This window comes from Scleropages formosus, chromosome 25 (genome assembly GCF_900964775.1).
Source record: "Scleropages formosus chromosome 25, fSclFor1.1, whole genome shotgun sequence".
NCBI lineage: Eukaryota > Metazoa > Chordata > Actinopteri > Osteoglossiformes > Osteoglossidae > Scleropages > Scleropages formosus.
In genome coordinates, this window is record NC_041830.1 from 14950551 (window position 1) to 15009768 (window position 59218).

At 48.8% G+C, this 59218-nt stretch overlaps 7 protein-coding genes across 12 annotated transcripts; 3 read left to right on the top strand and 4 right to left on the bottom strand.

The window, feature by feature from the left end:
• Positions 1-1809: 1809 nt before the first annotated feature.
• Positions 1810-22279, top strand: LOC108921444 (TSC22 domain family protein 2-like). Of its 2 annotated transcripts, XM_029249484.1 has the most exons (3): positions 1825-3834; positions 20248-20299; positions 20919-22279. In XM_029249484.1, the coding sequence occupies exons 1-3, from the start codon at positions 2453-2455 to the stop codon at positions 21156-21158; spliced, it is 1674 nt and encodes a 557-aa protein (XP_029105317.1). In that variant the 5' UTR covers positions 1825-2452; the 3' UTR covers positions 21159-22279. The 2 variants fall into 2 exon arrangements, with proteins under 2 accessions (XP_029105318.1, XP_029105317.1); XM_029249485.1 differs by lacking the exons at positions 20248-20299; positions 20919-22279 and adding an exon at positions 6677-7584 and having other exon boundaries at positions 1810-3834.
• On the bottom strand, positions 22177-29804 carry LOC108921641 (UAP56-interacting factor-like). Of its 2 annotated transcripts, none has more exons than XM_018731189.2 (9): positions 29501-29804; positions 28807-28914; positions 27745-27899; positions 27377-27525; positions 27207-27279; positions 27051-27106; positions 26779-26853; positions 26499-26634; positions 22177-25752 (listed from the first exon to the last, which is right to left on the bottom strand). In XM_018731189.2, exons 1-9 carry the CDS (start codon positions 29601-29603, stop codon positions 25651-25653), a joined length of 957 nt encoding a protein of 318 aa, XP_018586705.1. In that variant the 5' UTR covers positions 29604-29804; the 3' UTR covers positions 22177-25650. The 2 variants fall into 2 exon arrangements, with proteins under 2 accessions (XP_018586705.1, XP_018586704.1); XM_018731188.2 differs by having other exon boundaries at positions 28795-28914; positions 29501-29799.
• Positions 29805-30811: 1007 nt separating this feature from the next.
• On the top strand, positions 30812-42119 carry LOC108921443 (rubicon autophagy regulator). Of its 4 annotated transcripts, XM_029249483.1 has the most exons (22): positions 30812-31047; positions 32753-32906; positions 33570-33653; positions 33739-33904; positions 34238-34344; positions 34429-34594; positions 34678-35103; positions 35306-35353; positions 35834-35920; positions 36407-36522; positions 36627-36822; positions 36937-37038; positions 38461-38535; positions 39013-39079; positions 39202-39334; positions 39653-39798; positions 39934-39998; positions 40476-40714; positions 40800-40861; positions 40953-41106; positions 41206-41299; positions 41584-42119. In XM_029249483.1, exons 1-22 carry the CDS (start codon positions 31010-31012, stop codon positions 41715-41717), a joined length of 2859 nt encoding a protein of 952 aa, XP_029105316.1. In that variant the 5' UTR covers positions 30812-31009; the 3' UTR covers positions 41718-42119. The 4 variants fall into 4 exon arrangements, with proteins under 4 accessions (XP_029105316.1, XP_029105313.1, XP_029105315.1 ...); XM_029249480.1 differs by having other exon boundaries at positions 34238-34594; XM_029249482.1 differs by lacking the exon at positions 38461-38535 and having other exon boundaries at positions 34238-34594.
• Positions 42120-43500: 1381 nt separating this feature from the next.
• Positions 43501-47632, bottom strand: LOC108921442 (5-hydroxytryptamine receptor 3A). Its single transcript, XM_029248985.1, has 9 exons — positions 47609-47632; positions 45991-46233; positions 45678-45722; positions 45492-45601; positions 45202-45371; positions 44960-45120; positions 44464-44674; positions 44066-44335; positions 43501-43963 (listed from the first exon to the last, which is right to left on the bottom strand). Exons 1-9 carry the CDS (start codon positions 47630-47632, stop codon positions 43737-43739), a joined length of 1461 nt encoding a protein of 486 aa, XP_029104818.1. The 3' UTR covers positions 43501-43736.
• cpdp (CPD photolyase) lies at positions 46503-52764 on the top strand. The gene is made up of 10 exons (XM_018731039.2): positions 46503-48131; positions 48348-48709; positions 49309-49454; positions 49588-49770; positions 49874-50032; positions 50787-50985; positions 51061-51210; positions 51316-51437; positions 51611-51770; positions 52217-52764. The coding sequence occupies exons 2-10, from the start codon at positions 48466-48468 to the stop codon at positions 52363-52365; spliced, it is 1512 nt and encodes a 503-aa protein (XP_018586555.2). The 5' UTR covers positions 46503-48131; positions 48348-48465; the 3' UTR covers positions 52366-52764.
• A 1761-nt stretch (positions 52765-54525) lies between these two features.
• On the bottom strand, positions 54526-56091 carry LOC108921592 (receptor-transporting protein 2-like). Its single transcript, XM_018731101.2, has 2 exons — positions 55837-56091; positions 54526-55081 (listed from the first exon to the last, which is right to left on the bottom strand). Exons 1-2 carry the CDS (start codon positions 55983-55985, stop codon positions 54748-54750), a joined length of 483 nt encoding a protein of 160 aa, XP_018586617.1. The 5' UTR covers positions 55986-56091; the 3' UTR covers positions 54526-54747.
• A 1925-nt stretch (positions 56092-58016) lies between these two features.
• Positions 58017-58498, bottom strand: LOC108921441 (receptor-transporting protein 3-like). The gene is given in 3 exon segments (XM_018730914.2): positions 58017-58102; positions 58105-58181; positions 58374-58498. Coding segments are annotated over 3 exon segments (288 nt in total).
• Between the last annotated feature and the right edge of the window lie 720 nt (positions 58499-59218).

The following is a 59218-nucleotide window of genomic DNA, read 5'->3' on the forward strand; positions in this document are numbered from 1 at the left end:
GAAGCGAGCTGCGAGACGAACCCGATCTTCATTCACGCCGGCGGCCTGCGGCACTTGTCGAAGCCTGAATGCGAATTCCCAGTCAAGCGGTTCTCACTCAACATCCATTGAGCTCAGGCAATTTGCCGACAGCCGGACAGGATACGCATAAAACCCTTTAAATGCGCTTTTAAAGCCAGTTGCTGCCAAAGGAAGCTTCTGCCGATGCCTTCGAAGAGCTCTGATTACAGCCCCTAAAGAAAACAAGCATCTCAGAAGTAACTGGGGGCAGCTGGTAGCTTAGGGGTTTGAGCTGCTGCTGCTTTTGGATCCAAACATCGCAGGTTTGAATCCCACCCTCCAGCCGCGGTACCCTTGAGCAAGGAAGCTACTCACCCTAAATTACGCCAGTCAAAATAACCCAGCTGTATAAACGGGTAAACAGTTGCAAGCGGCTTAGCGTTGTAAGTCGCTCTGGAGAAAAGCGTCCGCTACATGAACAAATGTGAGTGTAACAAGGAAAAAGCTGCCCCAGTCAGTGAACGGATGGAAAAAGCAGTTTGGGAAATAATCCTCATCGTAGATATGATGTTCTGGTCCTATCATTTTATTCACCTCATAGCCTCCAAACGAACTTTAATGAAATTTTTGCTACGCTGGATCTGGCCCGGATATCTCCGCCCCCCTCTCCGGCCTGGGGGTGTGTTGTTTACCCCTTTACCCAGGTCAATTTTGATCATTTCGATTGCTTAAGGGACTGTTGTTTGACTGTGGCGAGCGAGCTCGTCTGGACAGCTTAACAAGAGGGAATAGAAATGTTGAAGTGCAGTCTGAGATCAAGAACTAAGATGGAGGAGGGGCGCGGTGACAAGGTGGAGAACGAAAACCATCCGGAGTGCAGAATGTGTAATGTGTGCCAGAAAGGAAAGGAAAAACCAGTTAAAACTGCCATAATACATTATGAGGAGAGATACGGTATTTATAACAGATATGAACAGCTAAGTGCCCCGCTAGAAATTTCATGAGAGGGAAAAACATTAGTTTTAAGATAGCTGAAATGCCGAAGCTTTCAGGTCACCCGCAGGCCGAGCACCGGAGGTAGGCATTCGTACAGACCAGTCTGTAAGATCAGTGAGCTGATTAATGGATGTTTTCTCTGCATTTTTCCCTTGTAATGGCTATTTACAGCATGGTTACTGCCTAAGTATGAATGTAAACCTATTACTGTACCACATGGAGGACGTGAACAATGGAGTAAATGAAAGCGCTTGGGTATTCGCATACATTCCTGTAATTTCTGCAAGAGAACAAAGTAAAGGAGACAGTAAATTAACTTAATAATGGAGCTCAACTCGTTGGCAGCGACTGAGAGGACCACAAAATAAACATGTATTATTTAAGATGTGCAATTTTAGAAGGGTCACTCAAAGCCAATCAAAGTAAGTGTGGGAATTTTGCAGAATAGCAGAGCTAAGAAAATGTCTTGTTGGAGAAAAGACTATATTGTAAAAGGAAATTACATAACATTCTCACTCTTCCCCTTGAATGACTGTCTCAAACAGGAATGCCCAATGTTAATCTTGGATTTACTGGTTATGAGTAATGAATTTACCCAGACTTCTAATAAAGAACTGTGTCAGGCGTCTAACATCTCTGTTATGCAACTCAGCTATGTAGTTTTACAGACTCGGGGCGTGAAAAACTGTCTTTAGGCATGCTTTTTTCGTAACTTGGGCTGGTTTGTCATGTCCCAACCACCCCGTTGAAGCAGTACGCACACTACGTACCACGTACGCACGCACGCACGCACGTACGAGCGTCCTGCCGCAAATCTCCCAGAGTGCCATGCGCCGGGATAGAGACATCTTGACGCGTGCGTGAGTGAGTGAGTAAGAGAGAGAGGTGTCGTTAGTTTGTGAATTTCAGTTCCCGTGAGTGAGCGAGTCGATAGGACGCATTCTCTTGGAGCGCATTTTTTTTTGTTTTGTTTTAAGAAAAAATTAAATATTCGGCTAATCTCCCCGCGAAAACAAGGAATATTATCGGGTTTTGTGAAGAGAAAGCGGTGAGCACAGACGTGTTCTTACACAGGATGTCGGACACTCTTGTTCACAGGTAGAAGAAGTGTTGAGCTAGCGCTGCTAGCCCACTAGCAGCTTGAGAGAGCCGGGGGAGACGGGCCTGCTTGGGGGTTCAAGCCAGGCCCTATTAGTGACTCCGCACCCCGAAAGTAGCGTCTACAGCCCGGTGGGACGGACAGTTCTCAGCGTCTGAGTCCGAGAGCCCCCGGCGGCTTTTCAAAGCGATAAAATGCGACAGGGGGGGAGAGGAATACGGGTAACGCGCTAGCGCCTCTCGTCTCGGGCAGCCGGTCGGAGCTGTGAGCGCCTCGGGTCGGAGCCCTAAACTAAAGTTTGAGTGACCGGTTTGAGGAGCGCGGCCTCGGGCGGCCGAGGACACTTACTAATACAAGATGTCCAAGATGCCGGCCAAGAAGAAGAGCTGTTTCCAGATCACTAGCGTGACCCCTGCGCAGGTGGCCGCCAGCGCACCGGCCGATGACACGGAGAGCCTGGAGGACCCGGACGAGTCCCGCGCCGAGGACGACGTGTCGCGAGCCGACGGGGAGGCGAGGGCGGCCGGCAGGAGTTCCCCGGAAGAGGCGCCAGGCGCCCAGGGGGAGCTGCTGGCGGGGCCTCCCAACGGCGGGGTCGCTTTCAGAAGTGCGGCGCTGGGGGGGGTCGGACCCCAGACCGGGGGAGTAGGGGGAGCTGGCGGTCTTGTCCCGGGGGCTTCCGGGGTGGTTTCCTCTCAGCCACTTCCTCCGGCCGCTGTCCCAGCGACCTCGGCGTCCACAGGCACGAGTAGCTGCACTTCCCGGTTCAGGGTGATCAAGCTGGACCACGGCACCGGAGAGCCCTTCAGGAGGGGCAGGTGGACCTGCTTGGAGTTCTATGAGAAGGATGCGGAGAGCTCTGTTGGCTCCAGGACTGCGGACAGCCTCCGGCATATCAGTCTCTTGGATCATGCCTCGGACAGGGACAGCGGGATGGGAACCACGGTGAGCTTGGCGACCGTCTCCTCCCTGCTCTCAGGACCGGGGCCAGAAACCGGTTTGGAAGGCTCCTTCGCCTCGGGCCTCCAGGTCTCTCCGGCTGAGCCACCCCTGCAGCAGAGTAGCGGCTCTGTGCTACCTGGTGCCTTCCAGCCCCCTGGGCACATCACTGTCCCCGCGCAGCCTGCAGCCGCTCCACAGAACCTCCTCCCACCGGGACATGATGGCACACCCCCCATTGCACCCCTGCAGCAGGTGCAGCAGCCTCCTGGCCCTCCAACCTATGCGTACCCAGGTCAGCACTCACCTGCCCATGTCCTTTCTACGCAGCCCACCACTCCGGGGGACTATAGACAGCCACACGTTACGCTGCTTCAGCCCCAGGGGGTTGGTGGACCCCTGTCATCTCCTGCCCAGGGTCCATCTCCAGTCATCACGCCAGCTGCTGGTGGTGCCCTTCCGCTGGGCATCCCAGGCAAAACATTGGACTCTCCAACCCCGGGCCTTGTTCTACAGCAGAAGCCTGTCGGCCAGTACCAGCCCTCTGGTGGTTCTCTGACCACTTCCTCCAGTGTTGCACCGAGCCCTACCCCCACGGAGCAGCCCCATGTGGGTCGCGGGCCAGGCACGCAGGGCGCCGCCTTCAGCAGTCCAGTGGAGGACAGCCGGAGGCAGCCTGATGCTCTGCCTCATGGCCCTATCTCCTTTGTGATGGAGGCCTCCAAAGCAGAGAGCCTGCAGCCACCCCCATCCCCCGTGAGCAACCTGTTTGGAATCCCTATAGATGAGGATGATGATGGGTAAGACTTCCTACACATTTTCTGTGGGCCTTATGACACAAACGCAGTTTCGTTTCTGTCCAGAGTTCATATTGACCTCAGGGAGAGTACAGGTACGGTGTAGCTGAAATTTAAAAAAAAATTAATTCCTCCTTTAGCCTACCTGCTATACGTCTCTCAAACTGTCAACGTTTCCACAAATGCCAGATATCCCAGCCAGTGGTGAAAAGCTTTACCTTAAAAATTCATGCCCGGTTCTTTAGTGTGTGTTGAGAGAGCTGTGGACTGCCGTGCGCATGTGTGGCTGTACTGGGTAAAGCATTTTCGAATCATCCTAGCATTCATGCAGTGCGGTGTGGGAGATGAGAAATGAACGGACAGGTGTAAGTCTGCTTAACTGTTTCCCAGGGGACAGTTGGTCTCGAGTCTCCCTGCTCACGGCGAGTGTATCTGAAAGGAGAGCATGATTAGAGGTCAGATTCCTGGTCGCAACCAGTGCAGATTTGTGCTGCCACAGATCTACCCCCCAGAAGGAAGTGGCCATGCAGGTTATCTATTCTGGCCATGAAGCTGCAGGACCGGGGAGCACTGTAAAGTTGTCTGTGGCACACAGGATGGAAATCTGACCTTCAGTGTTTCTTGTTGCCCCCACTCACCCCTCCTTTTTTGGTCAAAGTTTTTCAGCCGGCACTGTGAGGAAAGCCCCTAGTTTATCTAGCTGACTGGCACCACTGGTGTGCTACCCCGTGTGTGTGAGCCCACGCTCAGCTGCCATCACAAACTTGACTGCTCCGAATTAATCGGCGCCACTGTAGCATGTTTGTGGTTAACGCAGGGCTGCAGTTGACCGTTCCACTGCCAGCCATATTCCTACACCATCATGGTCTGTATTGTCATCCAGGCTTTGAATGACCTGACTTTTAGGATGTTAGGGGGAAAAAAAAAATTGGTACCATGACGTGAGTGGTAACACAGGCAACGGGAATCACAGTAGTTTTGTAGAGGGCTGCTGGCCTGATGAGCAGCTTTTTGGGATTATCCTTTCATTCATATTTCAGAAGCGAAGTATGCGTTGTGGCACCTCCTCGTAATACATATTTATACACATGTGAGTGCTTTGCTTTCAGTTCCTCAGCACCAGACTGTTGGCTCACTTCTGCTGGTTGCCCTGTGGGAAAGGAAGTGTTTTCAACTCCTTCAGTCAGTCAGTACTACAGGTGGATGGTTTGTGTGTATGACTCTTTCATATACTTTTTTAAAGTTGTTGCTGGGAGTCTGTTTCAGAAGTTATGGAAACCAAGATAAAAAAAAAAAAAAATCTTAGTTTGCAGTCTCCAAAATATTCAGAATGAAAGTCAGCACTTTTTTTTTTCTCTCCCCTCCTTCCTTCTGCCTATCTATTTTTGGGGTATAGAAGCTGCTGGAATCTGGTTTACAAGTACAGTTGGTTTATATGGAGGGATGACAGTGTTTCATGTCCACTTAAGAAGGTTGTCACTGGTGAAAGGGATGCCTGCTGTTCAGAGGTTGCTCTTTTGCTCCCTATGAAGGGTGAGTCCCAGCCCTTCCCCTGTGCTTCATGATATGTTTATCTCCATCCTATCTCGCTGAGTTTGCTTCTTCAGTCGTCTTCAGTGTCTCTGCCGTCCCATGGCATGTGAACCTTTGGAAGGAAGGAATTTCAAGAAGAGGAGGGAGTTGAAAGGAAGCAGCACCTGGACTTGGTGTGTTCGCCTGTTTGAGGTGCTGAGCACATGAGCGATTCTTGCATGGAGTTCTGATGGATGCAGCGATGAATAAAATGCACAGAAAGCATTCATGTTCCTCAATGGCCAAGATATTTCCGGGGGCCTGGCCAGCAACGTTAACAGCCTTGCGCAGCACTGCTCATCCCAAGCATCTGAAATATCCACACATACGATGGCTGAGCACAGCCCATGCAGCCAGCACCTGCTCTGTTTGTGCTTTATACGTCAGCATGGCACTGGCAGCTTGTTGAGTTTTGCCCTGCTATCACACTGGTGTCATTGATCGCAGCGCTGTTTGGTGTGCAGTGACAAGCCTGGTGGTTTTCTGACTTTAAATGGGAACTCTTTGCTGTACAAAAACATTTACTTAAATTTATTAACTGTGGCTATTACTCCATCTTAATGAGTAGTTGTAATTTAGATATATTCTATAATTATTCTGATTGGTCTGCATAAAGGTTTAGTGGTTAAAGTTGAGAAATATTGTGTATATATTTTTCAGTGCTGCACAGTTGCACATTTTTGACGCTCATTTGTTCACTACAGGCAATTCAGAGTCACCACTTTATCTGAAATATCTCTTTGGACTCTGGGAGGAAACAGGAGCCTGTGGAAGAAACCCATATTATTAGTTCATTTTAATAATGTACAGCTTTGAGCCTGAATTTTTAACAGCACTTAAATTTATTTTGTACTTGTAGGTGAAATGTTAAGTCTTGTTTACATGATATTTTGGCAGTTCGTGCTTTGAGTAGATATTTCATAGCTGGAATGGCAAAAGAGATATCGACACACTGAGGTTGTTGTGTGGACAGTGAGCTCAGTGTTGAGACACAGAAACTGTGTGTTTACGGGACAGGGGGCGGGCAGCAGCTCTCCTGTGCTGGTCGCTAACCATGGAGGCGGTACATCCCCAGCATGGAGCCCTTGAGGTCTCTCCTCCCTCCCAGACGCAGTTCCTCAATGGACAACGTTGTCCCATAGCATCCTTTGCCGCATTTTGCTCTGACTACTTCGTTCAGGCAAACTTATATTATCAGGGTTCTTCATTCTGTGCTGTTTGAAGAGCTTTAATAATTTTGGGGGGTGTCTTTCTTTTAACGTTTCTCCAACAGGAGCTGGTCAGCGGGCGGTCTGCTCAAGGGCAGTCTGGTTATCGTCTCTTCTGACTGGATTAGCTTAACCTGCGGAGAGGTGTGGCTCTGGCTGTTGGATCAGTTGGTTTTCCTGTGCGAGGCGTCGGATACGGTGAATCTCATCTCTGGGGAGCAACTTTGAGGAAGCAGACACTTGCTGGCTTTGGCTGATCAAGTGGCTAGAATGCACTTCAAAAATAAAAATGAAGGTCAAAATGAAACTGGCAGTATTGCTAAATGTAGATGTGTTTCTCTAAGAGCCAGATTCTTGCAGGTTTGGGTCCTGTTATGTCTTGTGCACTAACCATGTTTTATCTTCTTAAAGGGCTGTTAGTGTCCTCTGATGTGGTCACTCACTATTCTGTAGTTTAACACAAAAGAACAAAATTTGGTTTTTTTAACATTGTTATTGTGACCTTCAGAATGTTCACATCAGGCCTTAAAAGTCTAAATCATAACTCTTTTCCTACATCATGGGGCCTTTGGAGCACAAAATGTTATGAAAAACTATTAATCACAATGTTAGAACGAGATGGAAAGTCATACTGTGGAGCCTTTCAGTCCCATTATAAGGTCCACTTCATAGGAAAGCTTGTAAAATGCTAATGAGTTTTTGAGAAACATTATTTGACTTTATGTGTGTGGAATTTGCTTTGTTAACCCCAAGCAACGTCTGAAGTTTGGAATAAAATGTGCATGATCTTGAATTTGCTGCTTGCTTTTGGAAAGTGCAACAGTTATTATGAGGACCAAATGTTGGCATATTCACTGTTTGCCTGCTTGTGTGTTGAGATGCACCCAGGTTTTGGAATTCCTCCCTCTGATGTTGACATTTTTGCCTTTTTTATGGGATTCTGCTCATTTTTGAGCCTTCTGATCCTACAGGTGAAAAACATCCCACTTTCAGTGTATTCAGTATTGAGGTCTGTAGTTTTAAAAGGCTTTGTATTTGAGTTTAGTTTCCATGGTTACACAGAAGTAAACAGTTGAAATGCATTTAGAAATCCATCTTGATTTTGTGAGTTTGTTTTAGAAGAGCACTCAAAATAAGGTAACAGTGCCAGAGAAGTGCAGTGTTTCTGTGCTCTGCTATTCTGCTCTGGTAAACATTCACTAATGGGTAAAAAGTCTCGTTTAACACCTTGTACGTTCGACCTTGAACACAGAGGTGTGGAAAATCATACCGCTTTTTTGGAAGGACTGAACAGATCTTCAATACGGTCCAAGTGTGTAACTGTCCATGGCGCCACTTTTTTTTGTGTGTGTGTGTGTGTGTGTGTGTGTCATTGGGCCTGTTTTGGGAAGGGTTAATCTTAAGAGCACCCTGTTTTCCATCATGAAGCATCCGCCAGCTGAAGAGTCTGACCAGCAGTGGTGGTCATCTTCGTATTCGGTTGTCATTTTCCATGTCACAGACTTGCTTGTGGCTTTCATTCATTCATATAGCAGACAGTTTGCTCCAAAGCAACGTACAACTCATAGTAAAATAACAGGTGAAGGGCTTTGAATGCAGATGCATGATGACGCATGGCTGCATATTGAAGTGCTTCATATGGAATTGAGTGTAATGGGAAATGCAAAGATGATCGTGACATGTGGCCTGTTTTACTTTTGGAACACCTCCCTTCTTCACCTCCTGGAGACACTTTTTTTAAAATGGAGATAATGATGATTTCATGTTTTTGATTTATGACCTGTAACTCTTTAGCGCGTGACCATGCTGGAGATGGTTCCTGAAGACCACCTTCCTGTCTGGGGCAGCTGACGTAGAGGTTGATTTGCTTTTCCCTCCTGTGTGTCAGAGGCAGGATGGCTGACCTCAAGAGGGGAAGGTTAACAGTTCAGTGGATAGCCGGAAGGACCCCCCCCCCCCCCCACAGCAGGATGAACTGACTCATTTTGAGCAATAAGAAAGTGTGAAAGAGGCAGTCCAAGTTGCATTGACTTCCTTCCTGTACCCTGGCTCTCTGCCCGTACCTCAGGGGGTCTCCATATTGGCTTTCATGATCTCAGTACGAGGCCACTTGCTCTGCTCACACCCTCATGGAGCTCATTTTGAACCCTTGGGTGTGCAGCAACTGTGATCTGTATCACACTGAGCTGTTGTAGCATTTCCCCTATGTTGTCAATTACAGGACCCCTCACACTCTGTGTTTGACAGGGTTTATGGTTATATGACAACATTGTTCAAGGTGAAAGCCACACACTTATTCACTCCCACATTCAGATACGAATGGTACTTCAAGCCAGCAGTCCACCTGAAATACACGTCTTTGCACTATTGGAGGAAAATGCAACATCCTGAGGAAACGTGTACAACCTAAACACAGACTGAACCAGATTTTGGCCCATTTCCGAGTGTGTAGCCCAGATGCTGTGAGCCACTGGTGCTACCTGTCATGTTGGTGTAGTTCTGCCCAATAATGGGCACCGTTGCAGAGAAGCTTTTTTTTTTTTTTTTCCCCCCCTTTTCCCAAGCTGTCACAAAACACGGGTCTTTCGGTTCTCTAACCACAAGGGTTCTTGCTCAGCAGACCCTCTACTCGATTGCTGATACAGAAAAGTTCATGAAACGTCTTACGGCGGATCCGTTTCCTGCCCTGCTAAGGTCATGAGTCACACGCCACTTCCTTTTCCTGCATTCGACCGGCAAAGTTGCTTGCTACTTAACGGCAGGCGGATCCTGACGTGCCTCTGCCCCACGTCTCTGGCTGCCATCTGCAGAAGATGGAGTTGTTTTTCGTGATTTGCTATCACTTTTGCAATATTTAAAACTGAGTTGCTGGGAATTGCGGTAACTGTCCGTCGGGAGGGGGGACTAAGCAACAGTGTGACCCGGCCAGGTTTCACAGCCGTCAGCAAATTGGGGACAGCGGGGCTGAGCTACTGGTGTCCGAAACTTATGAGTAACTTCCTGGAACCACTTGTCATTTTCTGAGTTGCAGGCGCTGTCGCATGTCCTTGGTAGCATCCCTCACCGGCAACACCAGATGGGGAAACTGCAGATCACTTTTCTTTTATGCACGTTTCAATAAAGCCACGTGCTTTTTCCTGCTCATTCCTTCCCTTCTGTGGTTCCTTTTCTTCTGTTGTCTTCTGTGTTGCTGTTGCTTGCGAGTGACCCTCTTTTAAACACCTATGTGGACTGTGTAATTGAGTCAGAGGTTCTTTCTCACAGCCCATTTCATGGTATGCGGCACGGTTAATGGTTTTGTGATTTCTAAAAAATTTTAGTGAATCTACTGTAACGGCATTATTTGTAGTGCATGTGTTTAAGAACCCCTTACTAGAAAAATGTGTACATGTTTAAAACTTGACTGACCTCCCTGAAGCTCATATGCAGACCCCCAAGAAGAACCCCTGGCCAATTGGACGAAGCTGGAGCATGTCTGTTTGGCTTAGAAATGTCATTAAATTGTCCCACTAGTTTAGTATACAGTATGTGTTGCTCTGCTCAGTGTTTTTAACTGTGTGTGTGTGGCAGTACATGTGTCTTAAGACAGTTGAGAGATGGGTAATGGAGAATTTCCTAATGTCGAGTTTCGTCAGGCTAGGACAGGTTGGACCGTCGGCGCCCCCTCCCCTCGACACCCCTCTTGGCGATGAGCAGCCCTCATTGTCAGAAGAGAAAGGGTTGCTGAGTGCACAACATAATAGTTGATTTACAGGGTTTAGATGATTGGCACAACATGAAAGTGTTGGGTGTGTGCTCTTCTGTAGCCAGCCTGCATGGTTCTGTTAGGTGTGTGTGTGTTTTATTAACAGTGCATTACCTGTTTCAGGTCGACCATTTATCTTGCTGACCGCAAAGGGGCTCTGCCCCCCTTCTTGATGCACTTGGAGACTCGGTGGGTATCCGTGGGGTGAAGGGCAGGGTGTGGGGACCATGCTGAAGCTTATCACGATTAAATTCCAATAGGAAACTCCTCTGGCTGGGACGTGGTGGCCGGTTGGATCAATTGCACGGATGCCCCTCCCCCCGGCCACCCGTGGAAAGTGCCTGCAGAGTTTTGCTGTGACACTTCTGCCGTGTCAAGTGGGGGTACATGTGTTGGTGCGGAGCCCGGAGTGGGCTAGGCTTTTGAACCCAGCGCGAGATGCTGCTTCCTGCAGCCAGCAGCAGGCCCTGCCCCCATGCGTCTTCTAGCAAACTCTCTATCCCAGGTGTGTGTGTGTGTGTGTGTGTGTGTGTGTGTGTGTGTGTGTGTGTGTGTGTGAGAAAGGTGTTGGTTGAAGCAGAAACGTTTTCCCGCCAGTGTTTACAGAGGCTTTGACTGGTTGCAAATTTGCTACGTTGAGTCCACTTCCTGTTATGTTGCGCAGGAAGTGGTCTCAGCTGCCAATTTTGGCTCCGGCACCCCTTGTCGGCGCCGGGTTTTGGGCTCACTTTTCGGAGGCCGCTGTTTTCAGCACGAGCTCAGACTGCAGTGTGCACACCGAACTTCCTGTATGTCTCCGTGTTTGCAGCCCCGCTTGATTCCTTACTCATCTGGTGCAAATGTTGTACTGATTGGATGTGAAAGGGCGTCCCGATTGGTGCCGTCAGCTTGTCTGCGTGGGAGAATGGGCCTCTGCAGTGTCGGGTCGCAAAGCCCCCCCACTAACAATTCTGCAGTTGTAATGCCAGGAGTCCATGTTTTGCACTGGGATGTTTTAGGTTTTAGACATGCCCATAAATCAGCTCCCCGTGTTCTCCTGCAGCGCACCCTCCCCCTGCACAGCACACGTGCCCCACTGCAGAACACTCTGTACCGGCAGTGAGGGGGGCCCTTTGTGGGGGGTGACGCGTGCAGGGATGCTTGCCATCTGAGGGCCCCACTAACACCGGAAATGAGCCCAGTAGGGGGCTCAACGGGTCACTCACTACTCTTCCTTGCCCCTGTTTTGGAATCGGCGCGAGTGTGTGTTCGAGCTCTCCGGCAGCTATCGGGGAAAACATGTTGAATGTCACGAGCAGCAAATGTTTTAATCTCGATGGAAATGACTGACACCTGGAATTCATTTTGGGACTGTTGGAAACGGTGCTGTTTCCACCCCCCTCACCTCTGCCCACGTGTTTAGTGGATGGTGGGACTTGCTGTACCTTCCTAGGCTGCCCCTTTCAGACCCTGTCAGCTGACTGTAGCAGGGGCCCATCTGTTTGCTAGCGCTTGTGTAAGAGTACATTACTTCATCTTCTCCAATCAGTTTTTTGAACTGCATTTCTGCTAAGACTTCTGATTATCAGTGTTCCCCCATAGCTTTCTACTGAGCCTTCCAGTCTAGCAGGTTACAGGAGTCAAAGGGACTCTGCGATAGGTAGGAGTCTGCTTGTGAGGTTTGCGGCACGCTCTGGTGATGACCTCCGATGTGTCTATGGTATTGTGGAAGGTGTGTGTCCACTGCACAGGTTGTATTACTCATGAATGTTAACCTCCCGATAAATTGCATCCGGCAGGTGGTGGTGTTTTGTGAACGGGACCTTGGCGCTTTGAGCACTTGGCATGACACATCGTTTTGCTTAACTGCACCACGTGTGGCTGGTTTACGAATTTTTTCTCCATGTGAACGTTTGTTCTGGGTCACCTTACAGATTCACACCTTTTACCCATAAACACAGCAGATCTTATCTACCTTCCTCAAGTGAACGGCGACAATCTCTCTGGTTGCTTTTAAATATATACTCTCTAGTTCAAAAGTCCAGAGCCTTAACTGCTACGGCACATGCTTCTCAAATGGCATATTTGCTGATAATTCAATCACAAAAATAACTCAAAAAAACAAAACAGTGCCTATTCAGATCATTTTAAAAAAAAAAGTGAGAGGGAAGTGAATGCTTCAATTTCTAAATGAAGAACAAAAAGAGTGAACAGGAAATGAAACCACTTGCAAATATGCATTAAGTGCAGAATGTCACTGCGGAGGCAATAAAAGTGATAGTATTCTGTATATGGTAAAGAAATGCAACCAATGGCTCATGAGTGCGCTTAATACACTAATGCACTGCTTAACTAATTTGGATGTTGTAGCCACTGTATCTGATAAATCACTAAACTTTAGTATAGGAAAGTATCTATTTATACAGCTGGGTAATTTTTACCGCATAATTTCAGGTTAGTACCTTGGTCAAGGGAACTGCACCAGGAGTTGGATTTGATCCCTGGTCCTTGAATTGAAGGTGATGACTGTAAGCATTTGCCACCCACAGTCTTTGAGAAATTACTTCTCTTCTTAGGTTGGGGTTTTTCCATTTGACACACGGGGTATATTTTGCACCAACGCTGCTAGTAAGACCTGTCCAACCCTCCACCATCCTGCACCAGTGGCTCTATGCTGCGAACCCGTTTACTCAACACCCTGTGCATCAGCGTCATGTCTTCAGGCCCGACTCTCTCGTGGTTTCCTGGAAGTCTCCGCTGTCACGTTGGCCCTTGACCCTCTGCTACTTAACATTCACGGTTTCCCTTGTTAAACTACCAAGAAGTGACAGAGCTGCTGTATGGAAACTGTCACTAAAATCAGAAGAGGAAATGCCACCTGTTTGTGTGGCACACTGCTTGCCTTTTCGGTTCAACAGGCATCAGAGGATCCTTGAATTGTAACTTTGCTCTTTCCCAAGTGGCTGAGGTGGCACATGAGGTCGCCTGGCGATCCAGGGTACCCTTCTTCTAGTACTTCGATGAACCCAACTTCTGGTACTTCAGCTGGTGGCTGCTCTCTGTGTAGGATCTGTGTGTGTGCGCGTTTGAGGGGTTGATGGCTTCATGAAGCCATGTTGACGTCCTGTACTAATCCAAGTTCCCCTGCTATAGCGCCTTGATCTTGAAGGATCTGGGTTCAAATCCCTGTTCCTTCTACAGATCCTCAGTCAAGGTACTTACCCTCAACTGGCAGAATAAAAATGATGCCACTATAGAAATGGGTCAGTCATTGCAACATTAGTGTACAAACCTAACATTGTAAGTCTTGGAGAAGAGCGTCAGATAAATGATGAACAATGATACTAATAAGTGTGCAGTGGTGAAAGACTGTGGATCACAGCCAGATTCTTGTTGGTTTGAATCTCATTAAAGTCTGTGGCTTCTTTTCCCATGAGAACCCAGCTTGTATGACTGTAGTAAACACACACGTATAAACGGGCCTTTAATCAAAAGCTGCTTTGAATTAGTCTGATAAGGACATGCTATAATGACAAGGTGACCACAGTACCCCGTGAAGCAGCACAGGAAGCGGTGTCTATTTCAGCGGTGACGCCCGCCCGGTAGCTGCATTCCTGTTTTGACCTGGCGGTGCGGCTTCCTCTGAGTCACGTTTACCTCACCTGCGCTCTCATCCTGACGCCAACCAGCAGGCGCAACAGGTGTCTTCAGTCCTGTGGAGGCCTGTTGTCTGTTTGACTGCTGGCTTCTCCTTTCGGTCCCTTTGCTTCTGGCCTCAGTGCGATGTGGCAATTTGTTTACTTGTTAATTATCTTTATTCATTTATCAAAGACTTTTCTCCATACAATGAGGTTTGTCTGCGAAGTCACTTAGTTATTGCACATTTCTAACACACGATAATTTTTACTGCATCACTTTAGGGTAAATATTTTGGTCAAGCATACAGTAGCAGGACCAGGATTTGGACTCGGGTCCTTCAGTGGGACGACATTGGCTCTAACCGCTATGCCATCTTGCTGCAAATGTATTTTAATAATTCTCCTTTAAGGCACAGCACTTTTATCGATCCTCAGGTAAGTGACAGTGTCTGGAGGACTTGTTGTCAGAGTTAACGTGTAAATGGGATCTGTCAGGGAACCGTCTGGGGGATTAATCCTCCGATCCCTGCCGTTGACTCTGATACAAGACTCCTGGCATAGTGTGTCACCGATTCTCTGCGTCTCCCCGTTTCCAGTATGTGACTGTCAGCCCCTGCACTGATGACCCCCAGGCCTTCGGGAGGATGTCGCTCAGCTGTGCAGCCCAGGCAGACTGTCACCGTGGGTTTTGTGGTGCGCTGCACAAACCGCTCCGCTTCTCCTGGTCCCGTTTGATCGTCGTCCAGCTCATATCCAGCTCGGATCCCTATGGGCTCTGCCTAACAGGAGCTTTTATTAGAGGCACTTAAGTGTACCGCATGGCTCTTGGGCCCCCACAGAAGCTGAGTTGCGTTTGAAGTCAGTGGCTTTGCAGGACCGAGCTTGTCCGGGGCCGGCGAGTTGCCGTTCCCATCTGTAAACAGCCCAGAGCGAAACTTGGAGAATGAGGAGCACAGGCGCACAGTTGTTACTGTACCTCGTGTAACTTTCCACTGAGGTTTCACTTGTTGGTTTTGCGAGGCTGTTTTAAAAATGTTTCTTCTTCTTGTGAAAAACCTGCTCTTGTGTGACGGAAATAGGGACGAAGAACCAGTTCACCACAAGTGACCGTCTTGGCCGCAGGAACCCTTTGCAAGGGGAGCAGTCGATTGGGGTTTTTTTTTTTTTTTTTTTTTTTTTTTTTCCGAAATGAGCAAGTGATCGATGGGGTTCACGAAGGGTCTCTTGCTGTTAGTGACGGCCGAATGTGCCCCCTGTGCAGCTCGCCAAGCTCTTTCCCTCTTCTTTTTCTGTGTGCCCAGCAGTTAACTTGGGCAAATTACCTCATCCTTGATGGTTTAACAACATTAGAGATGCTGTTTGTTCTTCTCTGTAATCGTTCTCGGAAAAACGTCCAATCCGTGGTGAATGGCGGCCATTGTTGGCGTGGCGTTTTGCAGGAGAGAAGCATGGAATTTATATATATATAAAAAAAAAAAAAAGTCAACAGGTCACAAAAAATGAGATGCTGCAGAACGCATTTAGCACAGCCCGTCTCTGTTGATGGCGAAGCGCCGAATTCAGTAATAACATGATTATTGTGGCCAGTGGAATTGGGGCTGCTGCCTTCTTTGAGTCCCTTTGTTCCCTTTGCTCCACACGACCTCTGATGTTGCATAACTTTCTGCTGCCCGTTTACCAGGACACGCTTTCTGTAACCCATTTTTACAGTCGTTATATTTTTTTTTTAGAGCATGGGAGGAATGTCATACCCCGTCTTCCTGAGAGACACACTTTTGACTAGTCTGTGATGGTGCCCAGTCTCACCTGAATATGTAAGTGTTGCCGGAGGTCAGAGGTCACAATCTTGCTCCAGAGATGGCGTTTGGCCTCAGGGTCTGGGTCAGGTGTTAACTTCCGCAACACAGCAAGAATGTTTTGCACAATAATATTGTACGATTTTTTTCCATTAATTTTTGTTGTGCAGTGTGTGCAATGCTCCGGTAGAGGGTGCTGCAGCTTTAATCACATGCTTTGACCGCTCTAGTTAGAACCTTTTTTGTCTAAGAAGGTGCTGTGTGCAGGGATGCTGCTGTCGACTGTCAGGGCTGGGGGGGGTGTGAGAAACCTGCAGAATGTCAACTGAAGTTTTGTACTGCATCCCCCACCCACGCATCATGGTACCAGAATCGGCGTTTCTCTGCTCAACCCTGGACCTGACTTGCTCTCCAACCCTGTCCCAGTCAGTGGGGCTGATGGTGTGTTGTTGCCTCCCCTCCCCTGCACATAGACCCCAAACCCTTCTGCACAGCCCTCAGGCGGGACGCTGGCCAGACACTCTCACTGAGCCGGTTCATCTCCGCTCACACCCGTTGTAACCGAGCGCTCAGCCATTGCGTAACTCCGCGCCACGCTAATTGTTTATGCTGGGCACAGTGCCGCCCTCCTTTCACTGTGTGTGTGGAGGGGGTGCGGTCAGGCCCGCTGTGGTGTGCGCGGCTGTGCTCCCTCCCTTCATCCCCACCACCCCCTCTGGCTGGGACACTCTCCGCTGCCACATACAAGCTAATAACAATGCGAGTGTTCAGCGTTCCCAGCTGTGATCAATTTCGAACAGCCCCCTCCTAATTGCACCCCAAGGTTTACACAGCATGAGTTCAGAACCCCTCCCCCTTCCCCACGTCACCTCCAATGCCTTTTTTTAAATATTGAATAATGGCACCACCAGATGTATTTAATAATCATTCTGATTCTCTCATATCCACTTGGCCAGTTTGCAAAGGGTAAGTTGTGGTTCCTGATCCCTGTGCCTGCAGAGGGTACCCCATAAGCCTCCCCCTTCATGTCCGAGGGGGTAGGGGGCCATACTCCAGCATCCGTGGGCTGGATGCCTCAAAACCAGGACAGAAGGGCTTTTTGTGTGCTGCCGTGGGCTTTGAGTACAACATGTTCTCTTCTCAGGCCTGGACTTGTGGTCCGGCTTCCATCCCCAGCCTTCTATTTTCTTCCCTGAGGTGTGCCCAGGTCTGCCCCTCAGGGGCAAAAACAGCCTTTTCTAATTAAAGTCCTTCAGAATGAACAAGTGCCCTGTGTGACCCGAAGAAGGGCTCTCTCATCCCTGCCCTGCATCTGGAGGCAAACGTGAACATTCACATGTTGCCCACAGCACCCAGGTGCTGCTCACCTATACGCCCGGTCCAGGCGAGATCCAGTTCCACGACTCTTTTAACGTTCGCGGTTTGGCATATTTAAAACTGACACACAACTGGTCATTCCCTGCCAAGACAGTGTGATATTTTTCACAAAAGCGTTGCAAAATTCATTCTGTTCCATAGTGACTTTCGAAATCTGTAGAATACTAGATGTACTAAAAGAATTACCCGGTAGTTGTTTGCTCCCCGAAATGGTTGAGTGGCCTTGAATCAGATTTGTGGTGTTCTGTCTTCCACACATTTCTAGAAGCTGGGCTTTGAAACACCTTAGATTTGACTTCTCCTGTCTTTGCTTCTAAAGGGTAATGGAAAATATATTAAAGTTTTCTTAACGGTGGGGTGCGGATGCGGTGGCGCAGCGAGCTTGGTTGGGTCCTGCCCTCTTGTAGGTCTGGGGTTCGAGTGCTGCTTGGGGTGCCTTGCGGTTATTGATAATGGATGATTGAGGAAGGTTCATGAATTTGTCTTGTATATGTGCTACAATCCACTGCTATTTTGTTGGTGAGAAGTTTAAATTTTTTTTTTTTTTTTTAATGTCCCCACCTGTTGTTGTTTGCCTTGATCACACACGAGTATTCCTGCAAATATACGTGAATCCACAAACCCATCTCATGTTTATAACAGGTAGTAATCTAATTTATTGGCCCCCTTTAATTAGCTGTTAGGCTACTTATAAAATGGATAAAGGCTTTTTTGAATGTGATGCATTGCATTTGGTGCGATCTGTACTATAAAAAGGTTTACTGTAATTGGATTACACCGTGAGGCTGGTGTTTGCTGTGGGCGTCCGAAAGAAAACACTAGTACAGGTACAAGTGTGCAAATGTTATGTACTGTGTGCCCATGATCCTGACAGGGGCACTGCTGGACACCCTCACCTTGGGAGGAGAGACTCACCCTGAGCTCTGTTGGTCATAATTGACAGCACATGGAGGTGATGCTGAGGGGGGTGCGCTCTCGCATGTGTGTGCGAGCGAGCGAGCAATCTAACCCGGTCACACGGAGGGACCCCTGTGTTTTGCATTCTAATTGGCCCCCCGAGGGCCGGTGCTGTGTCATTTGTTGGATGAAAAACAGCATGGAGCGGTTATGTAAAGCCCCCCTCCCCTTCCACGAGTTTGAGGCCGTACGCACGCCCCCTTGGCTTCCTCGTTCTTACAGTTGGCCATGGATTTAGATGCACCTTCTCTTTTGTTTTTGGTCTTCTGCAACATCTGGGGGGTGGAGGAAAGTGAAAACATGCCCCATGCTGGGGGGTGTCACGGCTTTGTTACTGAGACACATTCCAGATGAATTCCATCTCAGCCAAAGCCAGAGGAGTGCGACGGAGTGGCCGGCGCCGGACGTGTAGAGGATGTGGAAGGAACGGAATGTCTTGTTCGTACTGCGGTGCTGTGTTTGTTGGGGCCTCGATCGGAGGGAGTGTGAGAGCAGGACTCTCGCCACCTTTCACTGAAGTGTTTGTTTTGGGGCTGTTACTGAAGAATTTCTGAAAAGGGTTTTAGTGGAAACATTCCAGATTTGTTTGCTGGAGACTTTGGAAACAAGTCACTCTTTGACTTTCAAAGGCATGACTATTACGGGGAGGGGCTGTGATTTATTGACTTTTTCAAACAAATTCAATATATAAAACTTAATTTTCTTAATATGCTGCAAATACGTCACTTGATGGATCATCTTGTAACTGCAATGAGTAGCTCAAGTTTAACCGATTCTGCGTCCCGTCCACAGTTAGGGGCGGGGCTATTCGCGCCAAACCACGCCTATCGGCGTGACACGCCCCGGTGACTGACCTATGCTATGTAAGCAGACGGGTTCGCTCTGACTCCGCCTCCGTCGCTTTGGTCGCTGCCATTGGTTGACCTGCTCCCATTGGCGGACTTCTTCACGACGTGGGCGTGGTCCGCGCAGCGCTTCTTTTTACGGCCGCGTGCCCGGTGGCGCTCAGACCGTCCCGTCGGTGGAAAAACGGCGCTGGTCGCTTACCGGTTGTCCAGTGTTGTGACGCGCGCTACCGCCGAGCCATGCGCTGCAAGGTGTCCTACAGGCTGCCCTATTCGCCGGGCTCGTCGCCCACCTCTCCGGGGCCCCTCACGCCCTACCGGGTGCGCTGCAGGTATCTCTCTTTCCTTTCTTTGGTCAGGTACTGAACTACTTTCAGTCCCGCTTCGTGACTTCGCGACCCCGTTTTCCGAATCAGTCTCCCCGAGGACGGTTTGTATCGGAGCCCCGCTGTGTTTGCCCCCCTTTCCCCGCGAAAGTGCTGCGCGTGTCCCTGAGCCCAGGCGCGCTCCCGTCGGCACGGCTCGTTCTGCGGCGGCGGGGGATCGAAATTCCTGTAGTCGGGTATTGGGCAGACTGCAGATTAATAAATGAGCTGGAAATAACATAAAACTTTGAGACCTTACTGTGACGTTTTTGTGTGACTTATCAGCTTTGCACTGATATGTATAAAGTAGACATTTATATTTATATTTATTTATTTAGCAGACCCTTTCCTCCGAAGCGACTTTCAATGAACTCTATGTAATGTTATCAGTTGGGTTCTCTTCCTGGACCAATTCGGTGTAAGTACCTCGATCAGCAGGACATGAAGATGGTATTTCAGAGAGAAACTGGATGGAGCTGTATTTACAGAAATGGAGCGCAGAGATTAGGGGACAGATCTGTGTTTCTTGGATTGAAAATTGCTAGATGTGTGAGCAATAAGATGATAAAAGCTATTGGATCAATTAATGAGTTCAGTTTTTAACGGGACCAGATGAGTGTAAGGGATTTGACAAGTGGACAGAGGACTGACAGGAAATCCCTTATTTGACTGCACCCAGTTCAGACACCTCCCTTGACATTCGGTCCACGGGTGTGTGTTGTGTAATGAAGGTGAACAGAGGCACTTTTTCTCTCTCTCTCTCTCTCTCACACGCACGCAGGCTGCTGGTCGACTAGTGTACCACCTTTCATTGTGAGGACACTGAGCAGCTGCTCTTGAGATGCGGTGTCTTGTGGCGATGAGTTTGCGATGAGCCTTCTGTGCATCTGTGTGCGCTGTAAACGGCAGCTGGTGATGTTTCTTTCTTTTGCAGTGCATCAGGAGCCAGTGTGGTGGCCATCGACAATAAAATAGAGCAGGCCATGGTAAGTCGGACATGTTTTATTGCGCTTCCTCACGTTCCCATGTTAATCTGGTCTGACTTTGTGTCCTGTGTAAATGTTTACAGCCTCAGGCAGAAGGACAGTAAATTATTGTAAAGTGTCGCGTGTCACCTGCGATTTAGTGTACACCTTTGTCCGAAGCAGTATGTAGTTTTAAGGTTTGTAGAGCTAGGAGTGCGTAATGATTGAGTCATTTGTACAGCAAGATAATTTTTACTGTGTCAGTGTGGGGTAAGTGCCTTGATCACAAGTTCTACAGCGGGAGCGGCACTGAACGGGGGGGCTGCATGGTGACTGCTTGCACACGTCGTCCTCTCTGTCAATTCCCAATACAGTTTAGTGATGCTTAGGTGAAATGTGTGGCAGCAGTAATAATTGCAGTCAGAGGGTCTCGGGTTCAAATCCCCACCTCTTGCGGTAGTGGCCTTGATCAAGGTTCTTGATCTAACTGAACTACCTGAACTAATGCAGTAAAAATGACCCAGCTGTGTAGGGGGGTGAGTCAGTTTAAGTAGGTAAGGGTGCCAACCTGACACGAGTTGTTTTGGGGGAAATCGGCACGCGAACAGAGTCAATTATTGCGTTTCCCTGTGTCCTGCAGGACCTGGTGAAGAGCCACCTGATGTACGCCGTTCGCGAGGAGGTCGAGGTGCTCAAGGAGCAGATCAAGGAGCTGAACGAGAGGAACTCTGTGCTGGAGCGGGAGAACGCCTTGCTCAAGTCGTTGGCCAACAGTGACCAGCTCTCCCAGCTCTCCCAGGTGACGGCGCCCCCCCTTCAGGACAGCAGCCACACGGTGTCCCACCTGCTGCCCCAGCAGCCCAACGTGTCCTCAGCTTGAACGCAGGCCTTCCTCCCGCACCAGGGCAGAGTGCGGGGAACAAGAGAAGAGAGCAGAGAGCAGTAACTGTGAAAACCTTACAGCAAAGCGAGTCTCTATTCTTGTTTGCCAGCAGCTTTGAAAGGCGGTGAGCGGCGCTTCAGTGTATGTGCGTGTGTGTGTGTGCGCGCTGTTAGGCCTTCCCAGTGTTCGACAATCACCCTTGCCGAGAGCTCGCCTGGGGGGGCTCTGCTGCCACCGCCGTTAGGGGACCAGAGGCCGCTCCGTTTTGCTTGCTGGGCAGAGAAGACGTGGCCTTCCAAGAAGGAGGTGGAACTAATTCCCTCCTGGGTGGGGGGTGGGGGGGTCAGGGGAAGAAAAAGCCTTTTCACGTCGTAAGAAGTGTTGTCAGTAGGCAGCCGTACTTCAGCAGGAGTCCAATCCATGGGTCCAGTTTATTTATTGGAGGGCTGCTATTCTCATGGTGTAAACGAGCAACGTCTGTCGAGAAACCTCGTTTCAAAATAGTGAAGTATAACGTTCGTACGGATGGGAGGTGCACTGGAGTAAACCAGCGTAAATACACAGGCAATAACAAATGAAATTCTGACGTTGTAACACTAATGGCAGTTTTTACTGTGGGATTCTTTACTATAGTGAACATCAAGTGCAAGTGTACATTTGTGCATAGCGTGTGAAGAGCAGAGCAAGTTGTATAGGTGACACCAGATCTTGTGAACTAATGTCCAGTCACACTTTGGTCGGCTACTATGAAAATGTAATTGCCATACTCTCCCCCCCCTTTGAAAGAGGTCGTCTTCTGCAGACAAAACATATATATTGGGATTTTTTTTGGGGGTGGGGGTGGAAAAGCTGTGAAATTGTTTAACCTCCTTTGTAACCAAAGATGCAAAGCTGTGTAATTCCATTGTTGTTTTGCGATGCACACCTTCTGTATTTTGATTTTAGTCTTATTTTTCTCTTTCACAACAAAATATTTTGTTGCTGTTTAGCATGTTCTGCATGACATGTAATCTTCAAACCACTTCCTTACCTCATGTTTTTATTCTTATTGTATCATAGTGGTCTGTGAACGGTGACGACGGGGGTTAAACGGGGCAAAGAACTGACATTGACAGTTTAAAAAAAGGCGACAAAATGTGGACCTGTTAGGAAAAAATGAAGTGTGCTATAGTTTCTCGTGCAAATAGTATTTTGAATTCAATACACAGATGGTTTTGTTACACAGCGAATTTTAATGTATTTAAATTCAGGCAACGTTGAGATTCCAATTGCAATGTACAGAGTATTTAACGCCAGTTGGGATCTGTGGTCCAAACACTTTGGACCTGAGGGGCGGTGTGTGTCCTTCCTTCATTTGCTCTGTGTAACTCCCAGGCAGCCAGCAGATGCCCACCGTGCAACTGGCCGCCTTCTTGGGAAACTAGTTGCAATATTGGCATTAGGGTTTTTTTTTTTTTTTTTTTTTGGTCTGAAGGAATTGCAAAGTGTTCTCTATGAGCTTTATCACTGAGCCTTTGAAAATGTATTTTTACTTGAGCAAATCTTGTGCTGTGGTGGTTTTTTTAAATATATATCTGCACACACACACACACACCTTTTGCAGTCCAGGGCATCGGAAGCAGCTCTTCTGTTTACCAGCTGAACACTAAGGAGGTGGGTCCCTGTCCAGTGAGGATGAGCAGCTCTGTTGCCTTTCAATCTCACACACATGCAGAGCTGATACACTACTTGCTGCCAAACGTATTTGGTCAAGTGAATTGCAATACCGGATAAACACGTTCCACAAAAGGATTCTGGATGAGAATCAAACGGTATTTTAACAGAACACAACCATTATGATCAACCCAGCTCGAGTAATTTTTGAAGTCGAGAAAAGGTGAAGAATGCCTGTGCCGTACTGCCTACGTCCACATGTTTACGTGCTTTTGCAATAGCGATTGGAATGGCGCGAGAGGAGCCCTGCGTACGGGGGAGACACAGATAAGATAGGCAGTGATTTCGGAGCTTGAACCCGGTCTGCGTTAAGGCCATCTTGACACGAGTACGTCTGTTAGCAGGAATGTGTGTTTGAACGCAGAAAAACGGCACTTCCAAGGAAGGGACAGGTACCTTCCTGTGTGCTGATGGAAAGAATAGAAATGATAGTATCGCTTTTTCAGTGCAACTTGACAGGGTGAAGAATTCATTGAAAGTGAATGTGATCAAACATCACAGCCCCCCCCCCACTGATATATCTGATATTCTTCATTTATGTTTATAACAGCAGCTTATCTATTTACACAGCAGGGTCATTTTTCTCCATATCAGGTGAGGGCCAGTGCCTTCTTCAAGGGTACAGGAGCAGAAGATGGGATTCAAATCCAGGTCTGTTGAGGAACCACACCACCTGCTGTCTCGATGAATGTGAATTCAGAGCTGGTCTGCACTTTCATTAAAGCAATATTTTTATTTAAAGCATTTTCTTCAATAATTTGAGGCCAAAAAAAGAACATGGACCACAGCGTGTGTTAAAAATACAGTAAAAAGCATCCCTCTCCCTGTGGCGGGGTGATGGGGGATCTGCTTGTCACGGAGCACGCACACGCACGCAATTCACCTAAACCGTGTTTCTTTTGAACATGGGCGGCAACCTCCATGAAAGTAGAGAGATCAGGTAAACTGCACTCAGGTAGCGGCTTGAACCCATCACCCAAGGGCCACCGCGTCAGCAATGGCTACGAAAGCTGCGGCTGACGTGAGCAGGCTTGGGAAAGCAGGTGCTGCGTTGCATTGTCACTCTGAGCTCAATGGGTGACTCACCTGTGCAAGTCATTGAGAAAGGCTACTTGAGGGAGGCGTGGCCTGCCTACGCACTTTGACACCTGTCTGGCAAGGACAAATTGGCACGTAAACGGTGAGTTGTCCCGAGCTGCCAGTCACAGGGTCTCCTCTAGTTAATCTGTCCTGGAACTGATGTGCGTCTTTAGTCCAAACTGGCACAGCTTACCAAGGCAACGTGTAACTTGCTAGCTCTAAAGGGGGTGAGTGATCCCTGCATGGTGGTAAATGCCCCGCAACCACATTTAGATCGTCGGTTCTTGCAGACACGGAGACTCTGGTTACGGCCTACGAGGCTGTGAAAGGATCTTGACCCAAATACTCCCCTGCACTTTAGCAAGAGCACTGTGCTCTTCTATCTCTGTCTGCTTGGTGGTTCCTCTCACAGGGTCCATAATCTAACTCCCTCTGTCCCTTGGAGCTTCTGCATCCCCAACATGTTGAAGAAAAGTCTCAAACCCACTCTTAGACACTTCTCTCCTGACACCTCCATAAATGAGTCCAACACCATCTACTATGGTTATCTGTGATTTTGCTGTTTGAATGTCACTTCTGTAGGCAGGTGCTGGAGAGATGTAAACCAGCAACGTGATGGTATCAGACACACAATATGTGTGGCAATAATCCCATCTCTAAAACTCAGTTTTTTCATATTAAGAAAGTATCTGACAAATGTAAATGTAGCAAAATCACTAAATTATTCTTTGTTTATTCAAAGCACCACGTCAGGAGACGCAGCTTTTGTGCCTTTTAAAGAAGCGGAAGCTTATCGAGCAACCCGGGCGACGCCCCAACGCCGGCAGCGTGCGACAGCACACAGCTCCGCGACGCGTTCCAACAAGTCCGGCTCTTTGCGTTTGTCTTCGGATGTGACCTTCTCCACGGATGCAGCGGACCAATGCGTCTTCCTTGGAAGAACGACAACTGCGGCTGAGTGACCGGGGTGGCGAAGATGTTCAAACTTGCAGCCAAACACCAACAAGTAGATCAACAGTTTACCCTGTTTGGGAGGGTAGGAGCTTCTTCGAACCAGGAAGAGCTGCTCAAAGGAATCTTTGTTGAGAAAATTTCCATGAACAAAAAGTGGAAAAAAATGCAACAAGCCGAAGCAAGCTGGTTAGAACACCTTCATCCTATAAATATTTCAGCTCATGATAAAGACAAAAACAAAAAAAAAAAAAAATCCACATGGAGAGAACAGAATGCGCCGCATTTATTTCAAACATTTCTCATCCTTACAAAAACACAAAGTCACGTCTTAAAATGTTTTCTTCTGCAGGGCATCCTAAACGTCCCTCTGCTGCATCCCGGTCTAGGTGACCAACCACCACCCGTTTCAGAGGGGTGGGGGGAACAAACGTAAATGAAGCCCTGCCTCAATTTACAGGACTTTCCGGAACACAACACAAAATCGGCAGGATGTGACACTAACGATAGTCAGAGTCAATAGAAAACAAAGGAGTCGTCGTCACGTTTCCGGGAACCTCTCCCCCTGAAATGCCGATGCCGAGGGGTAACAGTCAATCGTCCCGTCGGCTTCGACGACACGGTGGCTTGCGGGTCTCTGGTGTGCCCTCTGGCTTGGGTGCGTGTGAGTAGGATGCGGGCCCGGGAGGCTCCGGCACCGTTCCGCTCTCTCCCTCCCCCGCTACGGATCCCGGGACGCCACGCTTCAGCCCACGGTGACAAAGCGGCTGCCCCTGCCAGGTTGCACTGAAGTTGCCGCCCGCCGGTCTTTCAGGATGCGGAAGCGCTCATTCAGGGTCATTGCCGTCTAAGCAGAGGCAACAGGGTGGGGGACCTCACTTTTAGGAGCAGTGCAGTGAGTAGTAAGGTGCCAGTGAAAGACATTGAGAAAATTTATTTTACTTATTTTAGTCTCACTCTTTTTTTTTTCCCCTGCTGCTGATGTGAATTATGGGGAAAAAATTGTTACATAACAGGTTGTTCAATGTCTGATCTCTACCATTGATATTTTTCTTTAACCTGTTCATTAACAAAAAAAACCTTCAGGCTATCTTAATGCTGACTTTTTTTTTTTTTTTTTAAAGCAGGAACGTTTCCTTACATAACTTTACAAATAAAGTACCTACCAGTCATGTGTGAGCACCATTAACAATGTTGAAATTTAGCCCTTTTATATTATTTGATATCAGATGGAATAACATGAAGGGGTGAGACGAAGACAAAAATTGTTTAAATTTTTCCACTGGCACCTTAGTCAACAATTTTGAAAACAGTTACAATAATTATGCAGTAATTTGGCTAATTATGCGTTTTACTCCTGAGCTGGACATACTGCCCCCTGGTGGCCTTTTAAGGACAAGCAGAACTTCTGCGGTGACATTAAAAAAATGTGATGCTGGGTCATAAAGAATAAAGAATTTTTTCTCCTTTCTTCATTCGGGTTTCCTCGCTCTCTCTCTCTCTCACACACACACACACACACACACACACACACACACACACACACACCCCGGAGGAGGGTGTCTGTGGGCTGCAGAGACGATGGACACTCACCTGTTTGCCCACACTGTTAATGTCAAACTGGAGCTGCACACCCTTGGGGGGCTTTCGGTCCTCCTCCATCTCATCGTCCTCCTTCAGGCTTGGGGGCGACGGAGCAGGAGGGTGCAGTGACCACGCTCTGGGGGGCCTGTGGGCGACCGAGTGAGAAGAGCAGGGTACTTTAAGAACAGCAATTAAGGTAAACGGCCACTTCCTTCCGGAAAGATCCACATTAAACGTAGCTCTTAAGGTTCATCTCCACACAACCGCCGTGTGATTGTGGAAAACTCACTCTGGCTGTGTTCTGGCGCACGGGTTCTCGATGGAGACGGTCAAAATTCCACTGCTGGCTGTTGACGTGCGCCACCTAGTGGAGCAGCGAACCAACCATATCATCCCTGCGCTCCTCATGCACAACCCATACACTCTTTCAGCGCAACGTCATTACAATCGTGTACGTGCCGATTTACTACGTTATACATTCTACAGTTATTTGTTTTGCTGTCGAAGCAATAAGAAAAGCACAATTTCTGAAAATATTTCATTTCTTTCACAAGATCTTACGGACGGGTCCTCGGCGCTGCTGGGACAGTAACCGGGTTCTGCACCTGGGTGTGTACCTGGAGTGATGACAGAGGATAGTGTGTACTTTTACTGGAAGGACAGAGCAGTGTGGTGCTTCTCACACACGCAGACAAGGGGGAGGGCTCTTTGGCATACCTTGAGGCCCCTGTGGAAGAGGAAAGTGGCTTGGCGAGCGGCTTTCTGGGCTTGCGGAACTGACACGGCGGTCCTGCCACAGGCAGATGGGGCACAGGTGTGTCGTTATCACGCGGTCAGGTGGGGGCAGCACTGAGCACGCGAGCGAGACGGGCCACGCATTTCCTCACCGCCTGCGTATCTGAGCGGGCCTCCGGGAAGCTGCTGCTGCCCCCGCCGCCACAAACCCTCGCTGCGCATCTTGGCGCCGGAAGGGCTGCCTCTGGAGCTCCGTCTGCCTGAAGGATGCTGCCCGGCGCTGGAGGAGGACTCTGGACTTCTGGAGGAGGAAACAGAGATGGAAAGTGCAGGAGGAAAGAGAGAGGACTACTGACGAGGGATGGAACGTTGATCTCCACATGTCCCCGTCCACAAAGACGCATGAACTTCAGATTGACACATCACAGCTGGACCCACAGTCTCCCCCTGCTGGTCACAGCCAGACTTCTTGAGCTGAACATCTGCAGCAGCATTTAATAACCCGTTCATGCCCGAGTACCTGAGTCAAGGTGTTCCGGTTCATGGGGCCGACTCCCTTACGTAGCGTGGCCGTCCTTCGAGCTGCCAGCCCCGTGATGACCCCCTGACCTCGGCGCCGACCGACCGCCAACGGCACCTTCCGCCCGCGGACCCCCAACCTGGCCGCTCCCCCACCTGCCAGCGAGAAAGACATCAGCAGTCGACACACCTCGGCATGCGACAAGGAGCACATCTCAAACTGACAGCCACTCACGCCGTACAGTCACGTGCAAACACACCACTCCAACCCTCATTGTTCACATTCATTCTTCACATTCTCAAGCAGGACACGACCTCAGTGCTGAGCTCACATTTCACATTTTATCTACAGGAAGCATCTTCACAGCTGCCTCTCTGGGTGGAGCAAAGTACTCTGCTGTGAAGTACTTAAGACACCATTCAAATCTGCATTATGGATGAACACATAGGTGCCACCTGTGTATTTACTCAGTTTAAAGAACCTTGCCCTACCCTGCCCTGTCATTCATGAGGCACTCAATGTGCGTGATGCCACTCGGGTGGTGTGACAGAACAATTAAGGAACCTCTGTCTCATTCTGTAGTTCTGCAAATGGCAAAGTGGTTCTACAGGTTATTAAACCAAAGACCTAAAACCGTTCTTTTATTGGTCTCCACTGTAGATTATCCTATTATTGTCGATTATTAATTAAGAGGGCGAGTCAAAAGTAATGTTTTACCTTTTGAATAAACATTACTGCTGATAATTATGAGGGTTAGTCAAAAATTATTGGACACCTTTCTCCAAGTAACTTCCAGTGTAAGGTGTGCCCTCTAAACTACTCAGTGATTTACTCATTTAGAAATGGGTAATTTTTACAGCTTCACTTCAGGGTAAATACCTCACTCTGGGGTACCAGAGCAGCAGAAAAATTCGAACCCAGGTCTTTTGAGTGCAAAGATACTGCTGTAACCACTGTGCTGCCTGCAGGCGCTCTGTCGGTGTCCAGCACACTGGTGACTCAGCATTCCTGGGGATCTGGGTTCGAGTGAAAACCAGTGCTGTCACTCACGTGTGTCCGCACCTTTCGCGGGGTCCCCCTGCGGCAACCGGCCGTTCGCCTGGAGCTTAAGGGTCCCGGCGCTCGGTTTCCTCGTCTTCTGCTCCTTCCTGTTCAGCCTGATTATATCATCTGCAAAAACAGAAGAGTCCCATGTTAAGCAAAGTAGACCAACACTAATCGACCAATATGTGGACAGTGTCATCCTCTTGGAGCCTCATTTTTGTGAAAGTATTCTCCTTTCATTCACAGATAAGTGATGACCTAATGCCTGACCTCTGACCCTGTGACGTAGCACCTGTCACCTACACAAATCTTAACGATTTCAAAAAGGACACGCCGTGCAGCAGTGTATTTTTTAACTCGACGCGGTGTAACACTTGAGGCAGATACTCGGGGGTAAAAATACACATTTAAAAACATTTCGTATGTCACATCCCCACGACAATATTGAATATGTGAAATTGCAGCCTGGCAACCTGGTCACTGGTGATGGTGAGGTAACTTCACTTCAGTTTCCAGAGTGGCCGGTTCCCAAGCAAGCCTGCTCTGCCTGCTGCTCCCATAAGCACAGTTTGTCAGGCTTTGTTTTTCTCAATCATGAGAAGTTTTCCCATCTTCCGAACCTCATGCTGTATTAATATAACTATCGATGCGCCGACTTCTGCCCCGTCGCCCAACTGCGCGCGCGCACACACACAGGCCGGACTCGCCTCACCCAAAGACATGTCGATTTTATCGAGTCCCTCCGTACTTCCGCCGACCATCGCCGTCGACCTTGAACCCACGCCGTTGCCAGAGCTGAACCCAAGTTCGCTCATGTCGACTGGTCTCAGCTTTTAACAAATAACTCCGCGTGAAAACACCGCCAGCGCAATCCTTGCCTTCGCTCCATTCACTGCTCAACCATTAATTGTCACGATGCGCATACGTGTTGAGTGAACCCCGCTCGCTTATGGGAAGTGTAGTTTCTAATACATTTCCAATTGCCATTTAAGGACTGAGGAGGTGTAGCGTTTAACTAACATCTCCATCAGTCACGTGCATTTTTTAAAATATTTTTTAAGCTTTCCAATACTTTATTCAGTACCATAAGAACATAAACAAAACTTTCAATATTCCATATCAAACATAAGATAAGAAGCATCCTCACATTTCGTTATAAAAAACATTTCCCAACACAAACATGACAGATCTTATTGTCTTGTTTCACTAATACCAAGAGTAATAAATATCAGAATGGAACAGCAAATATAGATATGCATGCACACACACTTTCAGAAGCGCTTGTCCCATACGGGGTCGCGGGGAACCGGAGCCTACCCGGTAACACAGGGCGTAAGGCCGGAGGGGGAGGGGACACACCCAGGACGGGATGCCAGTCCGTCGCAAGGCACCGCAAGCGGGACTCGAACCCCAGACCCACCGGAGAGCAGGACTGTGGTCCAACCCACTGCGCCAGCGCACCCGCTACAATATAGATATGCATTTATGACAAAAAGGATCCTGGGACTTTAAAACCCTTCACCAAAAGGTGGTTTAATACAAGGTTAACACGTGCACCACCCACTGACCCACAAGAAAAGCACCAGACCAGGTACTCAGAACTGCCACATTCTGATTTTTGCTCCGTCCCCAAAACCACAGTTTTTTATACTGTCCAGTAGTTCAACTGGATTTTACGCACTCAGCACTGCTACTATTTTTGTAGCTATGCCTATGGATTGCTAACTTTTACATCGACCAACAATATATAATGCGAACGGTTACAGTGAAAGACGTAATGTGTAACATAGAACGACAGCTTCCCCGGTCTGGAAGCGTCGGAATTATGGGTAATCGTGTGTTCTGTACTTCTATTGGGAAAAATAATAAGCATTATGGGTAAAAAAAGCCTCACATTTGCCTCTTATGGAAACAATGAAGAGCACTATGGGTAAAGTAGTTCTTCCGTCCGCCCAGTCCGTTAACAGTGAAGAGCATTATGGGTAAAGTAGTTCCTCCGTCTGCCCATTGTGTGAAAGGGGAAATAAAGAGAGGAGGAGTGGCTCCGCTCGGACGGTGGAGTTGTGTGTACACTCGCTGTTTTGACACACAGAGGGCGGGTCAGGACGGCGGCGAGGCCTGCGGAGGACGACTCCGAATCAAGAGTGTGTAAGGAAGAGAGGCGGCCGCTCGGCCGCCCGGTTTCCCTGTCGGAGCTGTGAGCGGCACAGCGCTTCCAGCGATGGAGACGCCGGCGGACGCGGAGGCCGGAGAGCGGAGGTAGGTGGGCGGCGCGCGCGGGAGATTCACGCCGGGCTTTTCCCTCGCGAACTGGAGCGGGGACTCACGCACAATGCGCGTCGCTGCCTCTGACACGACACGGGCCCACGGGGGGGGTCTCCCCGCCCAGGCAGCCCCGCTCGCACTCTGCGCTCGTGGCCCAACCGTCGGGTCTCGTCTCCCGCGCATGTTCTGGCGAGCTCCCCGCCTCCGCCGGTTCTGCCGGCGTCTTGAATCCTTCCACGCGCCACACGACTCGGACCCCCGGCCTGTTGCCTCCTCCTGCCTCTGCGAACGGGCGCAGCGCGGCGGGTTGCTGTCGCCGGCGCCTGGACATGATGATCCGTCCGTGTGTCCTGCACGAGAGCCACCGGCTGTCACTCAGTCAGTGTCACGTGCGTGTTCACGTTTCGGTTTGTTGTCGCGCGTTGGGTGGCACGTACGTTGATTCCAGACCTACCCAGAAGCTGCTGGCCACAGCACAGGTGACCTGCGGAGAGGGGTTATGAACAGCTGGGATGGGGATGTGGAGGAGGGGATCGAGTGGGCCCAAGGGGGCAAGTTGGACCACCTTGGCTTGGATTCCTCTGTGTCACGAGGTCCAGGTTCCCCCCACCCTGGCAGGAGATGCTGGAGTTAAGGTCCTACCTGGTCTACAGTCACATGATCTTATTCTGATGATCTGCACGGTGCACATTATCAAGGGTTCGAATAGGACCAAGGTGACAACATTAAGTGCTGTTGGCCCCCCCCACCATTGATTATAACCTGGACTGAAGTCATGTGACCTGCTACTGCTGCTGGGTGTCATCAAGTCAATGTCGACTCATGGCAACTCCATATAGGGCACCTTATCGAAGGTTTGAACAGGTCGTAGGTCGCATGACCTTTTCATAGATCCTACCAAGTCAAAGGTCGCATGATGTGACACCCCAGGCCTCGTTGTGCCACATCAGACTCTCCAAAACCACCATCGCCACCCCCCCCAAGACCCTGAAGTTCTCGACCCTTCTGACAGCCACATTCCTCCACCCCTCCTCAGCTCTCTGGAAAACAGTCCCCCGTAAAGCCCTCTGTTCCAGTTTAAATTTGAGCAGATCTGAATATTCTCCGGATTGGTCACGGCCCCCACGGTCGAGGCGCCACACGAGTTATGAATGCAACATTGTTTCTGTTCTGCTCAAGGACTTTGTGTTTTGTAAGAAACAGAAGTGTCCAGAACTCGAGTTTGGTCTTGTGATTTGTGCGGTTGCGTTCCTTTCTTACGGTCGTTAGCAGAACGGGGTCTGAGAAGGCGCTCATGTTCGCAGTCAATGAAAGGGTCCTCAGAAGAGTGAAATGTGCTGTTTGTTGACCATTATTAGTGGACATATTAACACTTTTTTTTTTTTTTTTTTTTCCGCAAAGCAGCTTGTAGCACTAAGCTACTTGCACTGATCTACCCGTTTCTACAACTGGGTAATTTTTACTGTATCCGATTAGGGTAAGCACCTGGATCACACGAACAAGAGCAGGAGTTAGGATTTGAACCCGGGACCTTGAGCGGCTGCTGCAGACATTTCACCGGCTTCTCACCACCTTGCTTGTCATGCAGCATCTGTTTTGTTTCTTGATTTTTAGTATACAACGCATTTCAATTGGTTTGAGACCCCCCATGTAGCGGCAATGCCCTTTGACCTCTGACCCCTGCGTTCCTCCCGTGCAGGAGGGAGCACTGGAAGCTGCTGTCCAGCCTGAAAACCACAGTGGAGGGACTGCTGTCCACCAACAACCCCAACGTGTGGTCCCGCTACGGGGGACTCCAGCGGCTGCACAAGGACGTCAACAACATCCTGAGCCACGGGCTGAAACACGAGCAGGTGGGCGGGGCCTAAGCGAGAACAGGGCGCGATCGACGCCACGAGCGGGCGGTGGTGCTGTGTTCTGGTGTGTCAGACTGTCTGCCGGCGATGCCAGGATAAGGTCCCTTGCAACACCGGCGTGCTCGTGCAACAGTACCGCGTTACTGAATTGTAGCTTTCACTTCTGGTCCCCGTGACCCCCTCCCCCCATGTAAACTGTTCCAGCTCTTGTTTGAATTTTCTGACACTTAGCTGGTGATGGAATAAATGTTCTCACTAAAGATTGTTGACCATATTAGTTAGGGACTGATACACTTGCATCGTGATCTTGTCACCTGTCATAAACTGAATAAGTTGGATCTGAACCTAATTTGCATTAATCAAAAACTCTTATTGTTATTATTGAAAGGCTGTAAAAATAAAGTGGTTATATAAGGGAGGAGATCAAAGCTTGGGGATTTTTTTTAATGTTTAAATCCTCCTGCCCCACACATATGGATTGGTGTACACTGCCTCGTGCCCTGTGTTTCTGGGGATAGGCTCCGGATCACCGTGACCCATTCACTGGATGAGCACTTATTGTTGATGGATGGATGGAAAAAACATTTCCAGCCTGACAGTTTGTCCATGAGAAACACTTGTTTAATTCAGCTTAAGTGATCAGGTATCATATTCCCACAGGTGTACAGCAAGCAGAAGGACTACTGGCGCTTTGTGTGGTGCGTGCGGCTCTTCAGCCCCCACCTGGCTGCACACGTCGAGCAGGTGAGGTGTACCCCACGCAGTGCCATAGGTTACTTCCTGTGGGTGTTGGAGCACTCTTAATGCTGCTGTTTCTCTGTGCCCGCAGTTCAGCCAGCTTGAGCCTGCTGTGGGTGGTGGGGGCGTGGCTGCAGTTGAGGGGGAGGGTCACAAGGCAGAGCACTGGCTTCTGCACAGCCTACAGGCCCACTGCCTGTCCGCCCAGCTCCGCCCCCTGCTTAAGCACCAGGCCAACACACGCAAGTTCTATAGTGGTGAGGATGCACAGCAGCATCTGGGCTCACGCTGGGGTTGTACTTTCAGAGTAAAGTGGGATTTTTTTTTTTTTTTTTTAATATTTTAAAAAAAAAAGAAAAAAAAACCTCAGGAGGCTAAAACTTGTTCCAGGCTTGGTACAGGTGGTCTTCAGCTTACGATGGGATTTCATTCCCAGGTCCTCATCATAAGTTGATTTCGTCATAAGTCACGAATCCCCTTATACTCCCTGCAGTATTTTCTGCTACAGTCTTAACCAACAGGAAGCTCCTTTGCTGGTTCTCGCAGTTCATTGGTTGACTGACGAAGCCCCTCCTCTCTGTCCCCCTTAGATGAGGCCTTTGTGCTGAGTGAGCCCCATGTTTCAGCCATGTTCCAGTGCCTCGAGGCCGTGGAGCAGAATGACCCTCGGCTGCTGGCGCTTGTAGACACGGGAAGAGTAAGGCCATGCCATCTCCTGAGCTTTGATCCTGACGGTTCTTTCGTCTGCTCATTCCCGGCCCTGTCGTCTGCATGTCCACAGCTGTCGTCTCTGAAAGAGCTCCCGTCAGGACTGCTCAAGAGCCAGAGCCTGTGTATGCTGTCGGGGGCAGGGTTTGGTATCGGGATTTCCGGTTTCCATGGCAACCAGCCCCACTGCCGCACCCCCTCCCAGTCCTCCCTGCGGGAGACTCAAGGTGCCCACACAGGTGAGGTGTCACCCCTTGCCCTCTGCTCCGTGCCACAGAGGGGGCGGTTCAGTTTCTGAGTGCCTCACCTCTTTGCCCCGCAGGATCCCCTCTATCGGACAGTCTGCTTGGTGCCCCCTGGGGGTGTGTCTCCAGGGATCAGGGGCCCATTGACCCTGCCAGCTCCCCGATGCCCCCCCAGATCACTTTGACGGAGACCACCTCGCCTTCCCCTCTCCCGAGCGACGGGGCCGACTCTGCGCCGGACGCGGACCTCGACGATGGCCCAGAATACCTGGCTATCGGGAATCTGGGCCGGCAACGATGGCGGCGAGACTCGACGAGCTCCGCCCCCGCTGCTCAGAGGGAGGCTTCGGCTATTCCCCAGGCCACGCTCTGCTCGACCTCCCCCGCTTCCCTGCTCCCCCGTCGCTCCTCGTTCACGGAAGGCCAGAGTTCATCCAGCCATGTTTGCAAGGGACACAGCAGGTCCCTGTCGGACACGGGCGTCTCCCGAAGGCACGGTCAAGGTGAGCGGGTGCATCGGCGCAGTTCTGCAGCCTCCAGGGGCGCATATCTGAATGAGGTTGTGGAGAACTGGAACCTCTCAGTCCTGAGGGCGTTCTGCTGCTTGAGACTTGCATCTTTTTCGCCTCTTCTGGTAACAGTAACTAGGTACTGACTCTCCTCTTAACCGCTCCTCTCTTTCTGCTTCTCTCTGGCTGTGTGGAGGAGGCAGACACAGGAACATCACGGTTATAGTAGAGGAGCCTACAGCAGGTTGGCAGTGTCCTGCTGCTGCACGTTTTCCCTCCATCTGTGTCCCTCAACCTCCTGCATGACTGACGCTCATTTCATTTTTTTTTTTTTTTTTGTTTCCCTTTATGGTCCTTGTTCACTTGTGTTCTGGGCAGGGGTTTGGGGTTTATACAGGCAGTAAGAGCCTTAGAGAAGATTGGAGACACTCCATCTCTCAGCTCACTCCAGGCCAGGTGGATTGTAAAGAGTGCAATTTTTTTATTTTATTTATTTTTTTCCCAGTCAGTTAAGGTGGAAAGTCATATATGTCGTGTTGGTGTGTCTGCTGGCGTGAACTCTTGGCAGTTCCTGAAACTGCTTGTTTTGAACATAGACAAGTTATTTTCCAACCTTGTCTGCATGTCCAGTGTGGATCAGTTCCTTCTTAAAATATAACTCTAAAGATGCCATGCTAATACTGTGTTTGATGGCTATGTGTGGTGTTACTTGTGTGTGCAACAGAGTCTGTGACTGACGGATGTGGAGCAAAGGATTCTGGGACCTCGAGTGGCGAGAGCAGCACGCTGGGCTCTTTATACATGGAGTCCGGTGAGTATGGGCTCAACGCTACCGTGCTGCTTTTCTATGCTCGAGTCTGTAGGACTTGGGGAAAATACAAAAACACATGTCATGTCTGGCCAGTGAAGTGTTCACATGTTCTCTGAGTTCATAGGGATTTCCTCAAAGTGCTCTGGTTTCTGCCCACAGTCCAAAGGCCCGTTTCAAGTGGACTTTGTGACTCTAAATTGCCCTTAGTGTGTTAGTGAATGAGTGTGTGTGTGTGTGTGTGTGTGATTGCTCTGTGATGAAGTGGTTCCCTGTCCGGGGTGTACCCTACCTCATGCCCTATGCGTCCAGAACAGGCTCTGGTCCACCGTGACCCTGCAATCGACAAGCTGGTATTGATAATGTATGGATGAGTGTGCGATTGGGATGTTTATAGAGGGACCTGAGATGGTGAGGTGGAGGTGTGTTGGCTGTGAGATCTTTGCCGTGGAGGTGAGTTGCTGAGCACTTAATGTACGTGTGTGACAGATGGCTCACAGCAGAACGGCGCATCAGAGAGCATGTTTCGCAGGCCGTCCAAGGGTCAAAGTCTTATCAGCTACCTGGCGGAGCAGGACTTCGGCAGCTGCGCGGACCTCGAGAAGGTACATCGCGTGGAGAAGGCGCTGTAGGTGGGAGGGTGAGCTGATGGGCGGCGGTGGCGGCGAGAGTGACCGAGCGCGGTTGTGTCCCAATCGCATCTCCACAGGAGAACGCCCACTTCAGCATATCGGAGTCCCTGATTGCCGCCATTGAGCTCATGAAGTGCAACCTGAGCCGGCGGCACGAGGCTTTTGATGACGAGGGTGAGGAAGACAGCGACTGCGAGATCCAGCAGCTCAAGCAGAGGATCCGCCTGCGCAGGCAGCAGATCCGCAGCAACCGCAGTGCACAGTCGCAGTGCGGTAAGTCGGCCGCTTCCGCTGCCCGTCTCTGACGGGCTTCCTCTGGTGACCGCGTGACAAAAGTTGCATGTAATAATAACCTAATGAGTGGCTTTTTTTCCCTCGTTCTCACAGCTTTCACCTCCACGGACAGCGGGTCTGGCCGGAGCTCCCATAATTCCCTGCACCCCTCTGACTCCAGTTCTGCCGAGGAGGTGGAGGAACACGAGCTGAAAGGTAGGGACCATGCAAGGGTGGATGAGGCACGCATCTCACACACACATGCACACACTATTATACCATCTTTGCTTTGTCTGTTCATTACCCACTGACTCTCATTTGATGCCCAAATCATTTGTTTACCCATCTTGTCTTGCAAAAGAAAGACCTTTGAGTTTGGGGGGGTCTAAAAGGACCACAGTGTGAGGTAGTTTACCTCTCAGCTGATAGTGTAATGGTTAGAGCTGCTGATTTCAGACCTAAAGTTCGTAGGTTCAAATCCCACATCCAGCTGTAGTACCCTGGAGCAAGGTATTTACCCTAAATTGCTCCAGGAAAATTACTCAGCTGTATAAATGGGTAAATAATTGTAGGTTGGTCGGTTGATATCGGAAATTGCTTTGGAGAAAAATGTCAGATAAATGTAAGTGGATAGCGTTGTTGTACAATCATTTAGGTTCTGTAAAAATCCCAAATAGAACCATAATAAATATTTTTAATAATTAAAGAAAATTAAAGTTTGAGGGGGTGCGGTGGCGCAGTGGGTTGGACCGCAGTCCTGCTGTCCGGTGGGTCTGGGGTTCGAGTCCCGCTTGGGGTGCCTTGTGGCGGACTGGCGTCCCGTCCTGGGTGTGTCCCCTTCCCCCTCTGGCCTTACGCCCTGTGTTGCCGGGTAGGCTCCGGTTCCCCGTGACCCCGTAAGGGACAAGCGGTTCTGAAAATGTGTGTGTGTGTGTGTGTGTGTGTAAAGTTTGAGCCACAGTGAAATTAAATTAAAACTAAAGTAACGAACTATATTGTGAAAGTATGGCGACTGTTCACCAAATCATCCTGTAACGCTTTCCTCATCTCGTCACTAACTGCTGACGCTCGGGAGCGCCACGCGTGGGCTGTAAACGCCGTGGGAACGAGTTGAATGGAGGCAGAGCCGCACTCCTTTTCGCAGATGCAGGTCACTTTCACTCTGCGACAAGCAGAAATTTTAGAAAATGAATGAGAATCCAGTGGAGTTGAATACGAATAAATGCAGAGGTTGTTACAAAATTCAGAACTCAACACGAGGAGCTAGCGGACGTTTGATGGGAAGTATTAGATGGGTGGGGAGGTGTGGCACTGTTTAGGCGTTTGGGTGCAGACTTTGGAATAAGATTGTTGGCAAAGTAATGTTTTACTGTGTGAGATGATGTATAGCTGAGAAGTGAAGGTTTGTCTTTCTTAATTCACGTTTGGATGTGTTTGGTTTAAAGATCCTAGCTTCTTCACTCCCCCCCCCCCCCCCCCCCCCCCCCCTTGTTCCTTGAACCCATGTTGATGATGATGATGATTTATCGAAAGGGTTGGGTGGCTCCCAACATTGTGCCCAGCAAAGAGGCGTGTCCTCACAAATGGGGGTGTGTCCCCTAAGATGCGGAAAAATCCTGAGCCAAGTCTCTCCCTCAGATGGCAGCGAAGGCGGCTCCTTGATGGTGGTGTCTCGGAACGGGCTTTCCCTGTCCCTCGCCTCTCTTTTCTCAGGTACCCAGGGAGGGAGCGTCTGAGGAGGGAATGGGTGGAGCAAGGGCAGGGCAGTGGGCGGGGCTCGTACGCAGGTGCTACCGGACTGGGGAGCTGCTTGCTCCAGCAGTAGCTTGTGTGCTTGCTAGCCTAGCAATGGTACGAGAGAGCTGCGAGGTGGGTGTGTCCGAGCCTGGCGGTCCTCAGAGAGAGTGTGTGATGGCGGTCCTGCGTGGCTTTCTGTGTCACTTTTTCAGGCAGCTGCTAGTACCCTGGGAGTGGTGTCACTTAGACACGTGCATCCATTTACTCTGTTTTCCCACACTGCTGACCGTCTGACCCCTGTCACCCTGTCTAGCCGTTATGCTAACGCTCACTACCGCTTCTGCCTGCGGGCCTTTCACGGCGATGTCCGGCCGGCTCAGCATCCCTCCTTTCCATTTTTCGAAGACCCCCTGTGTCTCCGTCCTTATTCCTCTCATCTTCGTCTCTCTCCAGATGCCGAGATCAAGCGCAGCACAACGTACACCAGCAGCACAAGGTCCTTCCTGAGCTCCGATTCCATGTGAGTGTTGCCGACTCGGTGCTCTTAGGCCCGTCCTGCAGGCCACATATTGCCAGATGTTACCTGGGTTGCTTCCGCCCGGTTCTGTCCCCTTCCCCAATGCTGATTTCCCCCCCCTGCAGCTCGCCGTCCCTCCTGCAGTCCAACTCGGCCGAGTCCGTCGCCATGGGGCTGCTGCGTCAGTTCGAGGGCATGCAGCTGCCAGCTGCCTCAGAGCTCGAGTGGCTTGTACCAGAGCATGAGGCACCCCAAAAGGTAGGGGGCGCTGCTAACTAACAGCTTCTCTGTAATCTAACAAAAAAATGCTGCGGTTACCCACTATGACTGGAACTTGTAAACACTGATTAAAGTTGAGTTGATCTGCTGATCATTTTTCTCCTTTTATTTATTATTTTTGTCAGTATAACTGCACTTTGTGTATGATGTTGGGATGCTATGTGTGTTTCCCTGCAGCGTGATCCTGTCTTATCAGGTTTGGTCTTCTGAAAGCCTGTCTTTTTATTTGTTTTGGTCTAGAGGACAGTAAGCGGATGTGGTTTGTCTCTTACCGTGTCTGATGTTCTGTGCTCCCAGCTTCTTCCCATCCCCAAGTCCCTGCCCATCTCCCCTGATGACGGCGAGCACGCAGACATCTACAAGCTACGTATCCGGGTGCGAGGAAACCTGGAGTGGGCTCCTCCGAGGCCCCAGGTCATCTTCAACATCCACCCGGCGCCCAAGTGAGTCCGAGTGGGTGGGTGGGAGGGGCGGAAATGAGCGGCCACTCGATCGTTCGTAGGCTTTCAGTGGAAGGGCATCGTCCTCCCACTCATCTGTCGTCGTCTTCTCCTGCACGTCTCCTTGATCCCCCGCAGGAGGAAGGTGGTCGTAGCCAAGCAGAACTACCGGTGTGCCGGCTGCGGGATTCGCATCGATCCAGGTGAGAATCGGAGCCTTGGACCCTCACACAGCTGCAGGTCCGCAGCCCGATGCATTTGCTCATGATTTTTTGAAAGATTCATATCTAGAGCAACTGAATAACTATATTCTGCATTCATATGTTTAGAAATTGTGAACATGGACTGAGGATTGGATCCTCAGCTCACAATCAATCAAAAAGTTAATGCTAGTCATTAATGACTGTTTGTAATAATCAAATTCTATAACGGTTACACAATGTAAGAAATTCTTACCTTTGCTCTGCCTTAAGCTGAACTTTTTCGGTAAGTGAAGAAAATGTAAGTAAAACGATTAAGTAAACTGGAATATGTTTATGATCTCAAATTCTTCACAGCTTGCAACATAAGAAGCCAGTGTAGTAAGCAATCTTGCAAAAGGAATTTGCTAAATGATTGAAATAGTGTGTGTGTTTGGGTGTGAAGCTCAGCTCGACCTCTCTGACATCTCACTCTGACAGATTATATAAAGCGGTTGCGCTACTGCGAGTACCTGGGCCGCTACTTCTGCCAGTGCTGCCACGAGAATGCCCAGGCGGTGGTGCCCGGTCGGGTGCTGTGCAAGTGGGACTTCAGCAAATACCCCGTGAGCAACTTCGCCAGGGACCTGCTAGGGAAGATCGCTGGGGACCCTCTCTTTAACCTCAGCGACATTAACAGCGCCCTGTACAGGAAGGTCAAGGCTCTGGAGAACGTGCGGGTAAGGCGACGCGGTAGGACGTGTATGGGTGGTACAAAGTGTGTGTTTGTAGTTCATGGAGGGGTTATTGTCGTCTTTGTCTCAGCTCCTCAGGATGCAGCTGTTCCACGTGAAGATCCTGCTAAAGACCTGTCGCTTTGCTGAAGAGTAAGCTCTTTTTCGTTGGCCCCACCCATTCCTTGGCTCCACCCATTTTCACACCCCCCCCCCCCTGAGCCTCCGTTCATTTTCTCCTCAGGCTGCTGGAGAAGTTTGACAGTGTCCCGGGCCACCTGACCGAGGACCTGCACCTCTTCTCCCTCAGTGATCTGGGGGCTGTGCGCAAGGGAGAACTGGCCCCCCGGTTGCAGGAACTCCTTCGACTGGGATCTGTGCATGTGGCAGGCTGCATGGTGAGGACATTCTCTCTCACACACACACACACACCTGATCCAGCTGCTGGCTCAATAGGCTTGCTACACTGATGTTCTCCTCCTGTCTGCTTCCTACAGCTGTGCCAGGCGAAGGGTTTTGTGTGCGAGTTCTGCAGCAATGAAAAAGACATAATTTTCCCCTTTGAGCTGAACAAGTGCCGACGATGTGAAGGTGAGCTCTCCCTGCTGGCCGGAGGCCAGTGTAACACCTTTTCTTTGCAAGACCCCAAATGTTTGTGTTTTATATTTCACTTTAATCATAAAATTTTGAGCTAATAGAATACGATACAACTTTATGAATTCCTGCGGGAAAATTCACACAAATAGGAGCAATTACTTGCAGGCTGCTTCGCAGTCTTACTTCCTCTGCCTTTTCTGGAACAGGCAGCTTACATTCCAATCACGTCAGTTTACTGCCGCTGAAGGTCCATGTCTCCATCCCTCTGCCTCTTTCAGAGTGCCATGCCTGCTACCACCGCAGCTGTTTCAAAGCGGGCCAGGATTGCCCGCGCTGCTGGCGGCTAGCGGAGCGCAGGGAGCGGCTTGCCCGCCGCAACATGGAGGAACAGGAGGACGAGGGCGGAGGCTAGACGCTGCGGAGAGACCGAGGTAGAGGCGGAGAGGACAAAAACGACAGCGATTGTACGATACAACAAGGATCATGAAGAACCGATCACCCTTCAGCACTATCTACTGGACACTTGAAAGTGTGCCCCCAGCTGCAAAGTATCATATTTACTTTTTTTTTTTTTTTTGCTAGCTTCAAGGGCTCCACTCTGCCTGTGGTGGAAATATAACTTTATGAGATTAAACATGATGCTTAATGTTTTAGTGTGCCTGATTTTAAAATATAATATGTGTCACGGTTCTATTTATTTAGGTTTATATCTGTGTGGAAATGCTTCCCTGACCTGCTGAGGTGTGAGCTGTTTTCGGGACTTGTATCTGATACCATTCCCTAACATTTATTCCAATAAGTTTTTTTTTTTTTTTTTTTTTTTTTTTTTTTTTTTTTTTTTTTTTTTTTTTTTGAGGGGCTTTCCAGAATTGGGAAGACTGGTCATGGGCTGTGTGGTATTGCACTGGGATCCCTGAAGACACTAATGTGCACGAAGGTGCTAGTGCAAGCATCTGGGGGAGGAGGCAGGTGGGAGCTTGGGTGGGACTAGACCGGCAGGGTCGGGAAGAGGATCTCACTCCTCGAGAGTTCACTAGCCGTGTTTGGTCGTGTGTTATTTGATTCCGCTGCACTGGTTCAGAACGGCCACCCCAGTTGGGAGGGGGGGTTAATTTTTGACTCGCGGGGCTCGAGTCGTGTCCTGTTGGCTGCAGATGAGTTGTTGAGGGTGCTGCTGCAAGGTGATTTCAGGGTTTAAGTGTTGGTTAAACTTCAAGACAATTTTCCACCTAATGTTAGTCCTTTTGTCACTCTTACCAGTATTGCATTCTTCTCACTTGCTTGTGTGGGTGAAAGTTATTTTAAACTTTGGAATTGTTTACAAGGGGAGGCTGATTGCAGTATAAACAGGCTGTACTTTCACACCTGCAAAGTTTCCAAGGTAGAACAAAAAGAGTTTGGCGAACAAGTTAAAATACACGCGTACGTTCGGGTGCGTCTGATGAGCCCAAGCTGTATACGTCTTCATTTGAGTTGATATTTTTCCCGTCTGTTTTGTTTATGAAACAGAAATGTGCTGCTGCACACAGACTGGCTTTGTGTGTGTCATATAAAAACTGCAAGAGAGGAAATGAAAGAGGCCTTTATGACACAGAGGACCGCAAATGGTCGAGGTGAACGTCCCGTGACTCCTCTGAGGAACGTCGGCCTGCTGGATCAGAACTGCGTGTATTTTAACTGCACACGTACAGATGCCCATTGCCAAGTGGAAGGAGGCTATTTCAGCCCTTTAAGAGCTGATGGCTGTTTGAGCAATGGAGGGGGGGGTTCGGTATTGCTGCTTCTGAACCACTGGGTTGGATGTACCTCGCTTCCTTGTGTCCAAGCTTTGTTTTTTTTTTTTTTTTTGTTTTCCCCCTCCCCCCTGTGGAAATTAAGTGCACTATTGACAAACCATCCAGAATGTTTGTGTGATTTAAAAGTACAAGAAGTTGCTAATTAATGATTATTAATAAAAAGATTGATCTGTTTGTGACTTTTTTTTTTTTCTTTTTACGGGTGAGGTAGGAGCTGTGAAGTGTTCTCTCCCCAGAGGATGCAGTTTCAGGTAATGATCTTAATTTGTACTATGCAAACCCATGTTACTGTTGTGTGTGTGTGTGTGTGTGTGTGTGTGTGTGTGTTTTTTTTTTTTTTTTTTTTTTTATTAACCCCCCCCCCCCCCCCCGCTCGACTAACTTGTTTTCCTCCTTCAAAGAAGGAGGTTAATTGGAAATCCAGGTGGCAGCCCAAAGGTGTTGAAAAGGATCTCATTACATGGTGTACTGTACTTTTCCTTCAAACTCATGGAGAAGAAATCACTCTGGCACTTTTGCAAAGACAGGATTTATCAATGCTTTATATTGCTAAAATAACAGTAAAATACTCAGCGAAGGGTGTGACTACTGGACTCATTCCACTGGCAGGCCTAGGTCCAGTTTCCCCAGCATGCCTACTGGCGGTACCAGATGCACCACATGCAGATGATGACGAAGGCATACATCGAGATAATGAGTATATATGTACGGAAGAGCATGAAGTCCAGGATGTAACCCACGTGACACCACTGCTCGTGCAGAACGCTCTCCTTCTGTACGCTGGCCAGGTGTGTGCGCATCAGCCGCAGGTCTGCGGAGATCTGTGCCAGCTCCGGTATGCGAGGGATGGGAGTAGGAGCATCTAGGGGGGTGAAGTTCATCAATAGCCATCAAAAAGTGTGTATATAAAGGCATTAACTATAGTAATGATCTAATGCCAAACAGCTACCAGAGGAGTACCCACCGACATCCATGCTGTAGCTATTCAGATGTTCGCTGCGGCCATTGACAATCTGGGCTGGGGCTTCCAAGGGGGGCGGCATGGCCGAATCCCCCTCTGGTCTGTCCGGAGGGTCCTGAGTGTAGCAGATGAGGCGGGCGATGTAGCCCAACACCAGCACCTGGACCCAGCGGGGGACATCGTGACACTTCATAGAGTGGAGGATGTTGGTGATGAGGACTGTCTCCAGAAGGCTGATCACCATGAGGGCCAGGCAGACAGAGAAGTAGATACCTAAAGGTACGCAGAGGGACATTTGACACTGACTTAATGCCGCCAGTGAAAATTCTCTGCAGTGCATTTTGCCGCCTCTCTGTGGGGGGTTTTATTGTTCTTTGTGTGAGTGTGTATGTGTGCCTCACCGATGATGGGCGTCCCATTGGCAGTGCTGGGGAGCAGGTCATTCATGATAAGCAGGAAGACAGTGTAGCCTAGGATGAGTGTCATTTTGAAGGAAGCGCGGTCCACACTGTGGGGCGGCAGGTAGAAGGACAGTATGTCGATGACCATAAGGAAGGTGCTTGGAATGAGCAGATTCACCACGTAGAGCACGGGTTGTCTCTTGATCACCACCTGGGAGGGCAACGTGAAAGTGGTAGGGTTGGCGCTGTAAGAACTGATTTAACATTAGGTTTAAAACACCAAGAGGATTCTACTCAATAGAATCCTAAGTTATCGCATTAATTTTCTTGTAATTTTCAGACAGCTTGCGTATATTTTTTTTGTATGGATACCCTACTTAATTTGTGCTGTCAGCTTCTAAAGACAAAGAATAGGGTTTGTTATGTTATTATTTAGGACAAACTCTAGTGTGGAGATGGTAAAAGAGTAGCCACAACCCATGTGCTCCACCCTCACCCAGAAGGTGATGATATCCCACTCGTCAATGCCAAACTTCAGGATGCCTGGCTCGCCTTGGATGATCACCAACTCCCATTCCCCACTGGCCTCTAGGTACTTCTTGGAATTCTCAGACATCTCACTGAAGGACAGTGCAGGGCTCACGCGGACATCTCGGACTGGGAGACAGGAGGGAGCCTAATTATTGACCCATAGTGAGATGAGGAGCTGATGGAGAGGAGCCATGGTGTATCCCTTACTTGTATGCATGTAGGAACCAAAGGTGAATGAGCAGTTCTGGATGTCGAAGGGGAAGTTGAAGATCTCCAGGTTGCAGGAGCTGACGAGCCGCAGCATCCTGTCGTAGCGGATGTGGCCAGTGTGGTTGACGTAAACATAGGGGCACTGCTGGGAGACGTCATCATCAACACTAGTACAGGAAAGGGATGGAAGGGAGCAAAAGCATCGGACTGGTCCATAAGTAAGAAGGACACTAAATCGAAGACACACAAGGTTGTTATAATATGCTGCGCTTAATGGGGAAACTCACAACTCGTAGACGATGATGTCGGGTGACCACAGGTCTTTGACTGGGAGGGAGATCTTTGTCACCCCCTCACATTCTTCTGGATCCCACACCAAAAACTCGTGAACCCAGTACTGCAAAGATACATAGGCACATGTGAGCAATGGAGCTAATACAGTGCAAGGCAGGAGACCCCGAGGAAGAACTTACCAGTCGAAGCCACAGAAATGTGGTGAGAATCTGGGCCTTCTCGTCCTGAAAGAGAACCAGTCACATGGTAATTACAAGGTCACCCTGGAGACCGGATACGACTCTCACAGTCATGTCTCTACATTTTAGGCCAAGATTATTACTGCTGTATCCTTAAACAAAATACTGCAGTTACTCCCATACACGCCAACCTGTATAAATGGGTGCACCACAACATTCACAAATGTTTGAAGTTTATTAGTATTGAGTATATAGTTTGAGTATGTTAGTACTTGATTTGATTTGCTATGTATCCTGATTATGAAGGACTCACCACACCCAGGACAGCATAGAGTGTGAAGGAGATGTTGCTGATGGTGGGGTTGCTGAGGTTCACTGCGGGTCTAAAATACTTCCTGTCTATCACAGTCTGGAGTGATTCATAGGTTGGTCCACTGTGGCCTTCCTTACATTTCAGAAGACAGAGGGAGGGGGACACTAAGTGGTAGGACAAGAGCAAAGGAGGTGAGGGAAGAAACAATAAGTTTATGGACTGCAGGCAGGTAAATGGAATTTTCTAGTTCCCATTTTGCACTTTGTTACCTGAGCAAGCGGCACAATAGGAGGATGGTGTGAAAGTGTGATGCGTTCATTTGGGTCGAGAAGAAGCAGAAGACAAGAAAAATAATCTTGACAATCCATAGCCATCAAGGTTTGAAGGTTCAAATGTGTGAGAAAGGGTACAACCGGCTGTGAGACTTTGGGTAGGGCTGAAGTGCTACAAACGTGATTGCCTGGTCAGGTGGGAGAAGATATGGTCTCGGGTAGGTGATTTGGGTTGGTAAAATTAAGTGTGGACTCATCCGAGTCTTTGAAAATACTATCATTTCATCTGGTTGCTGCATAGAAAGGTGTGATTTCCTTCCAAAGGAATGAAAATTTGGCTGTCTAGCCATGTGAGGCTGACGCCTGATGTGTGACACCAGAGAGCTAGGGCGATCCATCTCGAATCATGATACGTATAAAACATTTCATAAGAATTGGTTCCATTTTTGCAAATACACTAGTCTACAAGACAGAAAACTAGTAAATGCACGTAATTAGGCAAGACAAGCTGCTTTTCCAGACTTTACTAATGAAGCTATGGAGATATTAATATTTAAATAAGCTATGATATGGCATAGTGTAGGATGCATATAATGGAATAATTTGCAATGCAGTGCAACCTGAAATACGTTTGACTTTAACTACAAGTTTGATTATCCACTACGTACAACTTGTGCAGTAACATTTGTCAGCTCGTATATGGCAGCCACCCGTGCTGAAATTGCATGTTGTCGTTTGTTGGTTGTTTTATTTGAGAGTTATACAGCTAATTTGGAAAGAGAAATGTGACTCAACAGTTCATACAGAAGCACCAGTCTAAACAGAATTACCTTGGTGTGCCTTGGGGCTCATCAAAGTCCAAAGAAACCATAACCAGAGCTAGATGTTCCAAAAGCAGTATTGAGTATAACAGATGAAAAAAAGTCGGAACCCCCAAAGAAAAGGTTACCTGTAAGTAGAAGGCATATCGTTGGCAGTAGGATGAGCTGAGTTGCCATTGAGATGTCCCTGTTTCCTGTGGTCGTTTTACTCAAATGGCAGAGCGGTTACAGTGTTATCCACTATCACAATGGCTCAACACGTCACGGGACTCCTTTACCCCTACGGATCTCGCAGGGAATAGAGCTCCTTAACACCTGCAGTAACCACTCAGCCATCTTATTGTGTGTTTGGTCGCCCTTTGCCCCTGGGAAAAGTGGTCTTGCTGTTTACTGCCGTTAATGTGCCTGGCATTAATGCACAGGGCTGTTTTCCATTTCCAAATGGTCTCCAGTGAAATTCACAGTGACAGGACAGTCCCCACCCACGTAGGCCATCAATGAAGAGTGAAAATCAAGCCAAATCACAGGTATGGGGGCCATGGGAGCCATGGGGACGTGGTCTACAGGTGAGTGTTTCATTTCAAACATGTCCTTACAAATGGTCAGTTGGGAAGTGGTGATGCTGCTTCTATTTGTTTTTTTGAATACATAATGCTTTGCGTCTGAATTTAATATGATTTGCATCAGGTTGTTTGGGGGTTATGTCAATGAAATGTTATTTTAAGTATACAGGAAGTGCCTTCATTGCATTCCCGCTGGTTACTGGTAGGGTTTATGATGGTCTGTGAAGATCAAGCTCAGTCTTAATCAAGGCAAATGACAAAAGCTGACGGGGAAAAAAAGATAGGGACAGCGCCAACCTCAAGCAGCAAGCTCGCTGCGCGGCTGTCCCCGCGCGAACGTCACCGTGTTATGAAACCACGCGGAAGTGGCACGTGGGCCGAGCGGGGGCGAACTTCAGTAGTTTTGTGCCAAAAGCGCCACAATTTGAACATTTTTAGCAGCAGCGCTTTTACAGCAGGGGGAGTAAATTGGATGCAACACGCACGTAAGGAAAAAATAGCACATTTCTGAGGCGTTTTAAGCCGTTAAACGGTTGTGTAAGAGCAGCACTCGGCGCACAATTAAAATGCCATGATGCCATGGGTGTGTTTCAAGTGATGAGTGTGTGTGTCATGTAACGCGGCCCGGGGTCGGGGCGTAAGGACATTGTTTGCGTTCAAACCGGCTTGCGCTTTCTCTGCGCGTCTCTGCTCTACCACAGACGGCTGCTGCTGCGCCTCTTCGCACGCGCCTGCACGTTGACGCGCACGTCTCGCACGTCTCGCGCGCCTCGCACCCGCACCGACCCGCACCGGCACCGCTGCAGCGCGCCACCCGGGATGCCCGGCAGGAGGAAGCAGCCGGCGGGGAAGCGCGGCGCGGAGCCCGCAGAGCGCCCCCCGGAGGGCGGCAAGCGGCGCAGGGAGGAGGGCTGGATGGCGCGGCAGGTGGCGGAGCTCCGCGCGGCCGAGCGCGCGCAGCCGTTCAACGAGAAACGACTCCGATTCCTGTCGGAAAGCAGGAAGGTGAAGCAGGGATCGCAGGGGGTGCTGTACTGGATGTGCCGGGACCAGAGAGTGCAAGGTGGGGGTGACTGACGATCAGCGAGCACCAGCAATGCATCATCTATAATATAGTCTATTGGCTCTGTTACGATCAGTCAGTCAGTGTGGCACGTGCTGATCGATAACCTCAGGCTCAGGCGAGCGCCTCACATTTTACTTGCACAGCTGGGCAATTTTACGGCAGCGGTTTTTAGGTGGGATTCAAACCTGCAACGTGTGGGTCCAGAGGAAGCAGCTCAAAGCACTAGGCCAGCTGTCTCATACACTGTACAGTCATTATTTTATTCTTTTTATTACGGTCATTTTCTGTAAAAATGACTTTGAGCTGCACTGTTTGTACAAAAGTTGCTCTATTAATCTGTTTTCATCCAAGGTCCTCTGTGATCGGTAACATTGTTGTCGTTACATTTTTGTCCAGCTCACTTTTTTTTTTTTCTTTTGCCAGCACTACTTACACCGATTTACCCGTTTATAGAGCAGGGTCATTTTTACTGTATCAATTCAGGATAAAGGAAGCTTGAAGTACTGTGCCTCCTTTTGTCCCTTACACCAGTGATCAACAACATCTGATGTTCAGTAACATCCTCTCTTTCTCTTTCTCTCTTCCCCTCCCTCCAGACAACTGGGCACTCATTTACGCCCAGCGCCTCGCCCGGACCGAGAAGCTGCCCCTGCACGTGTGCTTCTGCCTGTCGCCGCGCTTTCTGGAGGCCACCGTTCGCCAGATGGGCTTCATGCTGAACGGCCTGAAAGAGGTCGAGAAGGTCGGTTGCGCACATGCGCCATTTAGTGCCCCCTCCGGTGATAGGTTTCTGCACCTCTGCCTGAGCAGGAAATTCCATTGCGGAGGTGCGGTACTGCAGTTGGACCTCTCATCCAGGTGGGGTTCCCCCTCAGGAGTGCAGCACGCTGGAGATCCAGTTCCACCTGCTCCTGGGCGCCGCCGGGGAGGTGCTGCCGGGTTTTGTGAAGGACCGCCGGATGGGCGCTGTCGTGACCGACTTCTTCCCCCTCCGGCTGCCTCTTCAGTGGGCGGAGGATGTCAAGAAGGGGCTTCCGTCTGACGTCCCCTTCATACAGGTCCGCCTGTGTGGTCGCCGTGATTTCTGGGCTGGGTTTTCGTCAGCGAGTTTGATTAACAAACAAAGAAAAAAATCCTTAACCGCGTGTCGCCCCCCTGCAGGTTGACGCCCACAACGTCGTGCCTTGCTGGGTGGCCTCGGACAAGCAGGAGTACTCGGCCAGAACCATTCGTGGGAAGATCACCAAGCTGCTGCCTGAGTTTCTCACAGAGTTTCCCCTAGTGGAGAAACACCCACGCTGCGCCCCAGTGCTAGCCAAGGTGGGATCTGACCCCACAACCATGGGCTCTGAACTCATTACAGTATTACATTACTTTTTTATTCATTTGGCTGGTGCTTTTCTCCAAAGTGACTTACAGTGTTAAAGTACTTGCAGTTATTTACCCATTCATACAGCTGGGTAGTTTTACTGGAGCACTTTAGGGTAAGTACCATGCTCAAGGATACAGCTGGAGGTGGGATTTGAACCAGCAGCTGTAACCACTATGCTACCTGTCAAGAGCTGTGGGACTGTTGGTTCTCATTTTCCCCACTCTCCTGGTTGATATTTTTTTTTTTTTTTTTTTTTTTTTTATATAATAAATTTTATTTATTTATTCATTCATTCATTCATTCATTCATTCGACACTAGTCTCCAAGGTGACTTACAATCTCAGGTTTGCACACATTTATTTACACTAATAAATTTGTTAGTGTAAGTAAATGATTACTTCATTTACATTAGCTCACACTGATTTACAGTTCCAATTGTAATTGCAATTACACTTACAATTACAGCTATTACAATACAGTTACAATTTCATAGTTTGCCCACTTATGCAACAGGGTAATTTTTAAGTATAAGTTTTATTGTATTACAGGGTAATTCTTACTGTATCAAGTCAGGTTAGGAACCTTGGTCTGGGGTACTGCAGCAGGAAGTGGGATTTGAACCCGTGCCCTTGGATTACACTGCTGCGCTATTGACATGAGGGTTCCTGAGATACTCGTTCACCAGTTCTGTTGCACTTTCAGCCGGTGGACTGGGACAAGGCCTGGTCCAGTTTGGAGGTGGACCGGTCGGTGGGGGAGGTGGAGTGGGCGCGCCCGGGTTCGACCGCTGCCATGGCCACCCTGGAGTCCTTCGTTGACCAGCGCCTGCAGGACTTCGCTGCGCACCGGAACAACCCGAACCGTGAGGCCCTCAGCCAGCTGTCCCCTTGGCTCCACTCCGGTCAGTGTGCGGGATGCTGGATGGGGGGCGGCGGGGGGTGCCAGATTCTGAACTGGAACTCCTGTCCTCCCACAGGCCAGGTGTCAGCGCAGCGGGTGGTGCTGCAGGTGAAGCGCAACGGGCCGCGGGGTCCCTCAGTGGATGCCTTCGTGGAGGAGGCTGTGGTGCGTCGGGAACTGGCCGACAACTTCTGCTACTACAACAAGGACTACGACTGTGTGGACGGTCAGTGGCGGTCCAGAGTTCGGGTGGGAAATGAATGCTGTGCTGAAGTCTGAGTGTGTGTGTGTGTGTGTGTGTGTGTGTGTGTGTGTGTGTGTGTACCCGCAGGTGCGTACGAGTGGGCACAGAAGACACTGCGGGACCATGCCAAAGACCCCCGGCCCCACCTGTACTCCCGCAAGCAGCTGGAGGAGGCAAAGACAGGCGACCGCCTCTGGAACGCAGCCCAGGTGAGGAGCCTGTTGTTGTGGCGAACGGCCAAACCGTCTCGTTGCGACTCCTTGGCGCTCAGCCGTGCCCAGGTGGTGGCGCCGATGAGTTGTCAGCTGGCGGTGGGCTTTTGACAGCTCCACACGGTCGTCTGTGGTCGAAACTTCACCTCCAGAAGTTGATTGTGGTGCAGATCCAGCTGGTGAAGGAGGGCAAGACACATGGCTTCCTGCGCATGTACTGGGCCAAGAAGATTCTGGAGTGGATGCCATCGCCAGAGGAGGCGCTCTCCACCGCCCTCTACCTCAACGACCGCTACAGCCTGGACGGCAACGATCCGAACGGATACGTCGGTGAGTGGGTTCGAGTGCTGGAAACTTCTCGGTCTCGGCAGGTCATGTGCTTCTGTGATGCACCCATTTGACCACACCCATTGGACCGATGTCATAATGTCCCATGGCGCCTACCTGCTGGTAGCATAGCGGTTAGAGTTGCTGCCTTTGGACCCAAAAGCCACAGGTTCGAATCCCACCTCTAAACAGGAGCAGAGGTTCAAACCCAAGTCCTTTGAACAAGAGAACCACTAACCATTACACCACCTGTAGGCCTATTGTCAGTATCTTGGTTGACACTTTTATCCAAAATGACTCACAAGGGTCAAAAGCAGGAAGGGGGATTCGAATCCAGGTGCTTGGAGCGGAAGGCAGCTGCTTGTAACCTCACCGCTGCCTGCTGGCGCATTCTGAGCGGTGCGTGGAAGATTCCGGAAGCTCACCCCCTTGTCCCTCTGAGTCCGCAGGCTGCATGTGGTCCATATGCGGAATCCACGACCAAGGTTGGCAGGAGCGTCCCGTTTTCGGCAAAATCCGCTACATGAACTACGCCGGCTGCAAGCGCAAGTTCGACGTGCCGGCCTTCGAGAGGCGCTACTGCTCCGTAAAGCTTTGAGGATGGAGGGGGCCTGAGATTAGAGGAGAAAGGCAAATGGTACCTTCCCTGGACTTTCTGCATCAGTCTCCAAATCATCTCAGGGGTCAAAGGTCAAGGGTCTCCCTTGACCTCCCCCACGTAGCCTTTCATTAACCCCTTTTTCTACATTTTTTATGCAACATAAAGTCGGGTGACCCGTGGACAGGTGTAGTTAACATGTTCCAGGCCCCCCGGAAAGCCTGTTGGAACAGTGCCTTGGTTACCTGCCCTCTCTTCTTTATCAATAGCATGTCTTATTTAATAACAAACCTTTTTTGTTGGCATATTCAGGTGGAGCTGAAACTTTGTATCATTCCAGTAAACTAGTTTCCTTCTTTAGATGATCCAGTTTAAAAACAAATAAATTTCTTGAAAGAACCCTTTGTCTGTGTGGCTCAACCATCCTCACCTGTATTTGTGGATTAATATTATTATTAATAATAATAATAATAGTAGTAGTAGTAGTAGTAGTAGTAGTAGTAGTAACTGAATGCTTTTCTCCAAGGTGACTTGCAATATCAGGTTTGTACATTGAGCTCCTTACCAATTGATATGGCTGGGTAATTTGTACTGTATCATTTCTGGGTAAGTACCCCGAGCAGGAGTTCTACTGCAGGAGCTGGGATTCGAACCTGGGTCCTTTGAGTGCAAGGTGGGGGTCTATAAACTGTGGCTCCCCCTGCTGCTCCCTGTTGGTAACGCTGTGAAATTCTCAGGACCTTAGAGTCGTCCACGAGCCACTTGTACGTGTTGTCCTCTTGTCATGGGACATACGCACGCACGAGTGTGTGTTCTTAGAAACAGTTCTGCACTCAGAACAGCGCCGGGTCGTGTCTCTGTCGCTGTTTCGCTATGATGTGTGGAAAGGCACCGAAACCTCCCTGCTGAGGGAAGGTTAATCTGCAGGTTCCTGAAGCTATAAGGCGAGGCTCCTTCATAATTACTTTTATTATAAAAACAAATAACAGTATTTCCATAAGATGGGGTGTGGTGGCGCAACGGGTTTGACCGGGTTCTACTTTCTGGTGGGTCTGGGGTTCAAGTCCTGCTTGGGGTGCCTTGTAACAGAACGGTGTCCCATCCTGGGTGTATCCCTTCCCCCTCCAGCCTTACACCCTGTGTTACTGAGTTAGGCTCCGGTTCACCATGACCCCAGACAATGTGTATCAGTATTTCCATATAAAAAAGATCAAGCAGCACTTAACTGCAGAAACAATGTTCATATGCATTTGAAAAAAATCATTCAACTAATTAAGAAAAAAAATCAAATTATTTATGAAAGAAGAATCAAACCCCGTAATATATAGATGTATGGACTTTATTGCATTTGCTGTAATTTTAATGCATTCAAATTTCAATGCATTGTATGTGCAGAACTGCAGAATGTAGCATGTGCAGAGGCAAGATTTTACACGCTTGTGAAACCCCTGTCGGCTGTCGCGGACGAAGGCATTAGCTAAACAAACAAAACGAACAAAAGTAAAGAATTTGTCCCACTCCCAGCTCTCATTGGCTTGTGTTCAGTGTTTGGGTTCGAAATTCCTATAGTGGACCCTTTTGGCTCTTTTTTCATTATTTCTTTTTGTTTCTACTAACCATTTATTCGTGTATTATTATTATTATAATTATTATAATTACTATTCAAAACATCTGATTTATATATGAATGTAAAATTTATAAAACGTATGTATTTCTAATTTATTTACAGTTACCAATGAAAAAAAACAGGGTTTCTTACTACATCGATACCTTTATGGGGTAACTACAGTGGCGGTGGGGATTCGATCCTGGGTCCTTCACATTGCAGTCAGGACCCTGACCACTACCCCGCCCCTTTGCTTTTATTGCACATGATTTGGATGCATGGCCTGGTTATCCAGGGGGCTGTAAACTGAACCTATACCGGTGCTCTGCTCAAACGAAAGTGAAATTTCTACCATTTATTAGGAAACAACAGGGACTGTCCTCGTGTTCTGGCGTAATAATGGTAAAATAGTGGTGCAAGAAGCAAACCTGTAACAGAAATAAATGTCTTTGGAAACATGATACTTGTAACTAGTGAACTTCTTGGTAACTTTTTTTTTTTATCTATAATCTTGTATCAATCAATGTATTTAAGTTGTTACATTTTTAAAAACCAAGTAGACAAATTCGCAAAGCTTTCAATGCAACTCTTGAATAGAAATTTGCCTAATATTACCAGTATGTCGAGCAGAAATTCGTGAACGCAGAACTTGAACTTTAAGGTTAAAATTAGGGTTGCAATGTAACCCTGACCCTAAATCTTTAAATTAAAAAAAGATGTTCTCACATCTAATGACCACAATTTGCTCTGTTGCCACTTTGAGCTTCTAGAGAAATCTAGCGTTGGTCACAGACCCCTTTCTGGCAGGCTTCACAGTGTTTGGACAGGTGGTCCCCTTTCAGCACTTTTTTACGGAAGAACTTTGGCTGGCTGCTCTCCTGCCCGTAACAGTTGACCAGGATCTTCTCTATCAGCTTGTCCATCATGTCGTCCAAATCCTTTGGGTCGACACTGGGCTCCTCGAAGGTGGCGCCCTCGCACGTTTTGCAGTTCTGCTTGTAGCGTCGCACCTTGACCACCCCGTTGTGGGCCGGCGAGTCCAGACGCATGTGGAACACCACCATGGACTTGCTGGAGGCCCAGCTGTGGTGACAGATGGAGCACGTGAACCTGGGGGTTGGAAAGGGACTGGAGTCAGAACTCAGACTTGCGTCATTCCACTGTGGTCAACTCCACATGTTCTGTCCACAAACATATGGTTGACTGAGCTGTGCAACGTACTTCCACCAGAAAAGTTCTCACTCCACCTGCATCGTAATTGGGATTAATTCTTTGAATATTTCTGAACACTTCTGGAACTTGTTAGTGCCGCACAACCACGCCTGTGAAACACTGTAACCTGCTACTGCTGTCCCGTATCACAAATCTGCGTATTTTTATTTTCTTGACATACCAGTTCTGTCTCTATGCTGTCGTGACCCGGTTCTATTCTGTTGTTAATTGCAAAAAAATAAATAAATAAAAGACCCGAGTTCCATCAAAGGGCTGACATTTACATTACACTTTTCTCCGAGGTGACTTACAGTTCTTGACCCATGCATGCAGCTGGGAATGTTACTATAGCCACTCAGGGTAAGTACCTTCTTCAAGGGTACTACAACAAACCCTACAACCTTTGGGTTTAAAGGCAGCTACTTTAACCACTACACTACCAGCTGTGCTGCTCTGCCCTTGGACTTGCAACTGCAGGTGAAATGATGAATTTTACTTTATGGATTTTGCACTTGCTCTGACCTCAGGTGCTCTTGGGGAGTCTTGCCAACCTCGACAGAGCAATGTGGGAATGGACAAAAACGAGCGGTTTACCTTGGACCCGCCGGCCGCGGCCACGAGCCCCTCCCGAGACCCCTCTGGTTGCGGCTCACCTGGAGAAGGGGTTGCGAATGTACTCCTTCCAGCCGATGTGAGACCTCTTGGCCTCGATCGCGTCGTCAAACTCCATAGACCAGCTGTCAGGTTTATTCAGCTTCTGGACTTTGTCCTGGAAAATCACATTCCAAGTGACGCTGGCCATTCCGCGCTCTTGGGTGTTGATCTTATTGTATGAAAAGTGTCGAATTCTCCGAAAGGATCTGACAGCATCCAGTCCCGGAACGGTGAACGGTGCTCCCTCGCTGAAGTGCCTCTGTTTCTGCCGCACTGAGCTGCCCTTGTCGGGAACCAGGGAATCAAAACTAGAGAATATGCAGAGAAATGAAAGTGAAAGTGTGGATGGAGCAGGGGGTAGCGCTGGTGCCTCCCAGCTCCTGGTTCTGTGGTTTCAAACCCAGCTCAGGCTGTGTGGTGTTTGCATGTTCCTGGCCTGGTCAGGGTGTTCCCTGCTTGTTCAAAACGAAGCATACCCTGTTTTTCACCCTTCATGACCACGGTGCGGCAGGAAAAAAAAAAAAAAATCGCAGATGGGGCAAGCAAGGAGCGGCGGCTCTCGTTGTGCTCGTCGAGCACCTCGTGATCCACGTTGTTGCCGTTTCTGCCTGTTTTGTTAATTAATAAAGGCACCCAGGTATAGCGGAAGTGCGAGCGAAAGTGTGTCGCCAAGTGTGTCCGAGCGATAAGGCTGAGCCTCTTCGACAAAACACGAGTTTTATGTAAATGTTTTCAATGTTTGTTTTCCTGGTATTTTGTATTAATGTGTGTGTGTGTGTGTGAATGAGTGCATAAGTAAGCTGCAATGAGAGTGAATGGGTGTGTGAGTGCTGGTACACCAAAACACTGCACATACCGTGCAATTGCAGTAAAACAGTGTATAAAACACATAAATGTAATGCACTATATAACAAGTACAGTTTTATAAGAAGGGTACACAAAATGAATAGTTCATGGTAAAAGGTAGTAAAAGTGTATGGTGAACAGGGTCCCGCAGGAGCCAAACCCCTTTTTCCCCGTAGAATCAATGGTTTCGTATTCACTGGATTTTCTAGGAACCTAAATCCCGCGAACAGGGAGCATCGAGGGTACAAGTATCTGTGTAAACTGCCTTAGGTTACATTGCTTGTGTCTGATTTTGAGTTTCGTGTCTTTTATCGTTTATTTTTTCCTCCAAATTCACTTACACCGCGAGGTTTGTACACTGTGCTACTTGATCTATGCATTTGTACAGATGAGTAAAATTTACTGTGTAAATTCCAGGTAAACACTGTCCTCAAGGGTTCTGCAGTAGGATTCATAGCACGGAGCTTCCCCTTGCAACGCGACACAACCTAACCACTGCGCCACCTGCCGCTTTTGGCTCCCACGACGGGGGCCGACGAACCGATCGGCCAGGCGTGCTTCTGGTGAACTGAAAGCGAAACTTATTTTATCGGTCAACACAGAAGCAAGCCTGCTGTTTTTTTTTATTGTTGTTGTCAGCATGTAGCCACAAATGACAAACGAGGAAAATGGCCTCAGTTCAGAAATGGAATAAATACTCCATTTACGATGCTCATCAGTCAGTGGTGCATAAAGCACATCTGTAACAACAACAAAAATGTACCTATTTACATACATATTGAAACACATTTATAAAGCTTCGTATTTCTAAAGAACAAATTGTGAGACTTACAGTGCTTTAAACACCCAGATTTTAACATACTGCATCAACCGTTCAACCAAATGAAAGCACATTTTAACACATCGCAGGGTAGCTCGACATCCACGTTCGCACAGAATGCGCACGTCGAACAAAATGCGGGTCATCAGTGTCCCTATAACTCCTCAAAACGGTTGCACGCTGAGCTCTAGCCACGCAATAGCTGCAATGCATCATGGGAGAGCCACAGCCTGCACCCCCCGCCACCACTACAATATGTGAAATTACTATATGCAGAAGTACCTGTGGACAACAGTGCAAGTCTGAAAGACAAAGGACGATTCCACACCGCTGGGTCCCACAAAGTGCTCTACGGACGGCGTCTTTCTGTGGCTCTTTAGCACAAGTTACACACACCTGTCCAGCAGCTTCACAGTGTTTGGATACGTGGCCCCCTTTCAAGATTCTCTCGTAGAAGTGTTGCTTTGGCTCGCTCTCCTGCCCATAACACTTGACCAGTCTCTTCTCCATCAGCTAGACATTGGGCTCCTCGAAGGTGGCGCCCTCACACCTTTCGCAGTTCTGCTTGTAGCGTCGCACCTTGACCACCCCCCTGTGGGCCGCCGAGTCAGGCGCATATGGAACACCACCATGGACTTGCTGGAGGCCCAGCGGTGGTGACATATGGAGCATGTGAACCTGGGGGTCAGGACTCAGACTTGTTAACTTGCACTTGATCTGATGCCAGGTTTGGAAAAGAGCTAAATAAAAATGAATAGAGTTGAATCAAGTCTGTATTCTGAGCAAGGCCAGATTTCCTTGGATGAACTTCCATTGGCTCCGTTCACCGACTGCACCCGTGACCTAATCTCCCATCCGGCACTAACCTACCTGGAAAATGGTCTGCAGATGTACTTCTTCGAGCCAGAAGCGGTCCTTTCAGTCTCGATTGTGTCATCAAACTCAATGAACCAGCTGTCCTCTTTGTCCAACTCCTTGACCTTTTGTTGGAACATCCAGATCTAATTCCATTATCCATTTTATGGTTTTCGTGATAGATGTTAGCGTGAAAAAAACACAAGAAAAGTCAAACTTTCTATAGCACCAATAGCATTTGCTCCCGGGAAAGTAGGCAGTATTAAAATGAGGAAACATTTGCTTTTCTACATACCAGCTCCTTGAAGCCTTGCCATGACTCAGGCTACAGTGCAGTTATGTGGGTGTTTTATACCATCATCATACGTATGTTAACCAGGCAAACTTTATAACACATTGGTGGACATTGATGATCGCCCAACAGGAATAATTCCTGTTTTTTCCCCTGTTGGTCAAGCCTGGCCCGGTTCTCTTACATAATCCATCTAATTGAGTAATTGTATTTGCTGAAATATTTCAGAGAAACGAAATTAAAAGGGTGGCCTGAAACGAAAGTAAATTTCTCCCTTTTTTAAAATAACAAAAGTAGTTGATAAGACCTGCTTATGTGAATATGAGGAATTTGTGTTCTTATTTATTTGAAACTGGCAATACTGTGTTTTTGGTTGTTGCCCCATTTACTTTATTGTCAGTCTTCAATTTATTGATTTATCCTTATGCCTTGGTGCAAGAATTTATTTTCATATGTTGGTTTGTCAGTTTCTCTAAATGAAATCTAAAAGTGTATTTAGTGGAATTAAGAACTGCGAAAGAACAGCCCTTGACTGCCTTTTACAAATGTGGCTAGACGTGCGTAGAGC

Excerpts from the sequence above, each read along its gene's own strand:
- LOC108921444 (XM_029249484.1), top strand. The coding sequence starts at position 2,453 with ATGTCCAAGATGCCGGCCAAGAAGAAGAGCTGTTTCCAGATCACTAGC. Across the intron at positions 3,835-20,247 it reads ATAGATGAGGATGATGATGG|TGCATCAGGAGCCAGTGTGG; the intron begins GTAAGACTTCCT and ends TTTCTTTTGCAG. Across the intron at positions 20,300-20,918 it reads ATAAAATAGAGCAGGCCATG|GACCTGGTGAAGAGCCACCT; the intron begins GTAAGTCGGACA and ends TGTGTCCTGCAG.
- LOC108921641 (XM_018731188.2), bottom strand. The coding sequence starts at position 29,603 with ATGAGCGAACTTGGGTTCAGCTCTGGCAACGGCGTGGGTTCAAGGTCG. Across the intron at positions 28,915-29,500 it reads TAAAATCGACATGTCTTTGG|ATGATATAATCAGGCTGAAC; the intron begins GTGAGGCGAGTC and ends CTGTTTTTGCAG. Across the intron at positions 25,753-26,498 it reads TTAACAGTGTGGGCAAACAG|ACGGCAATGACCCTGAATGA; the intron begins GTGAGTGTCCAT and ends GCCTCTGCTTAG.
- LOC108921443 (XM_029249480.1), top strand. The coding sequence starts at position 31,010 with ATGGAGACGCCGGCGGACGCGGAGGCCGGAGAGCGGAG. Across the intron at positions 33,905-34,237 it reads CACACGCAAGTTCTATAGTG|ATGAGGCCTTTGTGCTGAGT; the intron begins GTGAGGATGCAC and ends TGTCCCCCTTAG. Across the intron at positions 41,300-41,583 it reads CAAGTGCCGACGATGTGAAG|AGTGCCATGCCTGCTACCAC; the intron begins GTGAGCTCTCCC and ends TGCCTCTTTCAG.
- LOC108921442 (XM_029248985.1), bottom strand. The coding sequence starts at position 47,632 with ATGGCTCCCATGGCCCCCATACCT. Across the intron at positions 45,723-45,990 it reads TCTATGCTGTCCTGGGTGTG|GACGAGAAGGCCCAGATTCT; the intron begins GTGAGTCCTTCA and ends GTTCTCTTTCAG. Across the intron at positions 44,675-44,959 it reads GGGATATCATCACCTTCTGG|GTGGTGATCAAGAGACAACC; the intron begins GTGAGGGTGGAG and ends TTGCCCTCCCAG.
- cpdp (XM_018731039.2), top strand. The coding sequence starts at position 48,466 with ATGCCCGGCAGGAGGAAGCAGCCGGCGGGGAAGCGCGGCGCGGAGCCC. Across the intron at positions 48,710-49,308 it reads CCGGGACCAGAGAGTGCAAG|ACAACTGGGCACTCATTTAC; the intron begins GTGGGGGTGACT and ends CCCTCCCTCCAG. Across the intron at positions 51,438-51,610 it reads GCCTCTGGAACGCAGCCCAG|ATCCAGCTGGTGAAGGAGGG; the intron begins GTGAGGAGCCTG and ends ATTGTGGTGCAG.
- LOC108921592 (XM_018731101.2), bottom strand. The coding sequence starts at position 55,985 with ATGGCCAGCGTCACTTGGAATGTGATTTTCCAGGACAAAGTCCAGAAG. Across the intron at positions 55,082-55,836 it reads ATTCGCAACCCCTTCTCCAG|GTTCACGTGCTCCATCTGTC; the intron begins GTGAGCCGCAAC and ends TCCAACCCCCAG.